The sequence below is a fragment of the Cervus elaphus genome, chromosome 1, assembly GCF_910594005.1.
Source record: "Cervus elaphus chromosome 1, mCerEla1.1, whole genome shotgun sequence".
Classification (NCBI taxonomy): Eukaryota; Metazoa; Chordata; class Mammalia; order Artiodactyla; family Cervidae; genus Cervus; species Cervus elaphus.
In genome coordinates, this window is record NC_057815.1 from 92,297,074 (window position 1) to 92,352,195 (window position 55,122).

A 55,122-nucleotide genomic window follows, 5' to 3' on the forward strand; every position below is an offset into this window, starting at 1 on the left:
AATTAGAGTATTTTGAACATCAATAATACATAATACATAATAATACTTAATACCAAATTGATTTTAAAAGATCACTACAATATTAAAATAATAAACACAAATGAGATTTAACAAGAGTACTATTGTATTTGAAACAGCAATCTGAGTTTTAATTCAGAAATATGAGCTGTAATTTAAACATATATATAAATGTATGTATGTATTTATGTATGTACACTAAGAAATACTTTACAACAAATTTCAGAAAAGGATTATCTCAAATAGAAATTTATATTAAAAATAACTTCCTCAAACCCTAAACCAGGTTCATGTGCGTTGACTAGAGTGTTCTGCTTGATATTGAGGGAAAAGAAGTAACTGATTTTATTCTTTTCTTTCAAAAAACAAAATATATTGCATTCTCCAACCTTTTCAGCAAAGCTTCCCAATGGTATGAAAAGCAGGCAAAGGTATTAGAGAAAAAAAAAAAAAATCTTAATAGATATTCAAATATTCTAAACAAAAATTTAACAAAGTTAATCTAGCAAAATATATAAATAATAATACATCAGTGATTAGCTTATCCCTGAAAAATATCATAAGTTTAATATTAAAAAAAATTACACACATACCATTTAATTCACCTCAAGTACAATGAAATACTTAGGTAAAAACTAAGAAAATATGGAAATCACCCAAGTGTAGTGAAATACTTTTGTGAAACTAAGAAAAAAAATTAAGGATGTGTATATTGAAAAGTACAAAATCAGTTCACTTCAGTTCAGTTCAGTCGCTTAGTCGTGTCTGACTCTTTGCGACCCAATGAATTGCAGCACACCAGGCCTCCCTGTCGATCACTAACTCCCGGAATTTACTCAGACCCAAGTCCAACGAGTCGGTGATGACATCCAGCTATCTCATCCTCTGTCATCCCCTTCTCCTCCTGTCCCCTATCTTTAGCAGCATCAAGGTCTTTTCCAATGAGTCAACTCTTCTCATCAGGTGGCCAAAGTATTGGAGTTTCAGCTTCAGCATCAGTCCTTCCAATGAACACCCAGGACTGATTTCCCTTAGGATGGACTGGTTGGGTCTCCTTGCAGTCCAAGGGACTCTCAGGAGTCTTCTCCACACCACAGTTCAAAAGCATCAATCTTTCAGCGCTCAGCTTTCTTCACAGTCCAACTCTCACATCCATACATGACCACTGGGAAAACCATAGCCTTGACCAGACAGACCTTGGTTGGCAAAGTAATGTCTCTGCTTTTTAATATGCTATCTAGGTTGGTCATAACTTTCCTTCCAAGGACTAAGTGTCTTTTAATTTCATGGCTGCGGTCACCATCTGCAGTGATTTTGGAGCCCCAAAATATAAAGTCTGACACTGTTTCCACTGTCTCCCCATCTATTTCCCAAGAAGTGATGGGACCAGGTGCCAAGATCTTAGTTTTCTGAACGTTAAGCATTAAGCCAACCTTTTCACTCTCCTTTCATTAAGAGGCTCTTCAGTTCCTCTTCACTTTCTGCCATAAGGGTGGTGTCATCTGCATATCTGAGGTTATTGATATTTCTCCTGGCAATCTTGATTCCAGCTTGTGCTTCTTCCAGCCCAGCATTTCTCATGATGTACTCTGCATATAAGTTAAATAAGCAGGGTGACAATATACAGTCTTGACGTATGTATAGCCTTTTCCTATTTGGAACGAGTCTGTTGGTCCATGTCCAGTTCTAACTCTTGCTTCCTGACCTGCATACAGTTTCCTCAAGAGGCAGGTCAGGTGGTCTGATATTCCCATCTCTTTCAAAATTTTCCACAGTTTATTGTGATCCACACAGTCGAAGGCTTTGACATAGTCAATAAAGCAGAAATAGATGTTTTTCTGGAACTTTCTTGCTTTTTCGATGATCCAGCAGATGTTGGCAATTTGATCTCTGGTTCCTCTGCCTTTTCTAAAACCAGCTTGAACATCTGGAAGTTCACAGTTCACGTATTGCTGAAGCCTGGCTAGGAGAATTTTGAGCATTACTTTACTAGCGTGTGAGATGAGTGCAATTGTGCGGTAGTTTGAGCATTCTTTGGCATTGTCTTTCTTAGGAATTGGAATGAAAACTGACCTTTTCCAGTCCTGTGGCCACTGCTGAGTTTTCCAAATTTGCTGGCATATTGAGTGCAGCACTTTCACAGCATCATCTTTCAGGATTTGAAATAGCTCAACTGGAATTCCATCATGTCCACTAGCTTTGTTCGTAGTGATGCTTTCTAAGGCCCACTTGACTTCACATTTCAGGATGTCTGGCTCTAGGTGAGTGATCACACCATTGTGATTATCTGGGTCATGAAGATCTTTTTTGTACAGTTCTTCTGTTTATTCTTGCCTCCTCTTTTTGATATCTTCTGCTTCTGTTAGGTCCACACCATTTCTGTCCTTTGTCAAACCCATCTTTGCGTGAAATGTTCCTTTGGTATCTCTAATTTTCTTGAAGAAATCTCTAGTTTTTCCCATTCTGTTGTTTTCCTCTATTTCTTTGCATTGATCACCGAGGAAGGCTTTCTTATCTCGCTTGGCTATTCTTTGGAACTCTGCATTCAAATCAGAATATCTTTCCTTTTCTCCTTTGCTTTTCTCTTCTCTTCTTTTCACAGATATTTGTAAGGCCTCCTCAGACAACCATTTTGCCTTGCATTTCTTTTCCATGGGGATGGTCTTGATCCCCTCTCCTGTACAATGTCACGAACCTCTATCCATAGTTCATCAGGCACTCGGTCTATCAGATCTAGTCCCTTAAATCTATTTCTCACTTCCACTGTATAGTCATAAGGGATTTGGTTTAGGTCATACCTAAATGGTCTAGCGGTTTTCCCTACTTTCTTCAGTTTAAGTCTGAATTTGGCAATAAGGAGTTCATGATCTGAGCCACAGTCAGCTCCTGGTCTTGTTTTTGCTGACTGTATAGAGCTTCTCCATCTTTGGCTGCAAAGAATATAATCAGTCTGATTTTATTGTTGACCATCTGGTGATGTCCATGTGTAGAGTCTTCTCTTGGGTTGTTGGAAGAGGGTGTTTGCTATGACCATTGCATTCTCTTGGCAAAACTCTATTAGCCTTTGCCCTGCTTCATTCCGTACTCCAAGGCCAAATTTGCCTGTCACTCCAGGTGTTTCTTGACTTCCGACCTTTGCATTCCAGTCCCTTATAATGAAAAGGACATATTTTTGGGGTGTTAGTTCTAAAAGGTCTTGTAGGTCTTCATAGAACCATTCAACTTCACCTTTTTCAGTGTTACTGGTTGGGGCATACGTTTGGATTACCATGATATTGAATTGTTTGCCTTGGAAACGAACAGAGATCATTCTGTCATTTTTGAGATTCCATCCAAGTATTGCATTTTTGACATTTTTGTTGACCATGATGGCTACTCCATTTCTTCTAAGGAATTCCTGCCCACTGTAGTAGATATAATGATCATCAGAATTAAATTCACCCATTATAGTGATTAGCAAAATGAAAGATGATCAACATGAGATGTTAAACATATTCAGTTTAGAGTTGGAAGACTAAATGTGGTAAAACTCCTAGTTCTCTCTAAAGTGATCTATAGATTTAATGCAAAGTCCATGAAGTTTCAGCAGATATTCTATAGACACAGTTCAGGGCAGTCGTTCAGTCTTCTCCATCTCTATGCGACCCCATGGACTGCAGCAAGCAAGGCCTCCCTGTCCATCGGCAACTCCTGGGTTTACTCAAACTCAAATGCATTGAATCCGTGATGCCATCCATCCATCTCATCCTCTTCATCCCCTTCTCCTCCTGCTTTCAATCTTTCCCCAGAATCAGGGTCTTTTCAAATGAGTTAGTTCTTCACATCAAGGGGCCAAAGTATTGGAGTTTTCAGCATCAATCCTTCCAACGAATATTCAGGACTGGTTTCCTTTAGGATGGATTGGTTGGATCTCCTTGCAGTTCAAGGGACTCTCAAGAGACTTCTCCAACACCAAAGCATCAATTCTTCAGTGCTCAGCTTTCTTTATAGTCCAACTCTCACATACATACATGACTAATGGAAAAACTGTAGCTTTAACTAGATGGATGTTTGTCAGCAGAGGAATGTCTCTGCTTTTTAATAAGCTGTCTAGGTTGATCATAACTTTTCTTCCAAGGAGCAAGTGTCTTTTAATTTAATGACTGAAGTCACCATCTGCAGTGATTTTAGAGCCCCAATAAAGAAAGTCTCTCACTGTTTCCATTGTTTCCCCATCTATTTGCCATGAAGTGATGGGACCATATGTCATGACCTTAGTTTTCTGAATGCTAAGTTTCAAGCCAACTTTTTCACTCTCCTCTTTCACTTTCATCAAGAGGCTCTTTAGTTCTTCTTTACCTTCTGCCATAAGGGTGGTGTCATCTGCATTTCTGAAGTGACTAAGCACAGCACACCAATTAAAAGAATAATCCCCTGTATTAAAAAATAAGATGAAAGAAATATGAAAGAAAACATTTTACACATGCACAATGTACTATTATTTTTAGTTTATTTACATATTTTATGTAACACAATAAGACACAAAAGATCCCCTTTGCGTCACCCACTTGAGGAGACCATTACAGAATGAAGGGAATACTGACAGGCTTGTTGTATAGGTAAAATGCATTATACCTGATCCCTATTTGGTGGGATTAGAGTACACCAGAGAAACAGAATCAATAGGAGGTGAACTAAGAGTAAATATAGAATGAAAAACACACAACTAAATCTTTCTCATTTTGGGGGACCACAAATTATTCTGGACTAGTAATAAACTCATCTACTCCCTAGTTTCCATTAAAGTTTCCAATGCCTCAGGGACAATCACAAAGTTGCTTAGCATCTCCTCAGGGAGAGACACAGAGAGTGAAAAAGTTTCTGTAAATTGCTCTCACTACGCATATTCTGAAACACATGGAGATGTCAAGACACCGCTTTTGTGACAGGTAAGCAGATAGTATACTTCATGTGGTATCATATTTTACCAATATCCAAGTAGTTTGGTAATTCACTGTAGGGCACTTATTCTATAACCAAGCATATCAAAATATCAAGATTTCTGGTTGACTTCTGTGTGCATCCTGTTATTGATAATGCACAAGAAGAGGACTGCTCCCGTTTTTCTTTAGATTAATTTACAAATATTTTCACCACTGCTGATGACAACCTTTGAAACATCAGTGCCACAATGTTTATGTAATATTTGCTTTATATCAAGACTTCAATATATGAATTTGTTCTTCAGTTGCTAAGTTGTATCCAACTCTTTGTGATCCCATGGACTGCAGCACGTAAGGCTTCTCTGTCCTTAACTATCTCCTGGAGTTTGCTCACATTCATGTCCATTGAGATGGTGATGCTAGTCAGCTATCTCATACTCTGCCACCCTCTTCTTCTTTTGCCTTCAATCTTTCCCAGCATCAGCATCTTTTCCAATGAGTCAGCTCTTTGCATCAGGTGGCCAAGGTGTTGTTTCAGATTCAGCATCAGTCCTTCCATTGAATATTCGGGGTTTGTTTCCTTTAGGGTTGATTGGTTTGATTTCCATTCAGTCCAAGGGACTCTTAAAAGCCTTTTCAGCACAACAATTCAAATAAGAAAGGACAAAACTGAGAGATAAGACAGTCTAAAGAGTAAGAAATTATATATATATATATATATATATATATATATATATATAAAATTATTAAGTGGCAAGTAGTCAATTTTCAGGTTATTGTCTTTCCAAATCTTTAGTTATTGATTCTGCATGTTTCTTAGTCTCCTCTCAAAAATTGTATATTTAATGAACATTTAAATTAATATGTAATTTTTTTTCCCTGGTCTTTTGATGAGAAAAATGAAGATTTCCCCCTTGCATTGAGATGTGAAAATTAATTTTGGAGCCTAGGGGACTTTGACTGCCTAATGTTATGGTGATGATATAATATACAGCATGTTTTCACTGGAATCAGACAGAAAACATACAATTTTCACGGACTATGATTTCAAAAATGAATTATCAGATAATCAACACAGATAGCAAATAGGAAAAAGTAATGTGATGCTTTTCATACAATTCTGATGCTGTTAAGAATAAGCTTTTCTTATTATAAGTCCTTAATTATCTTAAAGGAAAATCAGCACTTGCCAGTGTAATTATTTATTCCTTAGCCTTTCAAAATTGCACCTAAACAAGATATATATGCCTTCTTTCATTAAATAAAAAAATTAAGTGTAGCTCAGTATTTCTGACATAAGAAATCAATGTACACAAGGACATGATATCAGAAGCTCACAGCCTTGTACACAAGATTTATTTAAGATGTGCTTATTTCCTATAAACATATCCAAAAGTAATGTTTATAAAATTTCATTATATAAAACAAATTCCAGTGACATCACTTTGTCTTAATTTGCTCAATTTCCTTGCAATATCTTTGGTTCCTTCTTGACAAAATATATATTACATGTTACAAACAACGTGGAATATGCTAGTGAAAGGTTGTTGCTGAACGATAAGACACTAGGATTCTTGGCCTCCGGAGGATACGAATTCAATCCAGGACCAGAGACGAGGCTGGATCGCTCAGAGCTTTTGTGTAATAAAGTTTTATTAAAGTATAAAGGAGATAGAGGAAGCCTCTGACACAGGCATCAGAAGGGGGCAGAGAGAGCACCCCCTGCTAGTCTTCAGCTGGATGATATACAGTCACTAGCAGCCTGTTAATGAAAAGAAAGGAATGTCTTAAAACTCAGAATGGCACCAGATAATTCATCCCAGGCTGTAAGACAATTGACTTGAATCTTGTAGAAGGGCAGATTACCATACAAATAGTTTTGTTTACATAGATTAGGGGAACAATATCTGAGTATAACATACTGGTTTGTCAAGTACGTTCTGAGCCATTTGGGGGAACTTGAAGACAGAGTCTGGGGTACATTAACATAGCTTAAGACAAACATTTCCGTAAGAAAAAATGTATTGCTTAACTCAAGGTTTGAGAATAGTTAGCTTTAGGTGAAACCAGGTGTCATGGCAGCACAGCATTTTAAGAGAAACCTTCTTTTCAATTTGTATAGAGAAGTAAAAAAAAAAAAAATATATCAGTAGTCTGTTTCCTCCTGCTGCTTAAGAGAGATAAAAATGTCTGGCACTTGCAGCCTCTTTCCTCCATTTGGAGACCCCTGGCCTTCCTGCCTGTTACCCTCTCATTCCCCCCTTTTCTTTTAGGAGAATTATGCTGCCTAGGGAAAAAGGGCATCGTTCTTATTCCATAACTGCTTCCAAGCTGACAAGAGGCGTTGACCCTCAATTGGTGAGGCAACATATTCTCCTAATCCTCATAGTGAGGATGTCTGATCCAGGGGCCCCAAATAGTAGTCGGAAGAAGCTGCAGTGATAGCAGGAGTTTGAGCAACCATTTGTAACTTAAAAGCTTTCATGCGACTAGAAACAAATCCAGTTACACAGTTACAGATGCAGGGAGCAAACAGCAAAAACAAAACAATCAGAATTATTGTAATTAAGACAGTTTTCCACCATGGGGAACTAGTTAACTTCTCCCAAAGTGAGGCGATTGAGGCTTCAGGAGTATCCATGGCCCCCATCATCTTGTTCATGTGTTTAGTAAAATGAGTAACATTAGTGCTCGTATCAGGTATCTATGTGCAGCATTGGGTATGAATGATGGCACAAGTTCCTCCTTGCATAGCTGTCAGAATATCTAAAGCCAATCTGTTTTGTAAAACCACCTTTCTAATCTGTGCTTGTTCAGCATTAAGAGCTAAATAGCTTTTTGAGAATCTTGTAATGCCTGTTGAGTAAAATTAGTCCAAGCATCCACTCGTAGCATAACATCTGTAGTTCCCAAAGAGGGGACAAACACTGCAGCCAAATAATCACACCAGTGAAATACAGACCTTGCCCACCGAGGTTTAAGGTGGGGTAAATTAGCAGGCTTCTCTGGAAGCTCTGAAAATATAAAGCCATGAGTAAAGGCTAGACCCAGGGTGCTTCTCCCTATCCAGCCAGGCGGAAGCCAAGCCATAGGTAAGAGCCACATATCCAGGAAGTCCCATTTGGAGCAAGCCAGCGTGACTGAGATATCCAGTCCCAATTAGTGCCTGGCCAGACAAAGGGAGGTCCTGAACTGGGGTTGGAAAACACAGGAATGATTTCGTTACATATTTCCTGAGGCAAAAATCCCAGTTGTTTACAATCATTGTAATTAAGTTGTTGGCTAAATTTTGGGGATGACCCTGTTTGTTCCCAGCATATAGGGGCAATAGATATTAGACGTCCTTTTTCAGGAGTTAACCATATAACCTCATCCCATATTTGACAAACATCAGGTAAAAAACCATCAGATCTAGACCTATTTGTCTTATGTGCAGCAAAATAGTCATTAAACAGAGACAATGTATAATCAAAATTAAAAGTCACGTTACGTCCGTAGTTGAAGTACAAAGTGTTGCACCAGTCCATTTTAGGGATGTTAGATGTCATCAGATGAAGAAGAGGTATCACATATGATTGTTGTCGAAGGTAGTCGCAGACTTGGAGAAAGTCTTTTTCTTGAAGTGGAGATGTCCACCACGGAAAGCCTTCCACCAATGCAGAGGGGAGCACTCCACAGACCCAGCAGTTAGACCAGTTGTGGAATGCAGCGTAGGAGTGAGCTCAGGACAGGAAGGCATTGTCTTGAGGATCAAACGGCAGACTCAGGATTTCTGGAGTCAGCAGAAGTAGGCTCACATAGATTATAGGGCCCATTTGAAAAGTACAAAGTCAGAACATAGAAAGAAAAGACATAAAATGACATCACTTAATTCTGGTCAGGGTGCCACCTCTTAACTCGAGTGTGTTGCACCCACGAATCAATTCCTGGGACTTTGACAGCTGTGGGAGAAGAAAGAATAACCTGGTAAGGGCCTTCCCAGAGGGGCTCGAGGGATGGGCCCCCAGATCCCAATGTTTTTATGAGGACCTCAGTTCCTGGCTCAAATAGAGGCTTGCTGGACTCAGAGACTGGGTCAGAAGTTGTCTCCTGGAGTTCTGTTGATGCCTGTTGAAAAGCTGAGAGCTGAGTTACATAACTAGGTAATTCTTTAGGGTTAGCAGTTAAAAGTCTCTCAATCTCTTTGAAATGCTTAATAGGTCCTCCTGTTGCTGTTTTAAACTGTCTTTCTTTCCATGCATGAGCATGTAAAGTCAAATAAGCCTACTTAGAGTCAGTGTAGATATTTACTCGCTGTCCTTTGCTTAACTCTAGAGCTCGGGTCAGAGCCACAAGCTCCGCCAACTGGGCACTGGTTCCCTGGGGGAGAGATTTTGCTTCTAAAACCTGTTCAGCAGTCACCACAGCATAACCTGCTTTCCGCTTTCCATCCCGAACAAAACAACTGCCATCTGCAAATATTTCCACGTCAGGATTGCCTAATGGGGTATCCATTAGATCCTCCCGAGCTGCATAGTTTAAAGTTAGGAATTGGGAACAATCGTGATAAGGTATATCATTTTTCTTCTCAGGAAGGAACGTGGCAGGATTTAAATTTACACAAACTTTAAGCTTAGTTACTGGTCCTTTTAACAACAATGACTGATATTTAAGAAGTCTAGTTTCTGTCATCCAAATATGAACCTTAGAATTTAAGATTCCACTTACATCATGAGAAGTCAGTACAGTAAGGTTTCATCCATTAATTATTTTTAAAGCTTCAGTTCAGTTCAGTTCAGTCGTTCAGTCACGTCTGACTCTTTGTGACCCCATGAATCGCAGCACGCCAGGCCTCCCTGTCCATCACCAACTCCTGGAGTTTACTCAAACTCATGCCCATTGAGTTGGTGATGCCATCCAGCCATCTCATCCTCTGTCGTCCCTTTCTCCTCCTGCCCCCAACCCCTCCCAGCATCAGGGTCTTTTCCAATGAGTTGGTTCTTAGCTTTAGGTGGCCAAAGTACTGGAGTTTCAGCTTCAGCATCAGTCCTTCCAATGAACACCCAGGACTGGTCTCCTTCAGGATGGACTGGTTGGATCTCCTTGCAGTCCAAGGGACTCTCTCAAGAGTCTTCTCCAACACCACAGTTCAAAAGCATCAATTTTTCGGCACTCAGCTTTCTTCACTGTCCAACTCTTACATCCATACATGACCACTGGAAAAACCATAGCCTTGACCAGACAGACCTTTGTTGGCAAAGTAATGTGTCTGCTTTTTAATATGCTATCCAGGTTGGTCATAACTTTCCTTCCAAGGAGTAAGCATCTTTTAATTTCATGGCTGAAGTCACCATCCGCAGTGATTCTGGAGCCCCCCAAAATAAAGTCTGACACTGTTTCCACTGTCTCCCCATCTATTTCCCATGCGGTGATGGGACCAGATGCCGTGATCTTAGTTTTCTGAATGTTAAGCTTTAAGCCAACTTTTTCATTCTCCTCTTTCACTTTCATCAAGAGGCTTTTCAGTTCCTCTTCACTCTCTGCCATTTAAAGCTTCAGGTGCTAATAAAGCCGCTGCACCAATTACTCTTAGGCAGTGAAATTACATGAAATTACATCTAATTCTTTGCTTATATAATCAATAGGTTGCTGGTGAGGCCCTCGGGGTTGTGTCAAAACTCCCAAGGCCATACCTTTTCTTTCAGTGACAAACAAGTTAAATTCTGACCCTGTGGGCAAACTCAAAGCGGGAGGTTGCGGGAGAGCAGTCTGAAGAACCTTAAAAGCCTTTTCATTATCTGGAGACCAAACCAGTTTGTTGGTTTGGGCCTGCTGAGTTTCAGCTATAAGTTTACAGAAAGGCCGGGCAAGTTCCCCATAACCCGGAATCCAAATACAACAGTAGCCTGTGATTCTCAAAAATCCTCTCAATTGTCTTAAAGCCATAGGTAGGGGATGATTTAGTATAGGTTTAATTCTCTCTGGGCCTATGGCCCTAGTCCCTTCTGAGATGATTAGGCCCAGATATCTGTTGACAAAACTGAGCCTTCTCTCTTGATGCCTTGTAACCGCAGCCTGCCAGAAAGTTTAAGAAATCTTCTGAGGCTCGTGAACAAGCTTCCTCTGTCTCAGCACAGAGCAAAATATCATCTACATATTGTAACACCACCGCTTCAGAGCTATTAAAGTTTTGTGGATCTCGTGACAAACTTTGTCCAAATAAGTGAGACCTGTCACGAAATCCCTGGGGCAAAACTGTCCAGGTTAACTGAGAAGCTGGCTGCGTGGGGTCCTCGAAGGCAAATAGAAATTGACTTTCCTCCGCCAAAGGCACTGAATAGAAGGCATCTTTTAAATCAATTACCGAGGAATATTTGGCTCGTTCAGGAATGTCAGACAATAGAGTATAAGGATTAGGCACCACGGGGTGTAAAGGAACCACAGCCTCATTTATTATTCATAAATCTTGAACTAGTCTCCATTTACCATTTGATTTCTTTATACCCAGAATAGGAGTGTTGCATGGACTGTTACAGGGAACTAACAGTCCCTGCTCTTTTAAATTCTCAGTGATGGGCTTTAACCCTTCCTTAACCTTAGGTTTCAGGGGATACTGCTTCTTATGTGGAAATAAGTGCGGGTCTTTGAGCTTGACAACCACAGGAATAGCATTTTGTGCTCAACCCACAGATTTTCCATCAGCCCATACTCTAGGATTCACATTTTGTTCAACTAAAGGGAGAGAAAGCGAGGGCTCCATATTCATGAAAACAGAGGCATGGACCCTGCTCAGTATATCCCTCCCCAAAAGGGGTGAGGGTGATTCTGGCACAATAAGAAACTCGTGTGAAAATAGCACAGAATCCCAGTTGCAAGATAGAGAATAACTGAAATAATACCTTTTGGCTCGTCCAGACAGTCCCATTACGGAAGCGGATTGGGAAGAAAGTGGGCCAGGGGCTTCAGTAAGCACGGAGTAAGTTGCCCCAGTATCTAAAAGGAAATTGATGGATTGGCCTCCCACCGTTATCAATACCCGGGGTTCCTCAGGTGTAATTAGGACGGGAGCTTGTGTGGGGACCCCCCGGCACCTTCAGTCCTGATGGTCTTGAGAGTCCGACCCCTGAGACCTACGCCTCTGGGGGCAGTCTCTCCTCCAGTGTGGTCCCTTGCAGACAAGACATGGAGCCAGGGGCGGCTTAGATGCCTGAGGGCAATCCCGCTTGAGATGCCCCTCCTTTCCACAGCAATAGCAAGCCCATCCCTTTTCCCCTGGGTCCCTCTGGGTATTTTTCTCAGGCTGTTTAAGAACGGTTTTCATAGCCATTGCGAGGGCTTCTGCCTGTTCCTTTGTCTTTCTCTGCCTTTCTTTCTTTTCCTCATAGTCCCTTCCATAATAGACTGTCTGAACCAATTGTAACAGATTATCTAAAGACTGATTTGGTCCATACGCCTGTTTTGATAACCTACGGCGAATATCTGGAGCCAACTGAGTGAGAAATCTATCTTTTAAGATCACTTTTCCCTCATTTTCTACAGAACCAGTCTAATTGTAAAACAGTATCATACATAAGAGACCCTCCAACTGGCCACCATTCGCCGTCTTCCAGTGGGTACCGCGGCCATGCAGTATCACATAGGAAGACCAGGTGTGTCTTCTTTAAGTCCTGGGGATCAAATCTATCCTAGTTTTTCAGGATACAGTTCAAAGGAGTGAGGCTGGAAATGTTAGCTCCCATCTTGTCCTGAAGGATCCTGGACGAGCCCTCAAGATGAAAGGTTGTTGCTGAACGATAAGACGCCAGGATTCTTGGCCTCCAGAAGAGACGAATTCAATCTGCGGCCAGAGACAAGGCTGGATCTCTCAGAGCTTTTGTGTAATAAAGTTTTATTAAAGTATAAAGGAGATAGAGGAAGCTTCTGACACAGGCATCAGAAGGGGGCAGAAAGAGCACCCCCTGCTAGTCTTCAGCTGGATGTTATACAGTCACTAGCAGTCAGTTAATGAAAAGAGAGGAACATCTTAAAACTCAGAATGGCACCAGGCCCCTCATCCATAAATTGCCTTTTGTGATAATTCTAGCACCAGATCATTCATCCCAGGCTGTAAGACAATTGACTTGAATCTTGTAGAAGGGCAGATTACCATACAAATAGTTTTGTTTACATAGATTGGTGGAACAGTATCCGAGTATAACATACTGGTTTGTCAAGTACGTTCTGAGCCATTTGGGGGAACTAGAAGTCTGAGTCTGGGGTACATTAACATAGCTTAAGGCAAACATTTCCATAAGAAAAAATGTATTGGTTAACTCAAGGTTTGAGAATAGTTAGCTTCAGGTGAAACCAGGTGTCATGGCAACACAGCATTTTAAAAGAAACCTTCTTTTCATGTTGTATAGAGAAGGAAAAAAATATCGTCAGTTTGTTTCCTCCTGCCACTTAAGAGAGAGAAGAATGTCTGGCACTTGCAGCCTATTTCGTCCATTTGGAGACCCTTGGCCTTCCTTCCTGTTACCCTCTCATTAGCTATATTGAAAATATAGAAGAAATGTGCTAAATTTTAGGTAAATATACATTGCATATATGAGGTAAGGTAGTCCATAAATTATTCAAAATAAGTGATGGTCCCCTTGTAGTCACGGAGTTTGGTCACAGTGAGGAACCCTGGGACCTGTTACCTGAACAGATATTCAGCCAATTCATCATCATGATAATCATAACAAAAAGTTAAGTAAAAAAAAAATGAATTTTTATGTAGCTGTGTAGGCATAATCCATTTTAGGTAAACTGCTGTCTCTACTGAGAAGTTGAAAACAAACAACAAAAATTCCTATGTAATTGATTTTGAGGGTATTTCAGGTACCATGAATATCTTGAAATATTTTATTTTTGATTGTCTTCACAGCAACCCTGCAAGAAACAGTTGATTTTGCTGATGTATATAAAGGTATTCACAAAATTTACACTTGCCAAATTATTCCTTTGTATATACCAAAATATAGGAATAACTGATATTATATCAACCTATGTATATTTCTTAGAAAATTCCTTATATGAAAACAAATGTCTAATATGTTCTGATAGAATTTCTTTACATTTACACCTCTGTCCAATATTAGTCGAGTATTAATCATTTCATCTTGTACTATCAGTAGACATAAGGTCTTTCACATAAATATGCTTGAATAGAAGGGCTAATAAATGTGTCCACACACAATTGTAAATAGGATTTTAAAAGTGTATGCAATTCATACATAACTATGTTATACTATATGATTGTAATTATGCAAGTATAATTATAATTACAGTAAGTCCTCTACATAATAACGGGTTTCCTTCCTAGAGCATGTTTGCGAGTTTGATTTGTCTGCAGGATTCCTTGTGTCTCAGATGGTAAAGAACCTGCCTGTAATGCAGGAGACAGGGGTTTGATCCCTGGGTCTGGAAGATCCCCTGGAGAAGGGAATGGCAGTTCATTCCAGTATTCCTGCCTGGAGAATCCCATGAACAGAGGAGACTGTGGACCACAGTCCACGGGGTCACAAAGAGTCAGACAGGACTGAGGAGCTAACACTTTCTTTTTTCATCAGCAAAGTTACCCTAGGTCCCCAACTAATGCAGTTGATTATGTGGTACTGAGCTGTAATAGGTGTATAGCACCCATCACCATTGTTTGTACACTTGCTTCCGGATATCCTGGGATGGAAATAAAGATGCTGTCTTACAGTACAAACTGCTGTACAGTAAAGTACAAAAGAATCACAGCTGCATGGATGCAGGGGCATTGTGATGTGTGCCAGACACCTGAACCAACTTACACGTCTGTACACATGAAAGCACACTTGCATCTTAGAAAGCTTACGAATTAAGGTTTATAGTTGCAGAATTGAGAGCATATAACATATAATAAAAAAGTTGTCAAGAAATAAAGGTTATGTTAGTACTTTTCCTTTCTGCTTCCTTTATCTACTTTTATGTCAATCTATATATCTACACATGTGTCAACGTTTGCCAAAAATAGCCATTTGGCATTTGAGTGAAGGGAAAGTTGCTCAGTTGTGTCCAACTCTTTGCAACCCCATGGACTGTAGCTTGCCAAGATCCTCTGTTCATGGAATTCTCCAGGCCAAAATACTGGAATGGGTAGCTGTTCCCTTCTCCAAGGAATCTTCCCAACCCAGGGATCAAACCCAGGCCTCCTGAATTGCAAGTGGATTCTTTACCATTTGAACCACCAAGGAAGCCCAAGAAAAGTGGAGTGGTTCATCTATACCTTCTCCAGGGGAATTTTCCAATCCAGGAATTGAACCAGTGTCTCCTGCATTGCAGGCAGATTGTTTATCATCTGAGCTACCAGGAGAGCCTGTAAAAGTGAAAGTATCTGTCGGTGGGCCCTTTGTGATCCCATGGACTCTAACCACCAGGCTCCTCCGTTTATGGAATTCTCCAGGCAAGAATACTGGAGTGGGTAGCCATTCCCTTCTCCAGGAGATCTTCCTCACTCGGGGATTGAACCCAGGCCTGCTGCATTGCTGGCAGATTCTTCACCATCTGAGCCACAAGGGAAGCATCATAATTCTTTCTTGTTGGGGGCTACCATAATACAGTATCATACTTACAAGTGTCACTGGACTATAACCATTTGAAGCCAGCAGCACACTTCCTCCATTGGTGACAATCAAAATGCCTCAAGATATTATTGAATGCTCTTTGGGGAACTAATTTTTCCCATTGGAAAATGACAAACCTAGCCCTCTCTCCAACGGTATTGCTAGCTCTGTAACCATTTCTATTTCTATAAATGTATGCTTTACTTCCAGGAGACAGTTTTTTTAATAGAACTTAAAATTCAATTTATTATATTTATATTAACTTTTAATGCTAAAAAATCACCAGAATTTAAAACATAACACTATTTACTATTCTGAGGTCTCTATCCAGCATATGTTTTCTGATAAAATGGAAGAACACAACAGAACCGTGCTGAGCGAATTCATCCTCATGGGAATCACAGACCGCCCCGAGCTGCAGGCTCCATTGTTTGGGCTCTTCCTCATCATCTACGTGACCTCCGTGGTGGGCAACTTGGGCATGGTCATCCTCACTAAGGTGGACTCCAGGCTACAGACACCCATGTACTTCTTTCTCAGGCACCTGGCTCTTACTGATCTCGGTTATTCAACAGCGGTAGGACCCAAAATGTTGGTAAATTTTGTTGTGGATCAGAATAAAATCTCCTATTATTTGTGTGCTACACAGATGGGTTTTTTCATCATGTTCATTATTAATGAACTTTTTATTCTGGCGACAATGTCTTATGATCGCTATGTGGCCATTTGTAACCCTCTGCTCTACACAGTCATCATGTCACAAAGGGTGTGTAAAGTGCTGGTGGCAATTCCTTATGTCTATAGCACATTTGTGTCTCTGTTGATCACCATAAAGCTTTTTAATTCATTCTTCTGTGGCTATAATATCATCAATCATTTCTACTGTGACAATTTCCCCTTGTTATCTTTGCTTTGCTCAGACACACATGAAATTGAACTTATGATAATGAGTTTCTCATCTTTTAATTTGATTTTCACCCTTACGATAGTTCTTGTGTCTTACCTGCTTATCCTTGCAGCTATTCTCAGGATGAAATCTGCGGAAGGTAGGCGGAAGGCTTTTTCTACCTGTGGATCCCACCTGACAGTGGTCACCGTGTTCTATGGCACTTTGACATTTATGTATGTGAAACCCAAGTCCAGTCATTCCTTTGACACTGATAAAGTGGCGTCTATATTCTACACTCTTGTTATTCCCATGTTGAATCCTTTGATTTACAGCTTAAGAAACAAAGATGTAAAATATGCACTACAGAAGATGTGGAGAAAACTATTTAGCATCTTTTCGTAATGATCAGTGTCAATGTGATTTCTACAAATTAGGTTAAGGACTTCATACCTCATTTTTTGTGTTTGCAAAGGGGGAACACAAACACAAGAGTTTAGATATTTAGAGAATAACTTCTATGTGCCATTCACACTTCTATGTGCTATAAATTTATTAGTATAAGAAAAAACAGGAAAAATATTTGCCAGCTTTGATAAGAGATGAAACATAAGCAAAATATGAAATCAATTTTAGAGTACAGTGGAATGAGTTAGGACACAATAGACCGTAAGAGCAGTCAAGGAGAGTAAGCTATGCAGGAGTGATGAAGGACAGTAGGTACAAAAGGAGAATGAAACGACTTTTAGGATCGTCAGTCTTCAGAGTAAACTCTAAAGTATCTGTTTGTGTTTGTGTACACGTGTGTGTTTAGTGTTAGCACATTCACTCCATTTCGGTCTTCATGTTCTTCCACAAGGCGTGTTAAAAGCAAACTCAATCCCTCTTTTAGGAAGTAAAAAAGAGGCAGTTTCATGATTTTGTCTACGCTGCACTTATAGTGAATGTGTAATGTGAAATGTAGCGATTGATATATATCTTATGATATCTGGACTAACTTCCTTCAAACCGTCGCTAAATCCCCCATTTTTTGTTTACTTTTAGTATTTTTAACATTCAAGACATTTTCTTTACATCAAGGAAGGACTAGACTCCTTTGTTCACCAACCAAGAAGTAGATTTTTCTATGAAGTCAATTAAATTTCAATAAATAACATTCATTGAAATAAAATAATTATGTGTATGCTGTATTTGCTGTTCAGTTGCTAAGTTATGTCCAACTCTTTGCAACCCCGTGGACTACAGAATACCAGACTCCTACGTCCTCTGCTATCTCCCAGATTTTGCTTGAACTCATGTCCATTGAGTCAGAGATGCTGCCTAATCATCTCATCCACCACTTTCTCATCTTCTTTTCCTCTTTCCTTCAATCATACCTAGCATCAAGGAAATATGTATAATGTCATATAAAAATATGGAGAAGGACTTGGCAACCCACTCCAGTACTCTTGCCTCGAAAATTCCATGGATGGAGGAACCTGGTAGGCTACAGTCCATGGAGTCACAGAGTCGGACATGACTGAGCAACTTCACTTTCTTTCTTTCTATAGTTCCTTTTGGAGAAGGAAATGGCAACCCACTCCAGTGTTCTTGCCTGGAGAATCCCATGGATGGAGCGGTCTGGTGGGCTAGAGTCTATGGGGTTGCAAAGAGTTGGACATGACCAAGCAACTAACACACACACACATATAAAATGAATATTACCAAAAGTTTTTACAGTTGATTTTTAATTAGGAAAAAAGTATGAACAATACACATATAAGCAAAATAAAAATATTTGTTTCTAGGAAATTATGTTGACAGAAATACAGTAAAATAACGTGAGATAGTGGTGGCTATTGAGATTATTAAAATGCTTAATTTTATATTTTTGTTTATATATTCTCCCCAAAACATCTTAAATGAATAGTTATAACTTTCATGATCTTCCCTGTAGCTCAGATGGTAAAGAATCTGCCTGCAATGCAGGAGACCTGTGTTCAATCCCTGGGTCAAGAAAATCCTCCAGAGAAGGGAACAGTAATCCACTCCAGTATTCTTGCCTGGAGAATCCCATGGATAGAGGAGCCTGACGAGTTACGGTTCATGGGGTCACAAAGAGTCAGACAGGATGGAGCAACTAACACTACAACTTTCATAATGAAGAAAGATATAGTCTCTAATATCTGAATTTTAAAAATTAACTGTGACTAAGCATACATAATATCCCCTATATTTCGTTTATTTTATGCTACTTTGTTATATTCAGTAGACATATCAGTTATTTAAGGAAGTTGGCTAATTTTTCATAGAATACAAACATTGAAAAACAGCAGTTTGTACACAAATGAATAATTAGAATGGACATTTTTGATGTCAACATAATTTAATGCATAATATGATAATATTTTTAAAAAATAAATAGAATTAGATAAAAAGGAAATTACAAGGAAACTTTACCAACACCAATATTTCTTTGAAATAGCAATTTGTGCTTAAGGCCAGAATGATATGAAAGGATATAATTTAAATATATATATTGATGTGTTTGGACACTAAGACACACTATTAAAAAGTCAAGAATTAAGATGATCTCAAGCAGAAATTTGTGTTAACATAACTCCACTCCAAAATCTGATTCAGGTGCCTTAATTGCAAAATTCTACATATTGTTTAGGGCTAAAAAAGTAAACAACTAGCTTCTAATTCTTTCAGAAAACTAAAGAGAAGGTACATTTCCTAACTCTACTTGGAAAGCTTTCTTGTTGTAAAAGTGCAAGAGAAGTTATTTTAAGAAAAAAATAATAGTATCAGTCTTAACATATATTCAAAAATTCTAAACAAAATTGTATCAAACTGACTCTAGCAAAATATGGAAACAATAATGCATAATGAGAAAAGAATATATTTCACATTAAAAAATCAATTTACATACATGGCATTTAAATCTCCCTAATATTAATATAATGAAATAATTGAGTAGAAACTAAGAAGGCAAGTAAATTACCCAAGCAAAAGGAAATGTTTTGGTGACACAAACAAATAAATAAACACATAAACAATATCAGTATACTGAAAAGTACAAAGTGCTGAGTAACAAAACCAAAGACAAACTGAATGATTGGTAAACTTACTCACTTCACATAGTTTAATACTGAAAACAAGCCACATGTCTTTCAATGAATGAATAAGGTATATCATCATGTAATAATATTCAGCCCTGATAAAGGAACAGGCATTGATATACTAAAAGCCTGAATGGACTTCAAGAAAATTATGCTGAGTGAACACAACCTATTGGTAAAGATTACACATGGTATTTCCTTTATAAAACATTCTCAATGGTTAAAATTATAGTGATGAAAAACTGCTTAGCATTTAGGTTAAAGACAAGAATTAGAGGAGAGAATGGGTGTGGCTATGAAGAAATGACATGAGCGATATTCATGTGATGAAGTAAGTCTCTGTGCTGACTATGGTGTGGTTATACAACTACACATATATGACAACATTGAGGAGGGCATGTGATTATATAAATGAAGATACACAAATTAGCATGTGCAATCTGGTGAAGTCTGAACAAATTCAGTGGATTGTACATTGATAATTTCATGGTTATGAAATTGTACTGTCTTATGCAAGTTGTTACCACTAGAACTAAAATGGACAGAAGACTCTGTGTTCTTTTTTTGAAACCTTCTTGTGATCCTATAATTACTTCAACATAAAAATTTTTAAATATCAAGTTTAAGGCTACCTGGGACAATGTGGGATAAGAAAGAGTAGTCTATATTTCCATAACTCTAAGAGATGGATTGAAAAAGATATTGCTGTGGTTTAAATCAAAGAGTGCTCTGCCTATATGTTCTTCTAAGGGTTTTATAGTATCTGGTCTTACATTTCGACCTTTAATCTACTGTGTATAGTGATAGAGAATGTTCCAAGTCAATTCTTTTACACATAGTTGCCCATTTTCCCCACCATCATTTATTGAAGAGACCATCTTTTCTCCATTACAGAGTTATTTCCTACTTGGTTGTAGATTAATTGGCCATAAAGAAAAGATCAATAAAGAAAAAAATCCATGAATTTTAGCTTAATAAATAGTGAAAAGCATAGATAAACCACAAATAACTACTGAATTATATTCAACAATGCACATTTACAGCTCATTAACAAGTTACATTTTTGTGGAATATATGGATTATGTGAGACACATCAGAACATATGTCAAGGTAGACAAGAAGAACTGGAGAGGATATTGGACATGATGGAGAAGCAAGAAATATTGAAATGTGTTAAAGGCAAGTCCACTCCAGTACTCTTGCCTGGAGAATCCAGTGGACAGAGGAGTCTGGCTACAGTCCATAGGGTTTCAAGAGTCGGACATGACTGCAGTCACCAAGTACAAAGACAAATACAGTGCAAGAGAAGTCCAAAACAGATGATGACTCAGTGTGAAGTGGGAATGAGAAATGAGAGTAACTAATTTCCCTCCATAGAGTTAAAAAAAGGAAAGAATATATATACAAAATTCTTCATATATACACAAAACGTATTATTTTTATTTCATTTAAACATTTAAAAAAAACCCCATAGAACAGTAATTCAGCACAGCTTTTTGTCATCTAACTAGAGAGATTATTGGAGAGCTAGAAGAATACCGACAGGTTTGTCTTATGGATGAAATATATTAATCCAAATTCCTATATGGCTGTATTAGGGTATTCCAGGGAACGTAATATAGATATATGATAGATAGATAAATAGATGTATTTTAAAAAGTATACAATGTTATAATGGGAGCTGCCAAGGCAGAAATTTGTGGGCCAGGCTGGCAGACAGCACTAGCTGATGCTGAGGACAAATGCAGGAAACTGAGGCAGACTTTTTTGTGGCAATCTGAAAACAAACTTCCTTTTTCTTTGGGATTCCTCACTCTTGATTGAAAGAGTCTCACCATATTCTGAAAGGAAATCAGCTGTACTCAAAATCTACTGCTCAAAAGTTTATCACATCTAAAAAAGTGACACCTTGACTGATATTTTATTAAACAACTTGGCAGCATAGTCTTGCCACATAGACACAGAAAATAAACTTTAGCATCATGTGAAGAAGAAAATTAATCAAGAGTAAAAAGTAAAATGGAACACAAAAATACCTGTAAATATTCTAACTCATTGGTGCATATAAATTGTCCTGGACCACTAATAAAAATACCCGCTCCCTTGTTTCTATTAAGCTTTCAAATGCTTCAAAGGGGCAATCAAGAAATTGCTTGGCATCTCCTCAGGGAGAGTCTCAGAGGATGGAAAGGAATCCATAAATTATTCTTACGATGCATGTTATAAAGCATATGAGGAAGCCAAGACAGAGGTTTCATGACAGGTAAGCAGTATAGCTCATGTAGTGTCATATTTTATTAATAATTCTGAAGATATTAACAAGAAAATGCTTTTATTCTATGATAAACCACAGCAAAATAAAGTAATTAGCCTCCAACTAATAAAAATAAATGAAAAAAAAAAAGGATTTCTGATTTAATTCTGTGTACACCTTGCTATTGTTAATATATAAGCAGAATAGGACCTCAACACTTTTTCTTCAAAGTAATTATACAAATATTTTCACAAACACAAATGAGCATCTTTGAAACATCAGTGCCATGTTGTTTATGTAATATTTATGTTTTTATAAATGCTTAAACATGCAGATAAGAAATGAAAAGTGTAACACAAGAAGCCTAACTAAAGGATTAAGAATAAAAATGAAAATCATAGCAGAATCATGAAGCTGCAAGTGGTTAGTTTCTAGCTGAATTTTCGTCAGTCTTGGCCTCTAACGTTTTCCTTATTTTCTTCTCAGAAATGTTAATAATGAAAGTCGCTCAGTCATGTCTGAGTCTTTGCAACCCCATGGACTATACAGTCCATGGAATTCTCCAGGCCAGAGTACTGGAGTGGGTAGCCTATCCCTTCTCCAGGGTATCTTCCCAACCCAGGGATCAAACCCAAGTCTCCTGCATTGCAGGTGAATTCTTTACCAGCTGAACCCCTAGGGAAGCCCAAGAATACTGGAGGGGGTAGCCTATTCCTTCTCCAGCGGATCTTCCTGACCCAGGAATCAAACCAGGGTCTCCTGCATCACAGGTGGATTCTTTGCCAGCTGAGCTACCAGGGAATTAATAAAAAATTTTAAAAATCTGTAAATTTGATTTTTTTTTTTATATTTTAAAAGCAAAAATGGGTATTTCTACCTTACATTGACATGAAAAACAATTTTTTGGTGTTTAGGAATTTTTTAAGTGTTCAGGTTTATCGTGGTATTATGATATATAACATGTTCAGTTTCCAGGGGAATCTGAAACAAATACATATATTTTTTCTCAAAATGAATAGTCTTAAAAATAATAATCAGATAATTGATCTCCAAATAAACACACTAAGAACACACTAAATGCATGATATTTGAGGCATATTTCCAAATACTATTGACACGCTGAAACATTTCTCATTTATCTTCCCAAAAATTCTGCAAAAAAGGAAGAGCTGATTTTTCCAGTATGGAAACATAGAGTAAGATTAGTTATATCATTTTTTTCAAAGCATTCCTTTACATATACCACAATTGTATGTACAGCCGACTCTATCTATCTATGTCTATTTCCTGGAGTATTTCCCAGGATATATACAAGTAAGTTCTACTACAGTCTGTTAGAGTTTTCTTTTGAAAGCTTAAGTCCTATATCAAAAGTGTTAATTGCTTCATCCTGCACCATCTGCATTCACAAAAGGTCTCCCAAGACTTTTACTATAAACTGTTTGAATGTTTCCATAGATTGTTAAAATTTGGGTTTAGTTTTTATTATGTGATTAACATATATTAGTTAGTTAGTGTTAGTCGTTCAATTGTGTCTGACTCTGTGGCCCCATAGACTGTAGCCTCTGTCCATGGAATTCTCCAGGCAAGAATACTAGAATGAGGAACCATTTCCTTCTTCTTGGAACCTTCCTGACCCGGGGATTGAACTTAGGTCTTCCACATTGTAGGTAGATTCTTTACTGTCTGAGCCATCAGGGACTGTAATTTGATAATGTAATTATGTTATTGCTGGTTTTTAGTCACTGTCATGTCTGAAGCTTTTGCAACTCTATGGACTGTCACCCTACCAGGCTCCTCTGTCCTCAGGATTTACCAGGCAAAAATACTAGAGGGGGTTACCATTTTCTTCTCCAGGAGTTCTTCCCAACCCAAAGATCGAACTAGGTCTCTTGCATTAGCAGAAAGATTCTTTACAACTGAGCCACCTGGAATCCCCAATTATGTTATCATTATATAAATGACATCCTACAATTTTAATAATCATCTGTAAAATTAACATATAAAGTAGTTACTATTTTTTTTTTCATTTTTACCTCCTATATCTTTGTATCTATTTGTATCTGTCTATAGAAGTCTTTGTGAATCTTGACCCTATTGATATTTTGTGTTTGGTAAATTTTTGTTTTTGGTGTTGGGGTGCTGATTCCAGCAGCATCACTGTACTTTAACCATTGGAGGCCAGCAGTAGCCTCCCTCCAATATCTGCAATTACTGCAAACAAATTTCTCAAAAGATTATCAAAGTTATTTGGAGAACAGATCTTCAACAGTTGAAAAACCACTGATTTATTTCTATTGCCAACCCTATTTCTATCATCACTGATTATCTATCATGTATCTATCATTGCTATATATATTTACTGTGGCAGTTAGGATCATTTTAAAATACCCCAAACTAGAAATTCAAATTTATCATATTTATATTAGTTTTGTGTGCTAAACACTACCAGATGATGCTATATGACAGCTACTGACTATGCTGATGTCTTTATCCAGAATAGGTTTTCTGGTAAACCTTGATGGAAAAGCTCAATCAAACAGTGCTGAGCAAATTCATCCTCACGGGACTCACAGACCGCCCCGAGCTGCAGGCTCCACTGTTCGGGCTCTTCCTCGTCATCTACGTGACCTCAGCGGTGGGCAGCTTGGGCATGGCCATCCTCACTGAGGTGGAGTCCAGGCTGCAGACACCCATGTGCTTCCTTCTCAGACACCTGGCCCTTGCTGATCTCGGTTATCAACAACTGTGGGACCTAAAATGTTGGTAAATTTTCTTGTGGATCAAAATAAAACCTTCTACAACTTTTGTGCCATTGAGGGAGCTTTCTACATTATGTTCATTATTAGTGAGCTTTTTATTCTGGCAGCAATGTCCTATGACTGCTATGTGGCCATCTGTCACCCTCTTCTCTATACAGTTATCACGTCAAAAAGGGCGTGCGGGATGCTGGTGGCAATCGCCTATGTCTATAGCACATTTGTGTCTCTTCTAATCACTATAAAAATTTTTAATTTATCCTTCTGTGGCTACAATGTAATCAGACATTTCTACTGTGACTGTCTCCTTTTGATATCTTTGTTTTGTTCAAATACATGTGAAATTGAACTGATTATTCTGATCCTTCAGGTTTTAATTTAACTTCATCCCTGCTAATAGTTCTTGTGGCTGACCTGCTTATTCTTACAGCTATTCTCAGGATGGACTCTGATGAAGGAAGGCACAGGGCTTTCTCTACATGTGGATCCCACTTGACTGTGGTTACAGTGTTCTATGGGACTTTGATATTTACGTATGTTCAACCCGAGTCCAGCCATTCCTTTGATGCTGGTAAAACGCATCTATATTTTACATGTTGATCACCCCCATGTTAAATCCCTTGATCTACAGCTTGAGGAACAAAGATGTAAAATATGCTGTTCATAGACTATGGGAAAAACTATGTAATATCTTTTCTTAAGTTCATTTTGCTGTGTGGTTCCTTGAATTAGGCTATGGACATTGAAATTTTTTATAAGTTTTCTCAGAGGGAAATGCAAGGATAAATGATTTCAACATACATATAGAGATTGACTTCTGCACACCAGTTAAACTTCTGAGTGCTCTGAACATATTAATAAATGAGCAATATTCTAGTTGTTTTTGTCTCCTTATAATGAAGTCTGTTGCTGCTGCTGCTGCTGCTAAGTCGCTTCAGTCGTGTCCGACTCTGTGCGACCCCATGGACGGCAGCCCACCCCGCTCCGCCATCCCTGGGATTATCCAGGGAAGAACACTGGAGTGGGTTTCCATTTCCTTCTCCAGTGCATGAAAGTGAAAAGGGAAAGTGAAGTCGCTCAATCGTGTCCAACTCTGTGCGACCCCGTGGAGCGCAGTATGAAGTCTACTCTATGACAAACAGGAGTCTTGCCTCTCTTTCCTTTGGCTCACTTGCCACAAATTTGGTTAAAATGTGTATCATGTTTTGATTAAGATACATTGTTTGACTCTATGCGTTTGGTGATCCTGCTTGGAGAAAGCAGCATGAGATGATTCTATGATTTGAATGGTGATAGTTCTAGTGAAAGTGTAGTGCAATATTCTGTAATCTATAAATCTGCCATGTCTTTTGAACATACTTCTTACATAACTCTCTTTAACTTTCCTAATTTTGTTTTTGCTTATTTCGATTACTTTTTAACATTCAATAGATTTATTTACATCATAGAGATATTGGACTGTTTTCTATGTACATCATCAGGATTTAAAATAATCAATGCTACAAATAAAGTTTGAATAAAAATAATTTATAAGAATAATCAAGTGAGAATAATTATTATTTATACTTTATAAGTCATTTTAAATTATTAATGAATGTATATATATATATCATCTATTCATATATAAACATAAAAAAATGTACATCTGAGATTATGTATAATGAGCAGAAATACACAGGGATGCAAACAGTACATGTATTTGAAAAGATAAACTGTGAATAAACATAACCTAATATCCCACTCCTAGAATACATGTTAGAGTACCTTTGATTATCCTTCAGATTATAAACCAAAAAAAAAAAAAATACTGAGTTACAGATTTGTATACTTTTCATTCATTTAAAACTTAATCACATTATTAAGTTGATAAATAATATATCAGAAAATATACTACTTTCCATAAAATATAAAAATGTAAAAATCAGGAACTGCTACATACCATAAAAAGAAGCTCAGTGTCATTACACATTGAATACTTTCAATTTAGATTTCAAATAGATAACACTATATGTCAACTAGAATACACAGTAGTTTATGAGTATTTGGAGGAACCTAAACTTACACATTGTTAGTAGAAAATAAAATGGTATAAATATTTTAAATCCATTTAAGATTCACTTTTTTCTTCAGCAACATACAGGAGCTCTATTTTTAATTTTTTGAGGAACCTCCATACTGTTTGTTATGTTGGCCGTACCAATTTCATTTCTATCAACAATGTGGAAGGGTTCCCTTTTCTCCACACCCTCTTCAGCATTTATTGTTTGTAGAGATTTTGATGATGACTGTATGTGAGATGGTATCTCATTCTATTTTGATTTGTGTTTCTATAATAATTAGCAAAGTTGAGCATGATTTTATGTGCCCATTGGCTATCTGTATATCTTTTTAGAGAAAAGTCTATTTAGATCTTCTGCCCATTTATATTGGGATATATATAGTCCATGGAATTCTCTGGGCCAGAATACTAGGGTGGGTAGCCTTTCTCTTCTCCAGGGGCTCTTCCCAACCAGGGGGTCAAACCCAGGTCTCTTGCAATGCAGGTGGATTATTTATCAGGTGAGACACAAGGGAAGCCCAAGCTGGTTTCCTCGGGAAGCCCAAGGAAATCAGTCCTGAATATTCACTGGAAGGCCTGATGCTGAAGCTGAAGCTCCAATGCTTTGGCCACTTGATGCAAAGAATTTACTCACTGGAAAAGACCCTGATGTTGGGAAAGATTGAGGGCAGGAGGAGAAGGGGACGACAGAGGATGAGATGGTTGGATGGCACCACTGACTCGACGGACATGAGTTTGAGCAAGCTCCAGGAGTTGGTGATGGACAGGGAGGCCTGGCGTGCTGCAGTCCATGGGGTCACAAACTATTGGACATGACAGATAAAAAATGTGGTATATTTATAGAATGTAATGGTACTCAGCCATAAAAATGAGTAACAGTGAATGAAATAATGGCATTTGAAATAACATGGATGGATCTAGAGACAATCATACTCAATAAAATAAACAAGGCTGAGAAAGACAAATGTTGTATGATATCACTTATATGTGGAATATAAAAAGAAGTGATGCGTATGAAACTTTATAAAAAATAGAGATAGGCCCTCAGACACAGAAGATAAACTAATGGCTACCTGAGTGGGGAAAAAGAGGGTAGTTTAGGAGTCTGGGATTGACATAAACACATGACTATGTATAAAATAGATAGCCATAAGTACCTATTACATAGTACAGAAAACTATACTCAATGTTTTGTAATAGCCTTTGAGGGAAAAGAAGATGAAAAAAATATAAATGTTTACCTATGACTGAATCACTTTGCTATACACCTAAAACTAACACAGCATTGTAAGTAAATTATTCTTCAATAAAAATATAAAAAAAATTGTCTTAAAACTTTAAACATATCTCACCTGTGACATAATATTTATCCATTCTACTGCCTTGTACTTACCCAAGAGAAAGGACAGCAGATTTCTTTGTATGCAAATGTCAATGTTTGCATAAATATAAATGTTTATTTATATTAGTCAGACCCTGGGAACCATCTAAACGTTTCTATCCTGAGGATGAAAGTAAATCGTGACAAGTGAATTTCATGCTGCTATAAAGAGTAATAAATTATTGGAACACACAAAAATATAATGACTCTCAAAAATAATTAAGCATAGTAAAGGATGACAGACTTAAAAGATCAGATAATCTAAAATTTAGTTGCAAAAAAATTCTAAAATGAAGATTCATGTATAGTTGCACAAAGCAGATCAAACAAGAAATCTCAGAAGTTAACAAAAGATGTCATACAACGCATACAATGTGGGAAAAACAAAGAAATTAGATTCTCTTATAACTACAAATGACATGTTTTCTAACAGAAAACCTCAAGGAACCCGGTTATAAATGTGAGTTCAGGAATTCCCTCACAATTGTGAGTTCAGCAAGATAAAAGGATACAAACTCAACAAGCAAATATCTTGTCAATGCATATATTATATATACATATATACATATGAATATATTTATATAATGTATAACATGCAAGAACCAAAAATATGCATATATGTGACTTCTCAGGGGGTGCAGTGATAAAGAATCGGCCTGCAATGTAGGAGACACAGGAAACGTGGGTTTGATCACTGGGTTCGGAAGATCCCCTGGAGGAGGAGATGGCGACCCACTCCAATATTCTTGCCAGGAAAATCCCATGGACAGAGGTGGGGTACAATCCATACGGTTGAAAATTGTCAGATACAACTGAAACAACTGATTATGTACACATGCGTGTGTATATATACATACACATATACATATACATATGCCATTTACAATACAAAGGGTAATGAAATAGTAAGAAACTCAGAAAATGTGCAGGATGTGTATGTTGAAAAGTATGCTAGTTAAAGAAATCAAAGATCTGAACACATTCTAAGACATACTGAGCTCATAGTATAAAATGTTCCTAGATGGGAAAGAAAATTAGAATAGGAATTGGAATTGGACAGAATGAAATAAATGAAATGCTGCACTATGCCATTAAGGGGAAAAAAATCAAAAGAAGTTGTAACTAGTCGAAGATGGCAACTAACTATGAAATGAGAAAAATGAGCAAGTAATGTCTGCCTCAGAAGTGAAGAAAAACAGCGAAACCAACTAAATCAAGGAAATAACAGGCCACATTTACCTAATGTGTAATTTTAACTCCTTTTAATTTTTTTAAAGAAATGATATATTAAAAAAGAATTTTGACATGTCTCTACCATGTCACCCCTTTGAGGAGACCATTGTGGAAACGGGCCTTTCTTAAATGTATTAATACAACATTTGAATGAAGAGCCCCATGTGCTAAAAGTGGGAAGTTAACTAAGAGTGAAAAATAGGAGTTAAATAAGTACTAAACTTACTGGTGAATATAAATTGTCCTTGGCGATTATTGAAAGACCTCCAGACATTTTGTTGTGTTCTCCTAGGCATTAGGGCTAATCAACAAATTGCTTGACATCTCCTCAGGGAGAGTCTCAAAGGTGAGGGAATCCATATATTGTTCTCACAGCCATGTAAGAAATACAGGAAGGAGTCAACACAGAAACTTCATTACAGGTAAAAATAATATTTCATGTGGTACAGTATGCTACCAGTATCCACAATATTTCAGTGACATTTGCCAAGTTCCACCTTAATTCTATGACATAGAATCTACATTTAGTTATGGGATGGGGGTGGGGTGGGAACTGAAATAAATCACATGTATTACATCCTACTTGACCAGCTCCTCACTTACCCATCACTATAGCCCTGACAGAGGCATAAAACCACAGTCCAGAGAATATGCTTATATGAGGAAGAAAATCTCTTTCAGATAAGTTACTATCACTATTAGAAACAAATAAACATTAAAAAACCCACAAAACTATGTATTTGACATTTGAGAACTATTTCCAGGTAAGATAGACTCACTGAACTATTGAATCTTCATGAATCTTTCCCCAAAACTGTGCACACTGTTTTCCATCACACATGGTCATAAAGAGTTTTAGATAATCCACACTATTGCCCCAGATTAACCCTTAATAGTTGTTGTTCAGTCGCTAAATCCTGTCTGACTCTTTGTGACCCCATGGACTGCAGCATGCTATGCCTACCTATCTTTCCCTGTCTCTTGGAGTTGGCTCAAATTCATGTTCATTGAGTTGGTGATGCTATCTAGCCATCTCATCCTCTGCTGCCCTCTTCTCACCATAAATGAAGGCATTGCAGAAACTGTATTTACAGGCATGTATGTCCTATACATGGACATACATGTCCTATAATAGTCAGGTATGTCCTAGTATGATTCACCACGTAAACAAATTTAATTCCCACTGTGGTCCATTATGCATTTCTTATTCATACACTTATTCATGCCTGTCAGGTGTGCTAAGTTTGAGTCAGTACCATCTGAAGGAAAAATATCTTTCACAGACTATGTTTTGAGTAGTGGGTTATGTGAACGTTGGGAATTTTTGGATTGAAAATTTATTGTATCATTAGTATATGCATTATATTCTAGACAGCATATTAAAAAGCAGAGACAATAATTTGCCAACAAAGGTCCACCTGGTCAAGGCTATGGTTTGTCCAGTAGTCATGTATGGATGTGAGAATTGGACTATAAAGAAAGCTGAGTGCCAAAGAATTGATGCTTTTGAACTGTGATGTTGGAGAAGACCCTTGAGAGTCCCTTGGACTGCAAGGAGAGCCAACCAGTCCATCCTAAAGGAAATCACTCCTGAATATTCATTGGAAGGACTGATGTTGAAGCTGAAATGCCAATACTTTGGCCACCTGATGCAAAGAACTGCCTCATTTGAAAAGACCCTGATGCTGGGAAAGACTGAAGTCGGGAGGAGAAGGGGACGACAGAGGATGAGATGGTTGGATGGCATCACCGACTCAATGGACATGAGTTTGAGTAAACTCCGGGAGTTGGTGATGGACAGGAAAGCCTGGTGTGTTGCAGTCCATGTGGTGGCAAAGAGTCAGACACAACTGAGCAACTGAACTGAACTGAACTATATCCTAAGATTGATGAATTTTTAAAGTGCCATCATGTGGTTATATCTTATAAAGAATAAAAATAGAACTTGAAGGAATAGTGCAATAATTATCCATAATACCTAAAGTTTTATGATTGTTTAACTTCTCTGTTTTGTTTTGTTATCTATATTTGCATATCTCTGTCTAGTTGTCTGTGTTTCTTTTTTATTTATTATTATTATTATTATTATTATTTTGTCTAGTTTTCTATGTTTCTATACCTATACTATAGTGTTTGTCAACCCAAATACTATTGTGACTACTGGCTCAATATTGTTACAGGTTGCATATTTGAAATGTTAAGATATTGAGCTCTTTATCTGACATAAAAACATTAGAATCCAATAGCATTTCAACTGTCAGTTATGACAGCCAAAATGTCTCCAGACAGTGGAAAAATATTCTTGGGGGAGCAAAGTCACTCTAACAGAGAATAGCTGATCTACCTTCGTATTTCCTTCTGTCTCTATTTATGTATATTTTAATGTGTGGCAGGTGGACTTACTTTTAAATATTCTAAACTGGAAATTTGAATTTATCTTACTTACCAGTTCTGCATACTAGCCCATCTAAGAGGATATTTTACACAAAATCTATTGACTCTGCTGCTGTGTCTACCCAGAGCAGGTTTCCTCATAAACCTGGATGGAAACACAGAATGGAACAGTGCTGAGTGAATTCATCCTCATGGGAATCACAGACCGCCCTGAGCTGCAGGCTCCGTTGTTTGGGCTCTTCCTCATCATCTACATGACCTCCGTGGTGGGCAACTTGGGCATGGTTATCCTCACTAAGGTGGACTCCAGGCTACAGACACCCATGTACTTCTTTCTCAGGCACCTGGCTTTCACTGATCTTGGTTATTCAACAACCGTGGGCCCCAAAATGTTGGTAAATTTTGTGGCGGATCAAAATGAAATCTCTTATTACTTTTGTGCCACACAGCTCACTTTCTTTCTTGTGTTCATTATTAGTGAGCTTTTCATTCTGGCAGCAATGTCCTATGACCGCTACGTGGCCATCTGTAACCCTCTGCTTTACCCAGTGGTCATGTCGCAAAGGATATGCCAGGTGCTGGTGGCAATGCCGTATCTCTATAGCATATTTGAGTCTCTTCTTATCGCTATAAAGATATTTGACTCATTATTCTGTGGCTATAATGTCATCAGACACTTCTACTGTGACAGTCTCCCCTTGTTATCTTTGCTCTGCTCAAATGCAAATGAAATTGGACTGATTATTCTTATCTCAGCAGGTTTTAATTTTATTTTCTCTCTTCTGATAGTTCTTGTGTCTTACCTTCTTATTCTTGCATCCGTTCTCAGGATGAGCTCTGCTGAAGGCAGGCACAAGGCTTTTTCTACCTGTGGGTCTCACCTGACGGTAGTCACAGTATTCTACGGGGCTTTAATATTCATGTATGTGCAGCCAGAGTCCAACCATTCATTTGACACAGATAAAATGGCATCTATATTTTACACTCTCATTATCCCTATGCTAAATCCCTTGATTTACAGTTTTAGGAACAAAGATGTAAAACATGCCCTACAAAGGATGTGGAAAAGAATATGCAATTCTTTCTCTTCAGGCTTCTGTACAATATGAATCTATACTTTGGGTGATGGGCTTCAAGACGTTCTCTGTGTGTCTCTAAAAATAATAAAAAGTATGGAAATGTTCAACACATATTTAGAAATTGCCTTCTAAGGGCTAGTCATACTTCTATGTGCTATATATACATTAGCACCCAAAGGGGAAAATATCTGCCTTTCCCGAGGGGAAGAGATGAATTACAAATATAATTAAGTAAATAGCACCATACCTTAGAATGAGTTAGGACTCTATAAAGGCAAGTAAAGAGAGTTGAATGAGGAACAATAGCATATGCAAAAGGATTCAAAGAATTATTGTTATTCCCAACTATTAGAATAAATTTCCTAGTGTCTACAGGTGTTTGTGCATGTACATGTGGTTTTATGTAAGCACACACTTCTGTTTTTTATTCGCTGTACTTTTCTATGGCATGCGTTAAAATTAAACTTATGGTGGTTTCTAGGAGGCTCAGTGTAGTACAGTGATTTGAATTCATCATTCATCTCAATTGATACAGATGCTCCCTTATCACGTGGAAGATATTAGGATCCTGCTCTGCTCTGATCAGTGAAGTTGCTTTTATACATGAGCCCTAGGAAGTCCTTAGACTCAGCACATTTAGCAATTCAGTAACTCACAACATCTTATTTATCTAAATCAGACCGTTTCTCTGTAAATTCAAGTTCAGTCACTCAGCCATGTCCAACTCTTTGCTAACCCATCGGCTGCAGCACACCAGGCTTCCCTGTCCCTCACCAGCTCCCAGAGGTTGCTCAAGCTCATGCCCATCAAGCCAGTGATGCCATCCAACAACCTCATGCTCTGACGTCCCCTGCTCCTCCCGCCTTCAATCTTTCCCAGCAAGAGGGTCTTTTCCAATGAGTCAGTTCTTCGCATCAGGTGGCCAAAGTATTCTCTGAACCAGATACATTTTCTTAATTGTTTTTAACAATATTCTACACTTGGAAGTCACTCAGAGAGTGGGCCTTAAGTATTTTCACCTCAGAAAAAGGAATGGTAATCATGTAACATGAAAATGTTAACTAGTGCTATATTGTGGCCATATTCAACTATATAAATGCATCATATCAACATGTTGTAGACTTTAAATTTACACCATATTAACTGTCAATTATGTCACAACAAACCCAGAGGGAAAAAAGGTAAATTTCTTGAGAGTTTGCTGTGGAAGCTTTGAGTTATACTTTTATATTTTATTGGGATCTTGATTCCTATCTGCTTTTTGATCAAACAAGATAGTTACATTTCCTTATCTGTCTGAAAAACAAAAATATTGCTTATTTAAAATTTGTGTTTTAATTATTTTTGTACTTTTGCGTAAGAGGTCTACTCTATGCTGAACTAGCTTTGTGCGTCTGTTATGGGATAACCTTCTTCAGTATTGGTTCATAAGAGTGTGTAAAAACTCTTTTACTATATATGTATGCATATATGTTTATTATATTATATATTGTATTGTAATATGTTTTATTATATTCTATAATTTTTATTTTATTGCTTGATTGCCATGATTTGATCATCTCTTTGTAGCAAACACAAGACAAAATTCCATGATTTGGTCAATATTTCTAAGAAGAATGTAATAAGATATCTAACAATTTGTTATATATATAATATGTGTACAAATATCCTCTTCTTTTTTTTTCCATTTATTTTTATTAGTTGGAGGCTAATTGCTTTACAATATTGTAGTGGTTTTTGTCATACATTGACATGAATCAGCCATGGATTTGCATGTATTCTAAATTGTCACTTTTTTGTTTAATTTTTTATTTTTAACATTTATGAAATTGTGTTTACATCATATAGAGACTGCACTGTTCTTTGTTCATTATCCTTAAAAACTCAAAAACATTTTCACTAAATCAAGAAAAAGGCAAGTAGGACTTATCTTTCCCATGATATTGATATTTTAATGGAGGTGGTATTCAATATGGCAAAGAAAAAAAAAACAGTCCATATTGGAAAGAAGGAATTTAAACTGTTTTTTAGTACATGATGAGATTGTACAGGTGGAAATATAAACTATAAAAAAACGCATTGAATTAAAAGGTGAATTTAGGATGTTTCAAAGAGAGATCAGTACACACAGTAATTTTTATTTCTATATCCTACAAATGAAAAATTAGAAATGGAATTGTTAAATGCTATTTTTGTTCAGTCGACAAATCATGTCTTGACTCTTCGTGACCTATGGACCGCAGGATGCCAGGCCATTCCCTCCTCATCATCTCCTGGAGTTTGCCAACCTCATGTCCATTGAATTGGTGATGCCATCCAACCGTCTTATCCTCTGTAACCCTCTTCTCCTTCTGCCTTCAATTTTTCCAAGCATCAGGGTCTTTTCCAATGAGTTGGCCCTTCACATCAGCTGGCCAGAGTTTTGGAGTTTCATCTTCAGCATCAGTCCTTCCAGTGAATATTCAGGGTTGATTTCCTTTAGGATGGACTAGTTTGATCTCCTTGCAGTCCAAGGGCTTCTCAGGAGTCTTCTCTAACACCACAGTGCAAAGGCGTCAATTCATAGGCTTTTTTTTTTTTAATTCTTAGGCTCTTTATGGTCCAACTCTCACATCCATAAATGACTACTGGAAAGCCTTGTTAAATTGTTAAATACCTGTTATAAATTCATCATAATTATGAAATGCTTAAAGATATATACAAAATATGCAAGCCTGTATGGTAAAAATTAGAAAATATTCCTGAATGATATTAATGGAGGCATAAACAAATGAGATCTTACCATATTTATTTACTGATTTATTCAATATTAGGTAAATATCACAATTTCTCAAATCAAACACAATTAAAATTTAAGCAGAAATTCTTTTTTGATAGGAATTGAGAAGCTGAAACCAAAACACATAAAGGAGCTAAAATCAAACCATACAGAGCAAAAGATCTAGAATAGCTGAACTAACTTTAAAAAGAGGAATAAACTTGCAATATTAACATTAAGACAAACAGTAATGATATCCAGTCTTATTCCAAAGCTACAGTTATTTTTTTTAAAGTCTGCTCTTGATATAAAAATTGGCAATATATATCAATGAAAAGATACTGATAGATCAGAAATAGATTCATGTGTATATGAACAATAAATGTTCCATAAGCAAAAGAGAAAAACAGAAAAAAGCCATTTTGTGGAGAAAGCATAGACTTTCGAGTTCTCCTTTCATCTGGTTTCTGTCCTGAGACCTTGTAGCCAGTGGGGGCATTCCCTCTGGTTTCTGCTGGCTGAAGATGCTGGTTGTCAAACTGGTATCAAGGCAAGCCAGCTGACTGGGGCCAGAGTCATGAAGTGAGAGGCAGCATTCCCTTGTTCAGCAATACCAGTTCTCAGGGGAGTTAACCTTAAGAACAAGTTCCCATTCATAAGAGAACTTTGTCACTTTTATCTTCATTGCTGGAAAATGTCCAGTTCTGGAAAAATCCAATCCCAGTATTGCCTACCTGTTGTCACAGCTGGCCGCACACAAAGGACTTTGCTTTCTTAGGCTATCTTTGGAAGGAGCTCTGGACCTTGGGGGAGGAAGCTGCACATTCTGCCTTCTTCTAGAATGTCTCCTGCTTCCATAGATAAGCCATGTCATCATTGCTTAGTCACTAAGTATGTCTACTCTTTATGACCCCATAGACTATAGCCTGTCAAGCTCCTTCTGTTAATGGGATTTCCCAGGCAAGAATACTGGAGTGGGTTGCCATTTCTTTCTCTAGGAGATCTTCCCGACCCAGGGATTGAACCTGCGCCTTTGCATTAGCAGGTGGGTTCTTTACCACTGAGTCATCAGAGAAACCCATACAAAGGCCTATTATTAGTACTTTTGAGTTAATAAAAAGGTTTGGGCCTTCCCAGGTGCCTCAGTGGTAAAGAGTCCTCCTGCCAATGCAGGAGACCTGGGTTCAATCTCTGGGTCCAGAAGATCCCCTGGAGAAGAAAATGGCAACCCACTCCAACAATCTTGCCTGGAAAATCTCATGGACAGAGGAGCCTGACAGACTACAGTCCATGAGGTTGCAAAGAGTGGGAAACCACTAGGTGACTAAGCAAATGAATGGGTGAATAAACAAAGTATGATTCTTAAATACTCAATGAGTGCAATCACTTAAATGCTAAATTGGATATATATTTTTAAAACATGAGTTTGAATATTTCAACTTTGTCTTTAGGTGTTACTTTCATATTGCATTTGACCTGCAGTGAGCTTTCAGTACAAAATTGATTGCTGAGATAAAGCAGTGAAGGTTCAAACAAATCACATACCTCATTGGATGATATTCAAATTTAGAGTCAATGTTCTAAAAAATCCTATCCTAGACACTTAAACCAAAACATGGGTAGTTGGAACATCATCAGATTACCAGATTATTGTTAAATTAAAGAAAAAACAGACATCTCAATTGATAAATTAGCATCTTTTTATGAATGGAAATGTGCAAGAGACTGGGCTCATTGAAATTATTGCTTTTATATTCCCAGAAAAGTGAAAGTGAAACTGTTAACTGCTTCAGTAGTGTCCAAGAGTAAGAAAAAAAAGAAAAAGAAAAAGAACACTAATAAAATTTATAGAAATTTCAAAGAAAGAAATGAAAACATCCCTATTTGCAAAAGATATGCTTTCTAATAGATAATCTCCGCAAAACTATGGAAAGTAAAACAATCTGGAAAACATGAGTTCACAAAGAAGACAAGATATATGATAAACAAAAATTATATAAAAATATTTATATATATATATAGGTATTAATAAAATAAGACCATTTATAGTCACTTCATAGCTAATGAAAATGTACATAGAAACTAACAAAGTCTGCACAGGATCTGCATGCTGAAAAGTACAAATCTGAATTTTAAAAATCAAAGGAGACTGGAATAATTTAGTAGCTATATTTAGCTCAGATCCATATACTTAAGATAAAATTCTTCCCAAATTGATCCATAGATTTAATGCAAACCTAAATAAAATCTCAGCAAGATTTAGTTCAGAGGTGATTTTATACTGTACTTTATTGAAAGGTTAAAGGCAGAACATAAATGAAAACACATTTTAAAATTTAGTATAACTAGGAAAAAACACTCCTGCATGTTAGGATTAATTATATAACCAAATAATCAAGATTTTTATATTGGTAGAAACACAAACATATAAATTAATGGAACATAATAGACAACACAGAAATAGATTTTTATAAATAGTCCAACTAATTTTTCATAAAGTTGCAAAGATAATTCAAAAGAAGGGGTGTACCCTTTTAAAATCATTGTGCAGAGGTAATTAGGGATATAGAGGAAAAACTAAGCAAACAAATAAATAATATTGACCTAATATAATAATTAGCTCAAAATGAAGAACAACTTAACTGTAGAATGCTAAACTATGAAATATTTAGGGCTTCCCTGGTGGCTCAGTAGTAAAGAAACTGCCTGTAGTGAAGGAGACACCAGGTTGGGAAGATCCCCTGGAGAAGAAAATGGCAATCCGCTCAGTATTCTTGCCTGGAGAATCCCATGGACAGAGGATACTGGCAGGCTACGGTCCATGGGTTCACAACAGAGTCGGACATGACTTAGCAACTAAATAACAGCCACAAATAAAATATTTAGATAAAACAATAGGGGGAAATCTATATCTAGGATCTAGGTCTGGTGAAGAGTTCATAGCATGCATATGTGCTCAGTCCCTCAGCTGTGTCCAACTGTTTCAGATCCCATGGATTGTAGCCCACCAGGTTCCTCTGTCCATGAGATTTTCCAGGCAAGAATTCTGGAGTGGGTTATCATTTCCTTCTCCAGGGGCTCTTTCTGACCCAGGAATAGAACCTGTGTCTCCTGTTAGGTAAGTGGATTCTTTACCACTGAGCCACCTAAGAATCCCATCTTTAATTCCCTATTTTTCAATAACGAAATAGGACAATGTTTAAACATTTCTATACCATCATTCATTTGAGAAGACCACTGTGGACTTGCAGACTTAATGGGCCTGCTCTAGAGATAGGTTTAATTAAGAGACTTGTATACTACAAAAGGAAAGTTAACCAAGAGTTTAAAAAAAAAAAAAAAAAGTAGGAAAGAATAAAGAGGAAAGAAAGAATTGCCCTAGAAAATTGAAAAGACAATCTCCAGATATTTTGTTGTGGTCTCAGGACTTTAGGGATGATCAGCAAATTCTTTGACATCTCCTCAGGGAGAGTATCAAAAGGTGAACGAGATCCATAAATTGTTCCACTTAGCCATGTGAGAGCCACAGGAGGGAGTCACGACAGAGACGTCATTACAGGTAAAATGACAGAGTATTTCATGTGACGCCTTGTTTCCAATACACTGACAGCGTTTCAGAGACAAATTCAAGGTTTCACATTAACTCATTGGCAACGCCTGAGCAAAATGAACCATTTCTGATTCAGTTCTCTCAGGAATAGGACTCCTCTTCTGTCTTTTCACATTAATTATTTGAAAATATTCACATATTTACAGACTAAACCCTGAAAAGCATTTCTGAAACATCATCGCGATGCCCATTTATATAAATAACGGTATCTCCAGTGGAAGGCAAAACCAAGAGTAAATAAAGCAAAACTAAAGATTCGTGAGGGCTTCCGTGGTGGCCCAGCTGGTAAAGAATCTGCCTGCAACAACCCTGGTTCCTTCCCCGAGTCGGGAAGATCCCCTGGAGAAAGAAATGGCAACGCACGGCAGCATTTTTGCCAGAGAAACCCCGTGGACAGATAAGCCTGGCGGGCTACAGTCCAGGGGTTACAAGAGTCAGACAGGCTTTAGCAACTGAAACACCACCACTGCCAAAAACACATGAATATTTAGAAACTGGCAAAATTAAGAAGCCTCATGTATTCAGTCTCTCATTGTGATGTTCTTCTAAATTCTTATTCATTTAGTGCTCTGGGTGTTTTTTGGTGACTGTTTCAATATCATTTAATATTTAATGATTATGTACATCAGTATATAAATATGATTATTTCTGGATCCCTTGATGAGACAAAAGAGCATTTCCTCCTTACAGTGAGATGTGGAAATTGCTATTTGGTTATTAGCAGGCTTTAAAGTACCTAGTTTTATGGCAATGGTGCAATTTTCAGCGTGTCCTTCAATTTCAGGTGGAATCTGACCACAAATTAGATAAAATTATCTCACAGGGCACAGCTTTAAAAAATTGACAATTTGGATTTAAGAAAAATGTTAAACTATGAGATAGCTATTTGGGTCTATCCATAGAATGATAAAGTTTGTGACAAAACAACCAAAAAAACTTCTATCATTTCTTACCTTTACAGAAAAATTGGAATTTACAAAGTCTGATTTTCTTTTTAGCTTTTCATAATTGCAAAATGAAGACAAGAAAACAAGATTTATACTACTTCTTATTACATTTACTGAAGATATTTCTCTACAGTAACTGTTAAGTGATATACATTTCATGTTTCTGATATTAGAAAATTGTTTGCATCAAGTCCAGGTAGACTATCAGGAGGTCTTAAAATTGTAAACGATATTTTAAGTGAGCAAAATGCTAATTTCGTGTAAATACTGTTATATTTAATGTTATAAATTTTTTAATTAATTTTCTCACAGACCACTCAGAGACTGCAGTCACTGATAATTTATTGTAACCAATGTTATTTATATTTTTTAAAGGAGGTGTTTATGTTGACAATATTTTGCACCTAATAATCCTCTTACCTTGATCTGCCATTTACCTCCTACTCTTGTGAGTTGGTTGTTTAGATTTATCTGACTCTTTGAGACCCCAAGGACTGTAGCCCGCTGGTTCTTCTGTCCATGAAATTCTCCAGGAAAGAAGACTGGAGTGGGTAGCCATACCATTCTCTAAGGGATCTTCCCAACCCAGGGATCGAATTCAGGTCTCCTGCATTGCAGGAGATTCTTTATCGTCTGAGCCACCAGGGAAGCCCACCTCTTATTCTGGTATATTCGTACTATGTTTATTATTATCATATTCAGATACACTTTTATTTGATTTTATAAAATGTTGATTTGTGTTTCGTGTTACATTATCATTTGGTGGAGTTTTGTGACCTTAAAATAAAAAAAATGTTAAGTAACACCCCTAATCCATGTATATCTATTTAATGTATTTTATTCACATCTACAGTACTGTGTGGGGCTTCCCTGGAGGCTCAGTGGTAATGAATGCACCTGTCAATGCAGGATCGATCCCTGGGTCAGGAAATGGCAACCCACTCCACTCATCTTGCCTGGGAAACCTCAGGGACAGAGGAGCCTGGCAGAATACAGCCCATGGGGTCACAAAGAGTCAGGAAGGAGTTAGTGACTAAACAACAGCATAGCATTGTGTGACACAGTAACCTTACACATTTTTCTTTTTTTAAGCACAGCATCTTCTTTTCAAAACGGAGTTTTTAATAAATCTCCATTATGCAGAAAAAATGCCAATGGCTACTCTTTCTTTCCATTTGCTTAGATCTCCTTGCACTCTCCTGGGTTCTTGCATGACAATGTTTATTTGAATTGTTACATGCAAATTAATATATGCCAATTGTAGTGAAAATGTTCCTAGGGAAAGATTATGTTTTTGGAAAATTTGCATCATAATGAACTTTCATTTTTGCTAAAATAATAAATAAAACTAGAACATAAAGAACCCACTTTATGGACTTCAGAGGTCCAATTTTAGTCCTGCAGAGGGGAATAGTGAAGGGCTTGGAGTAAGTTAAATGTGGTCCATTCTACTTGACCTAGTCCTCACCTATTGATCATTACATCATAGACTTGACAAATAAGACAACGTCACAGTACAGAAGAACTGACACACAAATATATAAAGAAACTCTCTTTGAGCTAAGTTATTGCCACCATGAAATATATATATACATACATATATATATACATGTACATATATATATATATATATATATATATATATATATTTGATTTTTATCTGATTTCCAGGTAAGCCTAAACATATTGAATCCCTTAATCTTCATTTTTCTCTCCCAACCACCCTGTAAAGAAATATCAGTTTTGCATAAGAAAATAAAGATTTTCAGATAAATTATTTGCCCAAAGTAATCATTTGTATATAACAGAAAATATAGCAGAGATTATATATATTTACTGGAGAAGGACATGGCAACCCACTCCGGTGTTCTTGCCTGGAGAATCCCAGGGACAGTGGGGCCTGGTGGGCTGCCGTCTATGGGGTCGCACAGGGTTGGACCTGACTGATGCGACTTAGCAGCAGCAGCTGCAGCATATCTATATACATATATGCCTCACATATTTTTATAGAGGGGTAATTCTCACTGCAATCTATTATATTTTTCTTATTTATACAACTGTCCAATATTTGTTGTCTGTTAACTATTTCAGTCTGTATCACCTGAACAAAGGATTTTGAGGACTATGCGTTGAAGTAACAGGTTCTATGAAAGTGAAGTGAAAGCGTCCAACTCTTTGCGACCCCATGGACTGTAGCCCACCAGGCTCCTCTGTCCATGGAAATCTCCAGGCAAGAATACTGGAGCGGGTAGCCGTTCTCTTCTCCAGGGGATCCTCCCAACCCAAGGATCAGTCCCGGGTCTCCCTCATGGCAGGCAGAATCTTTACCATTTGAGCCACCCGGGAAGCCCACTGTATTCTTTGCGTTTTTGGAATTTATGGCTTTACATTTTTATCATAATTCTCACATAATTGAATAATACAATTCTTATATGTATTAAATGATATGATTAAGTGATATTATCAAGTATAATTTATAAATATCACAATGTGGTTGCAATTACATAAATGACTAATAGAAAACTTTAAATATGTATCACATAAGTTTATATATGTATAAATTTATATATGAAACACAGTTTTAATTTTATTTCATTTCTAATGTACTTCTATGCATACATTTCTGTATCTTTATCTATGTATTTACAGGTATACACACCTATATGTGTATCTATATATTTATATGGGGCTTCCCAGGTGACCCTAGTGGTAAAGAATCTGCCTGCCAAGGCAGGAGACATAAGAGACACAGGTTCAATCCCTGGGTCAGGAGGATCCCCTGGAGAGGGCATGGCAAGCCACTCCTGTATTCTTGTCTGGAGAATCCCATGGACAGAGGATATTTATCTATCTCTGTATTTATGTCTAGGTATACCATCTATACCTTTCTTGTTTTCCAGCTTTAGCACTACTGAGATTTTGGACTGATAAGGGGTGTCATGAGATGTTTAGAAACATAACTGACCACAGACCATTATATGCACGTACTACTCACCTTCCAGTTGCAATAACCAATATGCCTTTCAGATGTTGACAGTTATTTGCTTAGCAAAATAACTCCTATTTGAGAACTAATGAATATCTCAGACTCTGTCTCTATCTTTATTTATGCATATTATTATACATAGGATATGGGATTTTTAAAAATATCCTGTTTTGGGAAGTTAGGATGTATTTTACTTATACAAGCTTCACATATGAAAAACCTGCCAGGTGATAATACATGAAATCTGCTTACTATGCTTGATGTCTCCACCCAGAACACATATCCTGATAAAACTGCATGAAAACACAAAATCTTACTGTGCCAAATGAATTCATCCTCACGGGAATCACAGACCGCCCCGAGCTGCAGGCTCCACTGTTTGGGCTCTTCCTCATCATCTACGTGACCTCAACGGTGGGCAACTTGGGCATGGTCATCCTCACTAAGGTGGACCCCAGGCTGCAGACACCCATGTACTTCCTTCTCAGACACCTGGCTCTTACTGATCTTGGCTATTCAACAGCTGTAGGACCCAAAATGTTGGCAAGTTTTATTGTGAGTCAAAATTCAATCTCCTATTATTTGTGTGCCACCCAGCTGGCTTTCTTCATCATGTTCATGATTAGTGAACTTTTTATTCTGGCCGCAATGTCCTGTGACCGCTACGTGGCCATCTGTCACCCCCTGCTCTACACGGTCATCATGTCACGAAGGGTGTGCCGGGTGCTGGTGGCAATCCCCTACCTCTATAGCACATCCGTGTCTCTTATAATCACTGTAAAGATTTTTAATTTATCCTTCTGTGGCTACAATGTCATCAAACATTTCTACTGTGACTGTCTCCCCTTGATATCCTTGCTCTGTTCAAATACGCAAGAAATTGAACTGATCATTCTGATCTTTGCAGGTGTTAATGTGATCCTCTCCCTTCCAATGATTCTTATGTCTTATCCGCTCATCCTTGTAGCCATTCTCAGGATGAGCTCTGCTGAAGGCAGGCACAAGGCTTTTTCTACCTGTGGATCCCACCTGACAGTGGTCACCGTGTTCTTTGGGGCTTTGATATTTATGTATGTGCAACCAGAGTCTAGACACTCCTTTGATACAGACAAAATGGCATCTATATTTTACACCCTTGTTATCCCTATGTTAAATCCCTTGATCTACAGTTTGAGGAACAAAGATGTAAAATATGCACTACAAAAGGTGTGGAATAAGCTTTGTAACAGTTCCTCTTAAAGCCTATGTACAATTCCTATCCTTTAGGTTCTGGGCTTCCTTTAGATTCCTATCCTTTAGATTCTCTATGTGTCTTTAAATGGAACAGTGAACACGAATAAGTTCAATGTACTTTTAGAGATTGCCTTTTATGTGCCAGTAGCACTCTAATGGTCTGTACTTACACTAGCGCACAAAGCAAGAAAATATCTGCCTTATTTGAGTAAGACAGATTAATCATAAATATAATTAAGTAAATGTTATTATACACGAGAATTAATGAGGACACTACAGATATTCAAGCAGGTAAGGAGAGTGGGTATGCTGTGTGTGAGAAAGGAAGAATAGTAGATATAAAAGGTGACTTTAAATGATTATTGCTTTTCTCTTTTTCTTTGATATAAATTTATTTATTTTAATTGGAGGCTAATTACTTTACTATATTGTATTGATTTTGCCATACATTCTTAACTGCTAGAATAAACTTCCCCGTGACTATGTGTGTATTTGGGCATGTGCATATGTTTTTGTGTAAGAATATCTATCTGTTTGAGCCCCCATACACTTCGAAGGCATATGAAAAATTAAACTTCCCTAGAAAAGGAGAGGGCAACCCACTCCAGTATTCTTGCCAGAAAATTCCATGGACAGAGGAGCCCAGTGGGCTACACTCCACGGGGTCACAAAGAATTGGACATGACTGAGAACACAACACAAAAATTAAACTTATTGTGGTTTCAAGGAGGCTCAGTGTAGCACAAAGATTTGATCTCAGGAATTATCTGAACTTTCCCAGGTGTTTCCATACTGCATGGAGGAGGTTAGAATCCTGATCTGTTCTCATCCATGAAGTTACTCTCATACATGAGCCCTAGAAAGCCTATTAACTCAGCACACTTTGCAATTCAGTAACCCACAAAATCAGCACAATGTTTTATTTCAACCAGTCCGTTCTCTGTACCAGTGGACATTCCAGTCAAGATCAATTTCCTTGATTATAGTTAGCAATCTCTACTGTATGCCTGAAGGTTAAGAGAGCAATATTTAAATGCTTTCATCACAAAAGAAACGGAATATGATGGAGGTATTGTTGTTGGTGGTGTTAAATCGCTAAGTCACGTTCAAGTCTTTGCAACCCCATAAATCGCAGCACTCTAGGCTTCTCTGTTCGCCACTATATCCCATCTTTATTGTTTAGTTGGTAAGTCATGTCCGACTATTTGAGACCCCATGGACTGTAGCCAGTCAGGCTCCACTCCATGGGATTTCCCAGCAAGAATACTGGAGTGGGTTGCCACTTCCTTCTCCAGGAGATCTTCCTGACCCAGGGATTGAGCCCACATCTCCTGCATTGGCAGGCAGATTCTTTCCCACTGAGCCACCAGGGAATCCTAGAGTTTGCTCAAATTCCTGTCCATTCAGTCAGTGATGCTATGTAATCATCTTATCCTCTGCCACTCCCTTCTCCTTCTGCTGATGGAGGTATTACCTCATGCTAAGTTGTAATCATGCTGCAGTGTGTAAGCGTATCAGATAACATACTGTACACCACAAACTTACACAATGCTGTAAGCCAATTATATCTCAGTGATGCAGAAAAAAATAAATCTCTTGAGGTCTCCCATGGACACTTTCAACTTTGTATTTATAACTTCTGGAGATTCTGATTCCTAACTGCTTCTTTTTGTTTAATGTTGTTGCTCAGCTGGTAAGTCATGTCCGACTCTTTGAAATCCAATGGACGGCTGCATTTCAAGCTTCCCTGTCCTCTGCCATCCCCCTGAGTTTGAGCAGACTCATACCCTTTGAGTCATCGATATTAACTAACCACCTCATTCTCCGCCACCCTTTTCTCCTCTTGCCCTCAATCTTTCCCAGCATCAGGGTCTTTTCCAATGAGATTGCTCTTCCCATTAAGGGGCCAAATTATGGAGCTTCAGCTTCAGCATCAGTCCTGCCAATGAATATTCAGGGTTGATTTCCTTTAGGATTGACTCTGATATTCTTGCACTCCAAGAGACTCTCAAGAGTCTTCTCCAGCACTACAATAGGAAGGAATCAGTTCTTCAGCACTCAGCCTTCTTTATGGTACAACTCTTACATCTGTACCTGACTACTGGAAAATCTATAGCTTTGACTATATGGACCTTTGTTTCATGAGATTGTTACATTTCCTGACCTCTGTGAAGATCAAGAATATTTCTTGTTTAATATTTGTGTATCTTTACATAAGTGGTCTAGTCTATACTGAATTAGGCTTACTGTCTCTTTCATGGGGTGACTTTCCTCAATATTGGTTCATAAGAGCTTATGATATATTTTATTAAGAGCAATTTGATAATTCTTCTTATAAGAAGCAAAAAAGGTAATTCCATGATTTGTTCTATAGTATGTTTCTAGTGAAAGTGTAGTAAGATAAGTACCACTATATAAATATTATGTCTTATGAACTCTCCTAATCCTTCTAAATTTCCACTTTCTTTGGTTATATTTAGTATTTTTAACACTCATGAAACTTCATTTGCATCATAGATTGAATATTTTTTTTCACCATCATGGATTAAATTCTTTATGTAGTCAATCAAATTCAAATGTAAATAGTTTATTGGAATAGGAAATAAGTGTAGGTACTTTTTCAAGTGAGGTAAAATGTAAGGAATTTATATAGTTGATTTTTTTAATTACTAAGAAAAATATGTACTGAATATAAACATTCCAAATATAAATGCAGAAAAATTTTGGTTTTTGGAAAATGTATGTTGGACAAAGATACAGTAAAATGATGATTACATATTGATAGCTTCTGAGAACATGAAAATGTTTAAATTAATATTTTTGGATAGGTACATTTCTAAATTATCTTCAGTGAATAAGTGTGACTTTTATAACAGAAAAAAGTACAAGAATCTAATATCTGGATTTGAGAAAAATAAACTATGACTATATATATCCCAATATCCCATTTCTAAAATAAATCTTGCTGTGCATTGTATAGTCCCTCAAAAGATGAACCAGAAAGAGAACAAAATATGTAGGGATTTACAAAGTTTGCTAAATTTTTTTTTTTCATTTTAAATGTTGTTCTTCAGTCACTAAGTCATGTTTGACTCTTTATGACCCATGAACTGCAGCACGTCAGGCTTCCCTGTCCTTCACTATCTCTTGGAGTTTGTTCATGTCCACTGAGTCAGTGATGCCATCAAACCATCTCATCCTCTGTCACCCTCTTCTCCTCCTGCCCTTAATCTTTCCCAGCATTAAGATCTTTTCCAATGAGTCGGCTTTTTGTATCAGGTGGCCAAAGTATTGGAGCTTCAACTTCAACATCAGTCCTTTTTAATGAATATTCAGAATTAAGTTCCTTTGTCTTTAGTTTTCCCATTTATATTTAGTGACTTGCCTACAATTGCTGCTTTTGGCTCAGCCTAGCATATAAACATTTGTGTGATCATTTGCTCAGTTGTGTCTGACTCTTTGTGACCCTATAGACTAGCCCACCAGGGTCCTCTATCCATGGAATTTTCCAGGAAAGAATACTGCAGTAAGTTGCCATTTCCTACTCCAACCCAGGAATCGAACCCAATTCTCTTCTGTCTTTTGCATTGGCAGGCAGATTCTTTACCACTAGGCCACTTGTGAAGCCCATATAAGCAATTAAGCCTACCCATTTCTTGGATCTTAATTAGTCTGGTGATGACTCCCATCTACATGTACAATCTAAATGTACTAAATAAAATATATTTGGTTTGGTTTGGTTTGTCAATCTAATTATTAATCCAGGCAAAAGCCACTGTGTAAAGAAGACATTTTTCTTCCCTTTAGCTATTGATTCATTTATTTATTTTTGTGTGGTGGTCAAAGCCCAGAAATAGCAGAAATGTCCATCTATTTGAGGTCAAAAGAACCTAGAAGAGTAGAGGAGAACTTTCAACACCAAAAATGCAATCACTTTTAAGTGAGAGTTCATGGTAGCTGTATTTATCATAGTAGAAAAGTAGAAAGAACCCATAAGTCTTTCCATAAGTGAATGTTTAAACAAATTATCATCAATATCATGGAATACTACTCAACAATGTAGGGAACAGATGATCTATACACACAAAAGTGCCAAAGAATCTCAAGAGATTTATGTTGAGAGAAAATCCCAATCCCTATTTTCTATGTGAAAAAGTGTAGCAATGGAAAAGATTAGTGATGGCCAAGGGTTGGGAATGGCGGCAGAGGAGGAAAGAGGTGTGGTTATTAAAGGCAGGTGCGGGGAGCTTGTGATGGCACAGGTGCTATTGGAATGGGGTAACAGACTGTGATAACTAAAGCGGTAGTTCATGCAGTGAAGAAAAAGAAAAAAGCGGAAGTTGTAAACAGCCTTGTGATAGAAGCTCACGATGAAATAAGAAGTGCTGTGGTGAGCTTAGTCACTCAGCCATGTCTGACTCTTTGTGGCCCCCTGGACTGTAGCCCACCAGGTTCCTCTGTCCATGGGATTCTCCAGGCAAGAATACTGGAGTGGGTTGCCATTTCTTTTTCCAGAAATAAGAAGTAACTAATTTCTGTCTCTGAGAGATAAATAAAAGCAATCGCATGGGCAACAAATCAAGGAGGAAACATCTCATATTAGCATAATGTATTATTTCAATTTCCTAAATATATTAAATACTCTAATAAAACAATGTTGAAAATTTCTCCACAGTCACACATTTGAGAAGAACCTGTGGAAATACTGACTCTCGGTAGGCATGCCCTATAGATGCAAGATTTAATCAAGAGTCTTGTGTGCTACAAGAGGAAAGTTAACCAAGAGTTAAAAGATATATAAATGTATGTATATATATATATGCAAAGAAGGAAGGGGGGGTGGGAGGAAGGAAGTAAGGAAGAAAAGAAAAATGTCCCAGGCAATTAAAAGACAATCTCTAGACATGTTGTTTTGCTCTCAATACTTTAGGGATAATCAACAAATTGCTTGGCATCTCCTCAGGGAGAATCTCAAAAAGTGAAAGAAATCCATAAATTCTTCTCACTTAGCCATGTCAGGAATACAGGTAAGAATCATGAGAAATGCTTTTACAGGTAAAATGACAGGATATTGCATGCGATGCCTCATTTTCAATATCAAGAATGTTTCAGTGACATATTCAAAGTTACAGTTTAGCTCAATGGCAAAGCCCAAGCAAAATGAGACCATTTCTGATACCGTTTTGTTTGTTTTCCCCTACTCCATAATTCCTGAGCAGGAATAGGACCTCTCTTCTTGTCTTTTCATAATAATTTGTTGAATGCTAGTCCATAGGATGACAGGCAAAATGCTGAAAAGCATCTTTGAAACATTACCATGATATTTGTTTTGTATAAACAATGATATCTCTAATGGAGGGCAAAGTAGAGAGCAAATGATACATAACAAAAGAGATATGAATTTTTAGAAACTGGGAAAATTCAGAAGCTGGGGTCTTGTCTTTCTTTTTTAACTCCTTCTGAATTCTTAGTTAGTTAGTGCTCCAGGTGCTTTTTTGTGACCGCCCCTCAACATAATTTAATACTTAATGATTATTTAAATACATGTAAAAGTATAATTCTTTCCAGATCCCTTGATGAGGCAAAATGGAATTCCCACCTCACACTGAGACATAGAAAACATTATTTGCATATTGAGAGACTTTTAAGTAGCCAGTTTTATGGTAATGGTACAATGATCAACATGTTCTTTGATTTCAAGTGAGATCTGACAGAAAATATATAATTATCTCATGAGGTACAGCTTTAAAAAGATAAATTGGTATTCAACAAAGATATTAAACTCTGAGAAAACTATTTGGTTTTTGTAAAATGCTAAAGTGTGAGAGAAAAGCAAAAACACTTCTATCTTTTCTCATATTTACAGGAAAATTGAAATTTGCCAAGTTTGTATTTTCTCACTGTTTCATATTTACAAAACAAAGAAACAAAAACAAGTTTCATATTCAGTTCAGTTCAGTTTAGTTCAGTCACTCAGTCCTTTCTGGGAGTTTGTGATGGACAGGGAGGCCTGGCGTGCTTCTTATTAAATATACTGAAGATATTTTTCTAAAATTATTCTCTAGTGATGCACATTTCAGTATTTCTGATATAAGAAAAGTGTATGCATCAAGGCAAGATTGGTGATTAGGAGGTCATAAAATTGTAAGCAGTATTTTAAGTGAATTAAATGCAGATTTCATGTAATCATTTTTACATGTAATGTTATAAAATTGTGCTTTTATTCCTTTTCTTATAGAGATCCTTTAGAGATTACTGTCACTGTAATTTTTATTTCAACCTGTATCATTTTTATTTCTTTAAAGAAACATTCAGGCTCACAATATTTTAAATTTAATAATTATCTACCTTAATCTGCCATCCACTTCTTACACTGGTATATTCTTGATGTGTGTATTATTAGGGACCTTCAGATATATTTTTATTTAATGATATAAAAATAATTATGTTTTGTATTATAGTTTGAAGGAATTTCTTTGGCGTAAGATGTAAATTTTGCAATGATATGCAAGGATCCATGTATAACAATTCTACAGTGTATTTTATCCCATCACTCTAGTACATTATTATGCAACATAGGGACTTTGAACATTTTTTTTATCATACTGTGATGCGTTGTGCTCAGTTGCTAAGTTCCAGGTGACTGCGACCCCATGGACTGCCAGGCTTCTCTGTCCATGGGATTTTCCAGGCAAGAATACTGGAGTATGTTGCCATTTCCTTTCCATGGGATCTTCCTGACCCATGGATTGAACTCATGTCTCCTGCATTGGCAGGCAAATTCTTTAACACTGAGGCACCGGGGAAGTCCCCTTGCTGGGGTCCAGCCTCGGCAGGATCCAGGGGATACCCTCAGAATGAACGGCGTCGGTGAGAGAGAGAGAGAAGACACGTGAGACCAGCCTTGATAGGGCCAAGTCTGCGAGGGAGAAAGAGAGAGAGAGAGAGAGAGAGAGAGAATGACCAGAGAGAGAGAGAGAGAGAGAGAGAGAGAGAGAGAGAATGACCAGACGGGGGTGTTTGCAGGGTCTGGCAGAGTCTGGCAATGCTTTATTTTTTTACCATAGCTTTTATACCCTAAATTAGTACATTTCTAAGGGGAAGATAGTTTAACATTACATCAGCTTGTTCTTCACCAAACCAGGGTGTTTTCTGCATATTTCTTTGTTTATGAGGGTCTTGTGCATTATCTTCTGGACTTGGGGCCTACTGACATTTTATGACCTAGGTGAATGCAAAGCTGTTTCCCGTAATCTATTCTTAAATGAACACAAAGGTCAGTCCTTTTGCAGAAGTTATCAGTTAAATTTATCTAAAAGGTTTACCACACAAAGACTCTGCAGCTCCAGTGAGGCAGCCCCTGTTTAGCATTCCTGGTTAAAATTAACAATTTTAAACTCTTATTTTTCTAAATCTTTAACTATAACCACTTTTAGAATAATATTTTTATGTTCTCTAATAGGGCTTCCTCACCCCCGAAGGGCTCTGTGCCTATTAGGGCCTTTATGTGATCAGGTTCTTTATGCTGTTTTATGATTAGGGTATTATAAGCAATCATGCATATTAGCACCAAGGGCATAGACGCCTTTGCCAAACAAACTAAAATACCAGCAAAGGAGTTTAAATTAAAACACTCCTTTCACCCTGGATAATCTCATAAAATACCACTGCCCGGGAAACTTATTGGTTAAAGTTCTAAATTGATTCTTATTTGGGAAGAGATAGGGGAAGTCCTTCTGCCTGTGTCACGGAAATTAGGGAGTAGTCTATTGAAGCAAGCACCAGAACGACAGATACCATCTTTAAGGTGAGCGCCGTGGGCAGCTTTTAGGAATCCCTGAAAACCTGATCCGCCTTGCCCGTCAGGCTTTCTCCTCACGACCTTGTCATGGGTGGGATCTCGTGTGCCGGCTCCCGGCACCCTTTTAAAGTATAGCATCTCTTTATTCAAAGCAAGTTATGATATTCAAGATATGAAAACAATGCTAATGACTTCTCTTTCTTCCAATTTGCTCAAATTTCCTCATTTTACCCTGGGTTCTTGCATAACAAAGTACATTTGAATTCTTACAAGTTAGTAGAAGTCCATTATAGTGAATATGCCCCTTGGGTCAAATTAATATTTTAAGAAAATATATATCAAAATAAAGTTTTATTATATTTTACTAAAATAACTAAAAAATTTAGAAGATAAAAAAATCCAAGCACTCTGATGGCCCAATATTATTTCTGCAGAAAGGGCAAGACTTGGAGTAAATTGTATGTATTCCATCGTACATTATATAATCCTCACCTGTTAATCATATTGCCTTGACAAATAAGGTATGTCACAGTGCAGATGAATTTACATACATAAAGAAGATCTCTTTGAGCTAAGATATTGCCTCCATTATATATATATATACATATATATATATATATATTTTAAACCAATATGTACTTGATTTCCAGGTAACATAAAGGCATTTAATTATTTAATCCTCATTTTCCCACCCAACAATCCTGTAATTGTATTGGTTTTCTGTATGAAAATAAACTTTCAGATAAATTGAATTATTTGCCCAAACTAGCCCTTTTTATATACCATAAGGAAATTTAATACAGAGATTCTATCTATCATCTATCTTTCTACCTACTTATTATATGTCTTATATGTTTCTTCACAGAAATACAAATATGTCTCACTGCAATCTACTATAGTTTTCTTATTTATACAGCTGTCTAAAATGTGTCAAGCGTGTCAACTGTTTCAGCCTATATCAACTGTGCATAGAACTGTATGGAACTCTGTGTTGGAGTAGCAAGTTCTGTAGATTTTCTGAATTCTGGTTTTAAAATTTTATAATGGATAGTATTTAATTGCATCATAATTTATTATATAATTGGCATATGTATTGTCATATTATTAAATGTAATTTATACATGTCACTGCTGCTGCTGCTGCTGCTGCTAAGTCACTTCAGTCGTGTCCGACTCTGTGCGACCCCACAGACGGCAGCCCACCAGGCTCCACCGTCCCTGGCATTCTCCAGGCAAGAACACTGGAGTGGGTTGCCCTTTCCTTCTCCAATGCATGAAAGTGAAAAGTGAAAGTGAAGTTGCTCAGTCGTGTCCGACTGGTAGCGACCCCATGGACTGCAGCCCACCAGGCTCCTCCGTCCATGGGATTTTCCAGGCAAGAGTACTGGAGTGGGGTGCCATTGCCTTCTCCATACATGTCACTATGTAATTGCAATTATATAAATGACTAGATAGAAATTATAGAAAGTTTATAAGAACAGCACAATAATAGTTTATATATGTAGCCCTCAAATTTATGTCTTAACTTTTTTTTGTCCTATCTATGTTTGTTATCTATTGTATTTCTTGTCTGTATCTATACATCTATATATGTATATATGTATCTATTTATCTATCATCTATCTATAACATCCTGGTTTTTCAACTTTAGTACTATTGATATTTTAGACAGATATGGTGTTTTATAGGATGTTTAGAGGCATCACTGACCTCTAATCATCATATGCTGGTAGCTTCCACATTCCACTTGTAGCAATTAACATGTCCTCTCAATTCTGACAAATGTCCTTTGGTTAGTAGCATAATTTCCAGTTGAGAACCAGCAACTCTCTTTGTCTCTCTCACTATATGTTTTATTGTAGGTAGGAAGATGAAAGTGTTAGTTGCTCAGTCATGTTTGACTCTTTGCAATCCCATGGACTGTAGCCTGCCAGACTCCTCTGTCCTTGGGATTCTCTGGGCCAGAATACTGGGGTGGGTTGCTATTCCCTTCTCCAGGGGATTTTCCCAATTCAGGGATTGAACCCAGATCTCCTGAACTGCAGGCAGATTCTTTACTATCTGAGCCACCAGATGAGTTTGTTTTCAAGTATCCTAAACTGGAAAGTTTAATCTGTTTATGCTAGCTTTGTATAGTGAAACTCTCCCAGGTGATGATACATAGAACCTATTGACTATATTGATGTTTCTACCCAGAATAGGTTCTCTAATAAACCTGAATGGAAACACACAATGGAACAGTGCTAAATGAATTCATCCTTATGGGAATTACCAACCACCCTGAGATGCAGGCTCCATTGTTTGGGCTCTTCCTCATCATCTACGTGATCTCAGTGGTGGGCAACTTGGGCATGATCATCGTCACCAAGATGGACTCCAAGCTACAGACACCCATGTACTTCTTTCTTAGACACCTCGCTTTTACAGATCTTGGTTATTCAACAACTGTGGGGCCCAAAATGTTGGTAAATTTTGTTGAGGATCAAAATGTAATATCCTATTACTCTTGTGCTACACAGCTAGCTTTCTTTCTTGTGTTTATTGTTAGCGAAATTTTTATTCTGTCAGCAATGTCTTATGACCGCTATGTGGCCATCTGTAACCCTCTCCTCTACCCAGTCATCATGTCACAAAGAGTGTGCTGGGTGCTAGTAGCGATCCCCTATGTCTACAGCACGTTTGTGTCTCTTCTCGTCACTGTAAAATTATTTAATTTACCCTTCTGTGGCTACAGAGTCATCAGTCATTTCTACTGTGACAGTCTTCCTTTGTTATCTTTGCTCTGCTCAAATGCACATGAAGTAGAAATGATTATTCTGATTTTAGCTGGGTTTGATTTGATTTTCTCTCTTCTGGTAGTTCTTGTGTCTTACCTTCTCATTCTCGCATCCATTCTCAGAATGAGCTCTGCTGAAGGTAGGCACAAGGCTTTTTCTACCTGTGGATCCCACTTGACTGTGGTCACAGTGTTCTACGGGACTTTACTGTTTATGTATGTGCAACCAGAGTCCAGCCATTCCTTTGACACTGATAAAGTGGCTTCCATATTTTATACTCTCGTTATCCCTATGTTGAATCCCTTAATCTATAGCTTGAGGAATAAAGAT

At 37.5% G+C, this 55,122-nt stretch overlaps 4 protein-coding genes and 1 pseudogene across 4 annotated transcripts in view; all 5 read left to right on the plus strand.

Moving 5' to 3' along the window:
* The first annotated feature begins 15,866 nt into the window (after positions 1–15,866).
* On the plus strand, positions 15,867–16,823 carry LOC122699852 (olfactory receptor 8K3-like). The gene has a single exon (XM_043912273.1). It carries the CDS (start codon positions 15,867–15,869, stop codon positions 16,821–16,823), a length of 957 nt encoding a protein of 318 aa, XP_043768208.1.
* A 7,474-nt stretch (positions 16,824–24,297) lies between these two features.
* Positions 24,298–25,236, plus strand: LOC122699963 (annotated as a pseudogene).
* A 6,515-nt stretch (positions 25,237–31,751) lies between these two features.
* Positions 31,752–32,711, plus strand: LOC122702791 (olfactory receptor 8K3-like). The gene has a single exon (XM_043916629.1). It carries the CDS (start codon positions 31,752–31,754, stop codon positions 32,709–32,711), a length of 960 nt encoding a protein of 319 aa, XP_043772564.1.
* Positions 32,712–43,279: 10,568 nt separating this feature from the next.
* On the plus strand, positions 43,280–44,221 carry LOC122699950 (olfactory receptor 8K3-like). Its single transcript, XM_043912437.1, has one exon. It carries the CDS (start codon positions 43,280–43,282, stop codon positions 44,219–44,221), a length of 942 nt encoding a protein of 313 aa, XP_043768372.1.
* Positions 44,222–54,234: 10,013 nt separating this feature from the next.
* LOC122699946 (olfactory receptor 8K3-like) overlaps positions 54,235–55,122 on the plus strand; it is a 942-nt gene continuing 54 nt past the window's right edge. The window contains exon 1 of the mRNA XM_043912426.1: positions 54,235–55,122. This exon is cut by the window's right edge and continues 54 nt beyond it. Within this exon, the coding sequence (XP_043768361.1) occupies positions 54,235–55,122 (888 nt within the window).

Excerpts from the sequence above, each read along its gene's own strand:
- LOC122699852 (XM_043912273.1), top strand. The coding sequence starts at position 15,867 with ATGTTTTCTGATAAAATGGAAGAACACAACAGAACCGTGCTGAGCGAA.
- LOC122702791 (XM_043916629.1), top strand. The coding sequence starts at position 31,752 with ATGGAAACACAGAATGGAACAGTGCTGAGTGAATTCATCCTCATGGGA.
- LOC122699950 (XM_043912437.1), top strand. The coding sequence starts at position 43,280 with ATGAAAACACAAAATCTTACTGTGCCAAATGAATTCATCCTCACGGGA.